Here is a 55,803-nt window from a genome sequence, read left to right on the forward strand (position 1 = left end):
ATTTTTTACAGTGGTGGTACTGCAGTGCAATGGGGAAAGGATGGTCTTTTCAGTAAACAGCCAATTGGAAAGCTATATGGAATTTAAAAATTAATCTTAATTCTTACCTCACATATTACACAAAATATAACTAGAAGGATTGTAGATCTAAACAAGAAAGATAAATAAAGATCCTCAGATTCTAGAAGATAACAAAGGAGAATATTTTCATGGCTCTGATGTAGAAAATATTTATTAACATGATACAAAAAGCATTAATCATAAGGATTAGGAAAGTGAATTTCAATTTTTCAAGGAATTGGTAATTGAATTTCATTAAAGTTAAGAACTATTATTCACCATTAAGAGAGTGAAAAGGCAATCACAGGTTGGGACAAGATATTTGCAATACATCTGAAAAAAGACTCATATTCAATATTTTTTAGAACTCATGCAACTCAATAAGAACAAGTTAGAAAATACAGTAGAAAAAGAAGCAAAAGAATAGTTATTTTCGCAAAAGAGGATGCCCAAATGAAAAACAAATATATAAATGGGCAGTAATGGGCCAAAAAAAAAATTAAACCTCAAACTTAAATCTCACACTTTATCAAAAAATTGATTCAAATGTATTATAGAGCTAAATGTAAAACACAGTACTATAAAGTTTTTAGCAGAGAACATAGGAGAAACTTCACAAACCAGGGACAGGGAAAGATTTTTTGGAAGTGATACCAAAAGTACAAGCCAAAAAATAAAGAAAAATGGACTTCATCAAAGTTCAAAACTTTTACTTTGCAAAAGCCCCTGTCTTTTTTATAATAGCCATTCTACCAGGTGTAAGGTGAGATTTCATTGTGGTTTTGACATGCATTTTCCTGATGATCAGTAACGTTTTACACCTTTTCCATGTCACAAGTTTTTAATTGAAGTTTAACTTATTTTGTCAGAAGATTGCCTAGTAATAACATATAAATGAACTTTTAAAAATAAAATCTCAACTCAAATATTAAATAACTTGACTTGAGAGAACAACTTTTAAATTCAAAATCCATTTGCCAAAGTTGTACATAAATCCATGCCAAGATCTGGGCACCTGCTTATTCTGTTTGTCTTAATGTAACATCCCAACAAATTTCAGTCAGGAAAGTATTTGCAAACAGGGATCCATATCTATTCTTACCACAGTTGTAACTACACACATAGCTTACATCTTGTCATCTCAAGGCACTAATAAAATGGCAGAGTATTAACTGTACACTTAAGTGACTGTACCCCTAAAATGGGGGTAGGAGGAGACCAGATTTAAGCCTTCTTTCCCAAATTACAATGCTTTCCCCATCCATTAAATAAATTCATATAATTCTAGATGGTGTCTTCATTTAACTTACACAAAATTGGAACGTTATTTGAACCTGGGAGGCTGGCAACTAAAGGTAAAAATGTAAGAAACCAAAAAAAGGGCCTTGCAAACTCCAGCTGGCTAATCCTCTGGGGCGGGCAGGAGGAGGGAGGTTGCTGGAGCTCCCGCGTCCCTGTGCCGCAGCCTCCGGGAGGTAGGGGCCGCTGTGGCTTAGAGCCGGCGGTCACGTTAGGACTCTCTTTCCCGCAGGCGGAGAGGAGGTGACCCTTTGGCAGGTGAGCAGTAGGGGCTTGGCCGGGTGGCGAAGTCTGGGAGGTCTCCTCACCGCACCTCGTTCCTGGGCCTCGCGGCGCGGCCGCCTTGCGAGCCTGACCCCCAGGTGCGTGGGAGACGGCGGCGTTCGGTCGAGCACCCTGAGTCCTCGGCACCCCGGAGGAGGGCAGGCGCCCCGAGCCAAGCCTCAGACTACTCTGACCCCACCGAACCCGTTGCCCACCCCTCACACCAGGAGCGGGACATTGGCCGGTGACCCATCCTTGGACACCTGCACCTTCTTTAAGAACTCTCTTATTTCCCGGGCAGTCTCGATGCTCTGGCTCACCAGTCTCTGTTTAAGGAAAGTGATTTTGTGATTTTTTTTTTTTTTTTTCCACCGGTTTGGCCTCCTTTTGTAACTTAGAAGTCCAGTGTTCTTTGCAAGACAATGTCTGGAACTCACCTGAATACAGTTTCTTTTTCTGGAGGCTTGGAATGCATCTGTCTTTTGAGTCCTAGCCAGCGGAGTGTAGGTACCACAGGATGGGAGGGGAGTGGACCCCGGTAATATGCACAGCCCTCAGATCGTCGGCCACAGCCGTTGTCATAACCGCCTTCAAGTTCAGTACTTTAAAGAGATGGAAAGATACTTCTTACTAGTATTTTTAACATTAAAAACAATACAGAATCCATTTTTAAAGTTTAAGTGATTACAAGTTTATGTTTCTTAAATCTTGTAATAACTTATAAATGCAGAGTCTAATCGATTTAGAAGCAAGGTAGCCTGAAGTGGTGGAATAGGGTGGGCACAAAATTGAGAGACCAGGATCATCTTGCTCTCCCTTTGTCAAAGCACAGTCTCTTGGGGTCTAGGTTGCTCTTTGTTTAAAAAAGAGGGTTGGTCCAGATGGAGAAGATAACAATAGCTACCATTTACTGAACATATCCTTTTAGAAGTGTTATCTCATTTAATCCACACTAATTTTATGCAGTAGATAATACTACCCCTTTTATAAAGGTGGAAACTAAGGCCCAGAGAGGTTGTCACTTACTCAAACATACAGTTTATAAATAGCAAAGTTGGAACTTGAGGATATGTTAGACTCCCCTCAAGATATCAAGTGCTCTGATTCTATCCCAAATTTGTTTATTCTAATTTAAATTATTTTAAGGTATTCTGCCCCAGACTTCAAGTTATTTTCTTAAATAATAAGATAGTGTCGTATTTGAAACTAAAATGGCAAGTTTATTTATATCTGATGTAAATATTTTGTCCATTTTTTAATTCCCTATGTCTTAAAAGAAAGGCTTTGATTGTTGCTAAGCTTCCTTCTCACTAACATTCTGTGATTCTGATAATATCTGTTTTGATATATCTTCTATTAAGATGCTTATTTCAAAAATGAATATCTGAAGATTAAATTTTTCCCCAAAGTAACTCATATTTTTTGTGTCATGGTCTAATTTTCATGTACACTATAATGGACATGGTCATGCCAGTTTTATGCCAGTAAATTGTTTAATGTCAGTTGTGAAATACATTCTGGATCACCCCTCTAAGCAAGACTTTTACTGAAAGGGAGAAAATCATTCAGAAATGACCAGTCCTGACTCTTATCTCAGACCATTTTGTACAGCCTCACAAACTGCGTTAATTCCAACCGGGGCAGCGTTCTTCCTCACACTTTGAGGTGTGAATGACCCTCATGGAGCTGTGCGGGGAAGTCCTTATCTCTGCTGCTTCCTTTTCCCATTGCATATTTCCTTCACAAGAGGTTAGGGAAGAGAAAAAAGTACAAAACTTTTTACCAGGGAGGGACAGATGGAGTAAATGCAGCTTAGTTTAGCTCCTTTTTATAGGCAGGTATGACTATTTCTCTCTGTTGTGAGTACATGAAACAGTTTATTCTTATTTTTATTAATTGTATTATTTTCCATGGAAACAATTGTAAATGTACTTTTTCCCCATCCTGTATAGTGTATAGGTGTTCCCTAAATTTGTAAATGTCCTTTCAGTCAACATTTGCAGTGGTTTCCAGCTCAGGTATTCTTTTATTTATTTTTTAAATTAATTTTTTAACAACGTTACTGTATTTTATTTTATTTATCTGTTTTTAGAGAGAGGGGAAAGGAGAAAGAGAGGGAGAGAAACATCAATGTGCGGTTGCCTCTCACGCACCCCCAACTGGGGACCTGACATGCAACCTAGTCATGTGCCCTGACTGGGAATCGAACCAGCGACACTTGGTTTGCAGGCTGACGCTCAATCCACTGAGCCACAGTAGCCAGGGCACTCAGGTATTCTTTAATTGTCATTTCTGGTGTAGAGTTTAACATATATAGTGCATTATTAAAGTGAATGTGGATGTCTGGGAGTCGCAGTATAATAACTACTGTCTTGATTACTTATTTCCTTGGTTCATTACAAAGGAAATAAAGGTTTGTTAAGGAAAAGAGGAGACTAAGGAATTTTACAATTAAAATTAAGTCATTCCAATTCATGTTAGAACACTTTATACATAGTTTTATAGACATCTGATATAAGTTGAATTTCATGACATTCAACATCAATTAACTACCTTTAATTGTAAGATAGTGAAATGTCTGTTGGCTATAACTAGTCTATCTGTCTCTGTCTGTGTATGTGTGTATATATATATATTTAAATATACATAACCATATATATTTTGGTGCTTAAGGTGATGAGTGAGTTAATCATCCTCAATTCTTGAGACATTATCATCAACACAAAGTACGTGGTAACTATAGTCTGAGGACCCTTTTATACTCTACAGTGTGTGTTCTCTATACCCACCTTCCTCATCACTTTGTTTTTCTTCTCAGTAAACAATTTTAAACCATATTCTACCAAATAGCTTTGTTTTAATTACATGCAGCTATTTCTCAATACTTAAAGGAAAATGTTGTTTTTGTCAGTCTTTGGTGAGCATGACTTTTTCCCTTTGCATATTTGCTTTTTTAGGCCTTTTTAGTATTTTTATCTAATGCCCAGTGTCAATTAGTGGTACGCTCTGAGGCTATGATTCAGGCCTAACAATATGGATATTGTGTTAACTGTTTTTTGCTTTGCATTTCTAATAGGCATGGCCTGTTTACAAACTATAATATTGATTCCACTTTATTGCTTCTTTCTGAGTTTTCTCTTTCCCCACATTATAGTCAAACACATTAATAGCATAAGGAGAAATATCCCTGGCACCTAGCCTAAGCAATCTGGTGACCAACATTTTGACTTAAATTCTAAATACATTTGTACTTGCTATTTATCCTAAGAATGAAAGGTGAAATGCCAGCATATTTCTTAGAAGAAAACGAAAGCAATAGAAGCAGTAGATGGTTGCCACAGGAAAGAAGTAACAAAGGAATTTAGCATCACTTCCCCTACATAACTGACATTTTGAAAGATTGAACCAAAACTGAAGTGGAAGTTAAAGGGGTTCTGGAACAAAAGTAGAATCAAATGTGAAGTCTTTTATAGCTGTTGTTGTATGGTATCAAGAAGTTTATACAAGAAATGGGCATGTAAGTGGACTGGTTGTTCAGCAGAAAGCATTGGATTTTTTGCAAGCTTTGGGTATGATGAATTTCAAACAACTGTGTGCTGGCCGAACAAATTTTGGGCATGTTAGAGAATTGTTTCGGAAGTCGTAGTGGAAAAAATAAAATTGTTCCAGTAGAGAAAATTAGTAACTTCCGTACAGAAGAAATTTAAAACACAATTGCTAGTTACAATTTGAATGATGTTTTAAATGCTGATGAAATTAAGTTTTACAATTTGTTTGTTACCTCATATACTTCATGCCCTAGGCAGACTTTGCAAAGGAGGTAAACAGAGATTGATGATTACTCTCTTCTGCTATAATGCATCCTGGATGGAAAAGATGAGACCACTGGTCATTGGCAAGTCAGTTATTAACCCTCAGGGCTTCAGAAATGTCCATTTAGTCCACTGTGATTACCAAACTAATGTGTATGCCCAAAGGGTGAGAGATTTATTTAATAAATGGCTGAGAAAGGTTGGCAAGAAAATGAAAGGAGCAAAATGCATTATCCTCTTGCTGATAAACAGTTGCTCTGCCCACAACTCTCGTGTGCTTGGATCATGCATGTGTTGAATTTTTCTCATTGAACTGCACAGTCATTCTGCAGGCATCCGATTAGCGTTTAATTTGTACCATGAAAGCTCACTGCAGAAAGAGCTCTTCTAAATTTATATGATGAAGGGAAAACAGAAAATAAATAAAGCAAGCCATTGGCATGATTACTGAAACCTGGTGGTCTGGAGAGCCCTCCACAGTAGTGAAATGTTGGCAGAAAACAGGCAAGATTCCTGTGAAATACCCTACGGTCAACTTGGAAGAAGACCGCAAACCAAATGTGGTATTTGCACTGGTCTGGTTTCAATTGCTACTGTCACTGTTCTCACAAATCAGTTTGATTTTGAAGGCAGTGTGGCTACAGATACCAATTTACCTACTTCCCAAGATTTAGCAAATCTAAAATTGCTGCAGGAGTGCTAACTAATGTCAGAATGGAACAAGAAAGTGAAGATGATGATGATGATGATGACCACAACAATGACATGCAAGGGAACAAGTGATGGAACAGCCAACAGTGAACATTTCAGAAGTCCTTGCAAGAGCAGAAAGTGTTGACAAAAGTGTTCTCCTTAAAGCAGATGTTCCTGGTGAGATGTTTACCCCATTAAGAGGGATATATAAATATTTAGTGACCACTGCAGCAAAGACTTTTGAAAAAAACTGAACTGCTATAACTAATAAAATTGCAAAAATATTTGGTTTTATAAAGTGTATAATATGGAGGACTTAAAGAATGCTTGTATGAACAAGGCCCCAGTGAGTGTTTAAATATGAACGTTTGACTCTTATTTTATAACATTTACTGTATGGCAGGTTGCAGAATCCCCCTGCCTCCAGCTTTTATTATATTGTCACTAATTTCAGCCTTTTTCTTGGAACCCCCTTCCAACTCCCTTCCTTCCCCATCATTAGGTGGCAGAAATGATAACGATAAGCCTTTGCCTAACTAGAAGAGAAAAATATTCACAAAAATGTTACCACTCCAGCTGGAAGATCCAGAAGCCAAAAGACACACTTAGGTTTAATAGGATGGGTTTAGAGTGCTTAAGAGACTAAAAGAGCAGTCCTTACCAGAGTCACTATAGGTAAAGGGGAAGTGAGGACAAGTTACTTACCCTTATTGCTTGGTACTAGTGCTTGGGCCACTGAGGAAGGGGAAGAGCATGAAAGGAAAGTGGGACAGCTGAAGCTGTAGGAGAAGTTGAGCAAAGGAATGCGAGTACTTCTGTCAGCTTGGTGTCCTGAAAGGGCTGTTGGAAGGTGAGAGAGAGTGAAAGTGGAAGGAAATAGAGAAGGATGTGGATAACTCACTGCCCACTCCTAGCCTAGTACCTCCTTCCTGTAACAAAATACTACGTGACTCAGACCAACGAGTAATTCTCCAGGCTTCTGTAAGTAGGAGAACACCTTTTGCCCACTTCACCAGTTTGTTCTGAGAGATGAAAAATAACCATTTTGCCAAACAAAACTTAAAGCACCATTTACAAAGTACGTGTTAAAATAATTGACAATCACTTTTGGTATATATCTGGACTGGAATTTTAAAAAATTAGTAGTTTTTTTTAAAGAATATTATCAAAAACAATCACGAAGGAAAAAAGTCTCTTATTTTACTTATAGGTAATAAATCATCATTAGTCAAGATGTCTTCAGCACCTGAACCTCCAGCCTTTAAGAAGGAACCACCGAAAGAGGAAGACTTTCGAAACCCAGGGCTCAGAGGGGTCCGCACGACAACTTTATTTCGAGCTGTGAATCCAGAGCTCTTCATTAAACCTGTAAGAAATATACACAGGATAAGACTTTATGTTTAATTTAACTAGGCTTTCAGAAATAGAAAGTTCTTATTTTCCTACGACATTTAATTTTATCATGGAGATTTTATGTTGACTATTAAGATCTCTGAATAAATGCAGGTAGAAGGAAAATCTTAAATGCTGTTTCACAAAATACACATATAAAACGAATTATTTTAAGGGCATTTGAGACTTAATGGAAAATCGTTGTACTTTCATGGATCAACTTCTCAAATTCCTATTTTAAATTTTAATAGCTATATTAATTAGAAGGAAATTTTTAATGTTGGATGAGGTATTATTAAGTTAGACCTTCCAATGAAACAAAACAATGAGAATCTGATCATTATTATAGACTACAATTCCAGCTTTTATTAATGTTTTTACCTAAGGCATATTGCAAACATTTTGTTAAAAAGTTCAAAACATACATTTGTACACTGTTAGGGAGCCAGCTAATCATTTATATTCTTGATGCAGATTATTGAATATATTTTATTTGATACATTTTTAATTTTTAATAGATATAAATTTTATTTTTATATAAATTTAAATTAAATCAAATTATTATAAAATATATTTAAATGTATTCAATTTTATTATAAATTTAATAACACAGTTGCCAGTATAAACTGTTTACAGCTAAATAGATCAATTCAGCAATGAAATCATTAAAACAAGGTAGAATGTTTTAAAAACTTTCAGCTAATATGTTTTTTGAATTGCCAAATGCATTTTAAGAATTGCAAATTTAAACTACTCTGAGTTTGTGGCCTTTCTTAGATTTCCATCCAGGTGAAAAGGTTTGACCTTTATTTTTTGATTAAGTTTTGAAAGTATGGTGACAGAAACAATACAAATTGAAACTTTTATCCCAACTCTGCACTCACACTGACCTAAAAAAGGCCCATTTGTTGAGTATGAACACTCAAAAAGGAGGGCTGACTTACAGTAATAAAGATAATTACTTCTGTGGAGTTATGAACATTTTCCCTACATTTAAAAGCCTTTTTCTTTTTTTTGAATTCAAAGCTAATTGCTTTGCCTTTTAGGGTGTTGGAATTTTCAGCAGAAAATCAAGGTTATTATAACACCATCATATATGTCCCAGTCACTAAATTTCTTGATGTGATAGAATTGGTTCCCAGAGAAGTGTGTATATTCCCATTTTCGCTGTACCTTCTGTATGACATAAAAGGCTTTTTGCCAATTTTTCATGAACTGAGAAGAGAAAAATAACATGTATATTTTATTCCTCACTTCCTAATAAAATTATCTAATTTAAGGAAGTTAAGCAGCTTCTCCATGTCACAGATGACACTGAACACTTGAGCACCAGACCAGGTGCCACGCTCTTGTTTCCTCTGCCCCTTTGCCAGCCATCACCTCCTGAAGGTGGAGGTCTGAGGTAACCAGGCTACAGACAGAAGAAAGGCTGGAGAGGAGAAGCAAGAGTCTTATGTAATCTCTAAATTATCAGGAGTTGGGTTAATTAAATAAAGAACTAGATAAATTACAATCGAAAGTATCATATGACTGCTGATGTGGTAAAGAATTGGTTTGTCAAGAGGAAAATGCAACAGGTATTTGCGTCTCCTCAAATTATTAGTTTTAATGAGGTTTTGTAATTTTCTTTTCTTTCACAGAACAAACCTGTAATGGCTTTCGGATTGATAACTCTTTCACTATGCGTGGCTTATATTGGTTATCTACATGCAACACAGGAGAATAAAAAGGACCTCTATGAAGCTATTGATAGTGAGGGACACAGTTATATGAGGAGGAAAACATCTAAATGGGATTAATAGTGCTGGTTACTATGGCTGGAGCTATATCAGGAACTCTGAAATCATCACATGGTAGACTATAAATGCACAATATCATGTTTCTGGTGTAGTTGCAACCAACCACTTTGTATTTTCAAAGCTGCAGCCATTATCTCATTCTTTTTCCACAGAAAGCTTCTCAATGTATTTTTTAAATTAAATCTTATAAAAGTGCCATCATAATGGAAGTCATTTTTGTTAATTAAGTTCTATGTAATAAAAGTACCCAGTGTTGTTAAATTTGCATGATATTTTTAATATTTTAAGGTGAATTGTGCATTTGCAATTGTTGTGATGGTTTAGTTGTTTTGATTTCAAAGGAAATGTTTATTTTCCACCTGAGCATAGAATCTATATTTGTGAAGAAAAGGAAATTATTGTAAATTATTGTAAAGCCTGCAGTCAGTGTTAAAGACAAATAGTTTATACAGAGTCACAGATGGTTCATATATTTTGTTTTCCATTTCAGCTATTTTGGGTCTAGAATTTTATTTTAATTGAAAAGATACACTCAACTACTAAAACCAAGATTAAATGAGAGAGTAACCCAATGTAATTGGAGTTTTTCTTTAAAGAGAAAAAGCATGTTATACTGATGTATGATGTTTTTATTTGACTACAGCTGTTATATATTTTAGTTTTTATAAATTAATGTCACAGTGATATCATAAACATAAGACCAAATGTTCTTACAGTTATTTAAAAACTAGAACTGCTCAATAGATAAGAAAGTCTCCTCACAGTTCTGGGTTTACCTTATACAATTTAAATCTTTCTGAGAAGGATTCTGGACCTGTTTTACTTCTAGATGTTTACCCCATTCTCCAAATCATTGTAATTAGGGCTCATTAATACCTCTCATCTCTGAAATTTTGTTTCATTTATTATTACAAAGTAATAATAACTGCACAAGCAGAATTTATCATCATATTGTAAGTTTTTAATTTCTAGAACTTTATTGTAATTTTGCAAAGATACATGAAAATGCAATTATGTCTGATTTGTAGATATTAAATAACTTAGCTAATTGAGTTATCTATATGCAACTAAATTAAATCTTTACTACTGAGCTCTAAATATTTTTTGCTTTGTCTCTCTACAGAGTACACTTTATGTAGTTTAAATACACTTAGGTGGTATAAAATGTCTTTTAATTTAAAGTATTATATTTTGCTTTGGGGTTCCCTGTGGACTTTGGTTGTTAATGAACTTGAATTTTGCTTTCAGTTTATAAATTTAGTGTCACATTGTCATCTTTTAAACTTCTAGTATTCAACAAAATGAGTTGATATTTGGTGGGGGAGATATTAGATAGGTGAACTATCAAGAGATTATCACAGCTCTGGCCAGGTGACTCAGCTGGTCAGAGCATCATCCCATACACCAAAAGTTTGTGGCTTCAGTTCCCAGTCAGGGCACATACCCAAGTTGCAGGTTCGTCCCCACTCGGGGCGTGTACAAGAGGCGACTGATTAATGTTTCTCTCTCATGTTGATGTCGTTCTCTCTCCTCCCTCCTCCCTACCCCCGCCCCCTGTCCCCATTCCTCTCTCTCTCTAAAATCAGTAAACATATCCTCAGCTAAGGATTTTTAAAAAAAGATGATCATGGCGCAGAAGGGTAGCAAGAACTGTACAGAGTGTAGCCTTAAGCCATGCGACATCTATGTGAATGAAGGAGGGTAGCAGTAGATTTGGTAAGGCACGTGGCTGTGAAAGAAAAATGGCACAGGGAAAAACCACATTGAATTTAGGACTAAGAACCTAACTATGATACTTTTTACAGGATGGTTACAAGTTACAGCACCGTCTGTGTGTGTAGACTGTCAAAGACTACCTGTGTTGATGTTTTCACTCATTCTCTAAGGGAAAATGCCACTCTGACAAGTCAGTTGTGTCTAAGAAAGGGATGGTCAGGGCAAGATATTGAGAGCATTTTGGAGTGTAGGTCCAAGCAGTTAGAGCAAAGTCTTTTAACATGGGAATCTGGCTGAGACTGGACAAAACTCAGTAACAGATTAGGTCTTGAGGGAGGTCTTGGTAAATAGACTATTGATAAACAGCAAATGAACTTTTCGCCCAGGGAATTAATCTGTTCTGAAAGAAAAGCTATTTGTCCAGAGGAGCAAGCTGTTCAATTGATAAATGGGTTTTCAAGAATTTCCTGAAGCAAGCAGTGAGATTATTTATCGGTTTAAAGCCTTCATTTATAGGGTGACCAATATGTTCCAGCTTAACAGGCGCCATGGGGGGTTCTTTGCATGCAGGGTTTTCTGCGTTAAAACAAAGACAACAAATTACTTAACTGTGATTTTGAAACCCAGGCTTAATAATTTTGAGTGCTGACTTAATGAAAGTAATTTTTTCTTTAAGATACTGTGATATTTCCCAGTTTTATTGTCATGGCATCAAAACCACGTTGATAGATAACCTTTGCTGGCCTAAAATGAATCAATTCTATGAATAATCCATTTAAAAGAATGTGTAGTGGGCCGAATAATGCTCCCATTTCCCGCCTCACCTCCAAAAGTGTCCACATCATAGTGGCTGGAACCTGTGAATGTGTTACTTTATATGGCAAATGGGACTTTGCAGATATAATTGTTAAGGATTTTGAGATTAGGAAATTATCCTTTATTATTTGGGTAGGCCTGATATCATCACAAAGGCCCTTAAAGCGGAGGCAGAAGGTTAGAGGAAGAAGCAATGTCATCGTGCAAGCAGGGGGAGAAAGGGCTATATGATGAGAGGCCATGAGCCAAGGAATGTGGTTGGTCTCTAGAAGATGGAAAAGGCAAGGAAACATCCTCTCATACAGCCCTGCTGACACCTTGATTTTAGGCTCAGAAGACTTATTTTGGACTTCTGACCTCCAGGACTGCAAGAGATTAAATATGTCTTGTTTTAAACCACTAAATATGTGGTAATTTGTTACAGCAGCAATAAGAAACTAATGCAGAAAGCATTTGGGAAGTGAACGGCTGTACCATGCTACACTCTTGTCCTTTCTAGTTGCTTTTATGAGCAAAGCTTGTCTACCTAGCAACAGTTGCTAAGTAAGTTAACAATTTAATGCTAGTGTCTAGGAAGGAGCAGCTGCTTAAATCTTCCCAAATCCAGTGCCCATACCTTACATGGCAGAGGCTTTCAGTAACATTCTCTAACATTAGGCACATAACTGCTATCTAATCATGGTGACTCATTTTATCCTTACCAGCCTCTAGCATTGTCCAAAAACCTTGACCTCTCTTCCAGCTTCCTTAAACATCTAGCTTTTCTCAAAACTACTTTTTATGCTCCTAAGAGTATTTTAACTGTACATAGTAAAAGACATCTTAAATTTAATTATGATCAGAAATTCAAATTACACGAACTTTGTTTGCTGTGCTGTTTGTAATAAAATTATTCCGCCAGCCCCTTTAGGGGAAACCTTCAAACGGATCCACGAATACAAGCCATTTAAGACACGCTTTTACACTCACAAAGATATACTGGGTAAGTGACTTTGCTATTTTCCTTTGTTCTAATTTTTCATAGTATTATATGTATTTCTTCCTGTTATATAGACTTTATCAGCTTCCCTGATCAAAGGTGCTTGTCCTGCAGACGGGTCTGTTTGTCATGAGAACATGGATTGAAATCTGGCTTCTCCATCTACCATTTGTGTACCTTGGATAGGATACTTGGCCTCTTAATCTGTAAACCCGTGTGTAAATAGGGATATTAATAAATATTGCAGGTTTGTTATGAGGCTTTAAAGAAATACAGAGTGGCGCAAAAGTGGGTTTACAGTTGTGAGTACATGAAGCAGAGTTTATTTTTGTATTATTTATTTATTATTGTACTCATAAATGTAAACCTACTTTTGCCCCACTCTGTATTTGTTCCTCTTGAAAAGCCTGGCACATAATAGTAAGTGGGAGTTCTTTTGGCCCTTGCTCATGTTCAGGCACCTTCCATACTTGCAGGAGAGGAAATATCCCTAATACCTTAATAAATGAATGAAAGAAACTATAACCTGTATTAGTGGCCAGAGCCATAAAAAATAGATATATTTAGATAGCATGAGAATATTTACTACATATACACTTGTCGTAAACAAATCAAATTGTAATTAACAGCTTTCCTTCTTTTCTTATGCCCATCAGTTTTCAGTCTGACTTTGAGTCTTAGAAATGTTTTCCTAAGGACTCTCAAAATACCCCTGATATTCTCTTTCTTTAACTTGGTAAACTAGTGGTGATTTAATTTCACTGCTGATCTTTGAAAATACAAAAGCTAGAGAATGGAGGGTGTTTTGAAAGAACTAAAATGTGAGAGGAGATTAAGCTGGAATCATCCTCTAAAAATATCAACACCAAAACTGATTTTAACTATAGTAAGTGTTTAATATGACATATGAACTATACTCTCTAAATGATTTGACTTTTTACACCCGGGACAGTGGGTATCCATTCTTAGATAAGCTTTTATTGATTGAATCCTTATACCTTCTAGGATATCTGATTCCAAATATTAAGTGGATAAATTCAATCTAATTAGAAATTAATCTTTTATATTCAATGACCTACATTTGTCACTGACTATTTGAAGTCAAAACAGTCAATATTCTCTGTTCTTTATAAGTAAATTCAAAGGCATGTTGAAATGTCTATATAAATGCTGAGTATCACATAGAGCGGTAGTTCTCAAGCCTAGCAGTGCACTGCAGAGCTTTAAAAGAATGTTTTTACTACAAATATCCCACCACAGACTCACTGGGTTTAATACTAATCCAACACAGCCCCACTGAATGAGAACCTTCAGAATCAAGCCTCGGCATGTGTTGTTTTTATTTTTTTATATTTTTACGTATTTTAATAACTTTTTATTTGGAAATAGTTTAAGACTTACAAGTTTTAAAAATAGAACAGAGAATTCCCATGTACCCTTGTCTAGATTCTCTTATTGATATCTTACAGAACACTAGTACATTGTCAAAATGAGGAAATTGGTATTGGAACAATGTAATTAACTCAGGTACAGGCCTTACATTCACTCCCCCCCCCCCCCACGAACACCTTGCCATATAGTTTTATGAAATTTATCATATGGTTATCTTGAAGTGAGAGAAGGAAGTTCTGGAGAGAAATGGACCCTGTTATCAGAGGGAGACAGGAGATGTTGGGCAGACAAACACATGAGTTTCCAATGTCTGATCTGTGCTTATTGCCAAGCGAGGCACGATGAGAGATACACTGCAGTATACGATGTGCTTCGTAACATTAGGAAGTTGATCATCCAGGCCTAATCACATGAAAAGTTAATAATTCAATGAATCTTAGATATGGGAAATGAATAAAGAATAAACACCATAATAGTTTGGATCGGAGAGAAAGATCACTGTGTGTGATTTCAACACTTGCAGGGCTCATCATCCCCATACAGGTCATAGGTCACCTCTGACAACAGGCTCTGGTAGGAGAAGATGAAGAAAACCCTGTGCCCAGCTCAGTGAGCTCAGGGCTTGGCTCCAGCTCCAGCCCTGCCCCTAGCTAGCTGATATCATGTGGTCCTCTAATCCCTTTAGGCTTTTATTTCTTTGTTTGGGTGTAGAGGGTGTTATTGCGGGAATACTATTAAATTAGGTAATTGATGGAGAAGTGTTAAACTACTGCCCCCTAACTCCAGAAGTGAAGCAGCTAAACCCAAGAAAAACTATGCACTAAAGAAAGGCATGTAACATATTATGGCATTCTGCTACCACTTTCTGGGTGCAGATAACATCACACACCCAGATAGAAGCAGGGACAGGGAAGCTGGATCACCTTGAATAGACACTAATTATTCTACTTTGAGAGTACAAAATGTGCTTCTTTCCGCCACTGTCCTCCCCGGTTGCCCACCAGGTGGCCTGGCATCACATCACTGACTATCCAGGCCTAACAGTGCTGTGCATTCCCTTCTAATCAGTTAGGAAACAAGTTACCCCTTTCATCAGTATCTTTAAAGAAAAGAGTGATATCTCCTAAAAGGATACATGTCTCTTAGATGACTCTGGTAAATGACTAAATCACAGTAAAAAGGGAAGCCAAGAAACATCTGTAGAAACTATTAATTATTTCTCTTCAAATACACAGATATTGGGGCAGATATTTTGAATAAAGAAGAACAATTTCAAGAGGCTGTACTCAAAGAACGTATTGAAAAAGCAGAAGCTAATGTGTGGGCTCAGGTAAAATGTTGCAAATCAACCTAAATGCATCCTTACAGTATTTCAGTTATTTTATTTGTTTGAAACAATATAGTCAGGCAGAACTGATGTTGAATCCTGGCTACCTTTGGAACCTTGAGCAAGGTCTTCAAGTTTGTAGTCTTGGCTTCTTTAAATGTAAAAGAGGCCCTGGCTGCTGTGGCTCAGTGGATTGAGCGTCGGCCTGTGAGCCAAGTGTTGGTGGTTCGATTCCCAGTTAGGGCACATGACTAGGTTGCATGTCAGGTCCCCGGTTGGGGGCATGAGTGAGAGGCAACCACACAGTGATGTTTCTCTCTCTCTCTTTCTCCTTTCCCCTCTCTCTAAAAATAAAATAAATAAACAAATAAATAAATGATTTTTTTAAAAGGATTTAAATTGGTAGACTGAATAAAGCAGATTGCCCTTCCTAATGTGGGTAGGCCTATCCAGTCAGTTGAAGGCCTGAATAAAACAAAAAAAGGGCACATGCCTGGGTTGCAGGCTGGGCCCCCAGTTGGGGGTACATGAGAGGCAACCACACATTGATGTTTCTCTCCCTTTCTTTCTCCCCCTTTTCCCCTCTCTCTAAAAAAATAAAATAAAATAAAATAAAGTAAAAGAGGAACAATAATGCCTGGAAAATAATGTGCCTGGCACACAGTATGTGCTTAATAAGAAATACGCATCATCAGGAGCTTTATTCCTTTCAAATTACCCCTATGTGTGAATAATTCATTGGATTAAAAATGTTCTTTAAAAATCCTTGTTGATAATTGTTTATCATTGCTTAATATCTAATGTATAGACCATCCATTTGGGCCATATGTAACATATGCCTGTTTTTTTCCAAATGCTTTATTATGGCTACTCTTCTTTTCACCCTTTTCCTTGTTCACCTTCTCTCTGAAGTCCTTGGTACCTTGTTCCTGCAATTGCTGAGGGCCGTAGGGGCCATTTGAGTATGCTGGGGCTCACAGTCAGATCCCAGACACTTAACTGAAGCAAAATCTCAGTCATCCATCCCCTACTTCTTCCAGACATAGATAAAATCCTATTCATGACTTCCTAAAGAGAATTAATGTACTTTGAGAGCAGGACAAGCCACAGTGCCTAGAATGTTATTTATTGGTTTCTTTATAAAAATCATCACAGCAGATAGTGTTGGAAGTGTCCAGTATTAGTGGCAGCAAAAGCTTGGTATGAAAGTATGAAAGCCCAAAATGTTCCTGTACAAAAAGTAATATATATATATCTATCTTAGCAGTCATCTATCTTTATCAATAATAATAAAACATAAATCAATTGTGAATTATTAGTTATATACACTAATACAAGGGAATGCTTTTGTGGGTAATCTACAATTTGAATATAGGTAATATAATATTCTGGGCATTCTCTTCAAATAAAATCATAAGCTCTGAAGACCTGGTACAGGGGATCTGGTATGGTACTCAGCCTCCCTTCTCAGTAATTTCTAGCTTTGTGTATCTTTTCACTTCTCTGTATTTTTTCAGATTTTCTGTAATGAGCGCAGATTACTTTAAAAGTCAAATTAAGCAAGAAATAGAGTGACAAATTTTAAAAGAGCCCCTGTAGCCTTCAGTGCAGGTCTCTTTAGCAATTCCTGAAACAGCAATGTTAGCCATGGGTTGGGACATGTTTGGACATCTGGCCGAGACAACCAGTTTGCTATGGGAAGTTTGAGATGAGAACAGAGTGAGGAATAAGTGGCCCCGTAGTGTTTGCTAATCTTCAGTAAACACAAAAACCTGATATATTAATAAACAAATGGATTCTTTTAAAGGCTGATAAACGTCAAAAACAAGCAGTGGAGAAAGCACTTGAAGAAGCAAATGACATACATAAAATTAAACTTCAGATTCTGGAAGAGGAACATCAAAAACATTTACAGGTTTTTATAGTGGCTTGTTTGCTGTCTTTTTATCTTTTCTTCATTTTTTATTTTTATTTATTTATTTTTCTTGTCTTCTCTTTAAAGTATATTTTATTGATTATGCTTTTAGAGTTGTCCCAATTTTTCCCCCTTTGCCCACCTCTGCCCGGTATTTCCCTTCCCTCCAGCAATCATCCCCCTACCTTAGTTTATGTCCATGGGTCATGCATACAGGTTCTTTGGCTTCTCCATTTCCTAATTTATTCTTAATGTCTCCCTGTCTATTTTGTACCTAACAGTTATGCTTCTTGATCCCTGCACCTTTTCTCCCATTCCCCTCCTTCCCCCTCCCCACTGATAACCCTTTATATTATCTCCACATCTATGGTTCTGTTCCTGTTCTAGCTGTTTGCTTAGTTTGTTTTTGTTTTTATAGATTACTTTATTGATAGTTGTGAGTTTGTTGTCATTTTACTGTTTGTAGTTTTGATCTTCTCTTTCTTAAATGTGTCCCTTTAACATTTCATGTAATAAGGACTTGGTGGTGATGAACTCCTTTAGCTTTACGTTGTCTGGGAAGCACTTTATCTGCCCTTTCATTGTAAATGATAGCTTTGCTGAATAGAGTCATCTTGGTTTAGGTTCTTGATTTTCATCGCTTTGAATACTTCTTAGTCCCTTCTTTCCTGCCAAGTTTCTTTTGAGGAATCACTTGACAGTCTTATGGGAACTCCTGTGTGGGTAACTTTCCTTTTCTCTTGCTGATTTTAAGATTCTCTCTTTATCTTTCACCTTTGGCATTTTAACTATGATGTGTCTTGGTGTGGTCCTCTTTGCATCCATCTTGTTTGGGACTCTCTGTACTTCCTGGACTTGTATGTATTTCCTCCACCAAATTAGGGAGGTTTTCCTTCATTATTTTTTCAAATAAGTTTTCAATTTCTTGCTCTTCCTCTTCTCCTCTGGCATGCCTATGATTCAGATATTGGTACATTTAAAGTTGTCCCAGAGGTTCCTAATCCTTTCCTTCTTTTTTTAATTCTTGTTTCTTCATTTTGTACTTGACTGTTTATTTCTTCCTTATGTTCCAAACTGTTGATTTGAAGCCCAGCTTCCTTCCCTTCACCATTGGTTTCATGTAGATTTTTCTTCATTTCACTTAGTATAGCCTTCACTTCTCCCCTTATACATTTCCTGTACTCAGTCATTTTTGAGCATTGTTACCACTAGTGTTTTGAACTCGGTTAGGTTGGCTATCTCCTTGTTGCTTAATTCTCCCTCTGGAGCTTTGATCTGCTCCTTCTTTTGGGCCATACTTCTCTGTCTCCTCAACTTGACAGCCTCCTGTGTTTGCTTCTGTGTCTTAGGTAGAGCTATAGCACCTGTTACATTGTAAGGGGCAGAGCCTTAGGTATTTGTCAGTGCTGGGTGACCTGTTTCACCACGTTGTGACACTGTATGTGGGGGAGGGGTCATAGAAGGAACAATGCTGCTTGCTTGGCACCTGCCCCTTTTCCAGTTACTTCGCCCACTTCCCATATGTGACTGACGCCCCTCTAGCTGTTTTCCTAGTTATGGTTCCCAGAGTGGGTGAGTCTGCATATGTTCTAGGACTGTGGGAACCATCTAAATGGACTCTCCTGAGAGACCAAAAGTTTCTTCTGCCACCCCACCCCCGACTTGTTTTCACAGCCAGAAGCAATGAGGTTTTATTTTCCCAGCACTAGAATTGTCAGCTGTGCAGTCTGGGATTGCTCCCCAGGTGTCCCTCCTGGTTTTTATAATGTGTCACTGCATGTTCCACTGGATGGCTGCAGCCATCGCCTTGCCACCACTGTCACTGTGTTCTCTCTGCCCCAGCTCCCAAGTTATGCCCCTTCTACCTGTCTGGATGAGTATTACTTCGTTATGTCTTTGTTTATTGGACTGCCATGCCATTCAATTTTCTGGTCGTTCTGGTTGTTTTTGTTTTGAAATAGATGTAATCCTTTGTAATCCTTCTTGTGGTTGTAGAAGGAGGCAAAGCATGTTTACCTATGCCTCCATCTTGACCAGAAATCTATTTGCTGCCTTTTTCAAAGTACTTACGTTAGCGAAAAAACTCTAGCAAGGGAATAAGTGAAAAAACAATAATGTGTAAGATGTATGTGGGTGTTTCTGGAGATTGGTTGGGAGGCCCAAGATTGTCACAGAAGAGATGTTGAACACTCAGTGGGCAAAGGGGAATCCCGTGGACTTTGACATAATGAACTCAAACCTTTACCAGGTTTTGAGGCCCAATGAACCACCCTGCCTGCCTGACCCACCACATCTCTTGCCACTTGTTCTCCTTCCCTCCTCTCATTGCCCTTCTTTGGGTCCTGGTGTATCATGCGCCTTCTTACCTCAGCATCTTTGCCAGAATGTTCTTTCTGCACTCAATCAGATTTAGCTTCAACATCACTACTCACAGGGAGCTTCACCTGACCAGCTCTGCCCTGCCACCATACCCTGTCCTTGATACCTTGTCCACTTTCTTTTTTTTTTTTTAATGTGTTTTATTGATTATAATATTACATTTGTGCCAATTTCCCTTCCCTCTGCTCCCCTCCACCCGGTGGCCCCCCTCCCTCCAGTTGTCCCCCCCTTTTAGATCATGTCCATTAGTTGTGCATACAGTTCTTCTCAACCTCTCTCTGTCTATTTCATTCCCTCCTACCATGATCCTTAATTCCTATATCATCTCCCTCCCTCTCCCCATTCCCCCTCCCTGTTGACCTCCCCCCAATATGTTCCCCGTACCTATAGTTCTTTTTCCACTCTCGTTGCCTGTTTAGTTTTGCCTTTGTTTCAATTCCCTAGCTTCTGTTGTTTCTTGTGATGCAGTTTTCATTTTAGATTTCATTGTCTTGATCCTCCTTTTTCTAAACCAGTCCCTTTAACATCTCATATAACAGTGGTTTGGATCTAATGAACTCTTTCAGTTTTATTTTGTCCTGGAAACACTTTCTCTGTCCTTCTATTCTGAATGACAATTTCGCTGGATAGAGTATTCGTGGTTGTAGGTTTTGGATTTTCATTACTTTGAATATTTCTTGCCAGTCCCTTCTTGCCTGCAGGGTCTCCCTTGAGAAGTCAGCTGATAGTCTAATTGGGACCCCTTTGTACATAATTCTTTTCTTCTCTCTTGCTGCTTTTAAGATTCTCTCTTTATCTTTAATTTTTGACATTTTGATTATAATGTGTCTTGGAGTGGTTCTCCCTGGGTCCAGTTTTTTTGGAACTCTCTGTGCTTCCTGGACCTGTAAGTCTATTTCCTTCCCCAAGTCTGGGAAGTTCTCCTTTATTATATTTTCACTCAATTTTTCAAGTTCTAGTTCATCTTCCTCGCTCTCTGGCAAACCAATGATTCTTATGTTGGGCCTTTTATAGCTGTTCCAGAGGTTTCTGATCCCCTCATCGTTGCTTCCCATTTCCTCTCTCTGCATTGGTTGACTGCTTGTTCCTTCTCCATATTCCAGTTTGTTGAAATGAACTCTGGATTTTTTTTCCTCACCATCTGTCTCGTATGTGGTTTTGTTCCTTTCGTTATGAGTGTTTTTCGCTTCTTTCTCATCTTTTTCCAGATCTTTTGTGAATTCTGTAAGCCACCTGATAACAATGGCCCAGAACTGAGCATCTGACAGGTTTCTTATCTGTTCATCTGTCAGGTTCTCCATCTGTTGCCTGGTGAGCTGTGCCGCCGGGATTTCTATAGTTGTCTGCCTCATTTTGACAGATGCGTTTTGTTTTCTTGGGCCGGCTGTAGGGGGCAGTGCCTGTGTACTCGTAATGACCCAGCGACCGGTGCCGTTCGGCAACCTTTCTTGCTGTGCCGTGGTGCTTTGTCGTCACAATCCAGCGACCGGTGCCTGTCCGCGACCTATTTCGCAGCCCTGTGGCGCTTTCTTTGGGGGCGGGGGTCCAAGATAGATTCACACAGTTATTCCGCTAGGAGACCGGGATCCGTCCTCCCGCCCCCCTGGGCCTCACTGTTCAAGGCGATGTGGTGGCTGCTTTCCCCAGCGTTGGGGTCGCAAGCTGCCGGGGTTTCAACTGCAGCCGGGATTGTTCTCCCCGCCGCTGTCCCAGGTGCGACCGCAAACAGCGCCGCCCCCTTTCGCTCTTACCTGCCCAAAGGGCGCCGCTGGTTTATAACTTCATATGTTGGGCTTCCGTGTAGTTTTATTTTCTGGAATTTCTAGTTATCCTTTGTTTTGAAGTAGTTGTATTCCTCTCTAGTTGTAGATGGAGACCTAGCGCGTCCATCTAAGCCTCCATCTTGGCCGGAAGTCGATACCTTGTCCACTTTCAACAGCAGTTACCACCCATCACTACTGTAATGAGATTGTATGATCATTTGTCTGATCCCCACATGATTGTAGCTTCCTTAAGGATGTATCTCTCTCGTCCCAGTGTCCAGCACAGTGCCTGACTTAGTGCTCAAATAGGGATTAAATGAAGGAAGGAGGCTGTTCTCTTTCTTCTCCTGGTCTTTCTATCAGTTGATAACCACTCCTTACTTCTCCTTTGGCCTAAGTGCCAAGTGGGTGACCTGAGCTGTTTCTTGAGTATTTCCTTCAAGACAAGAGGTCATATAACAAGGGTGACACTCTTTCTACTGATTTAAGCACAGGACTGTAAGTAATTAGCAAATGTTCCAGGCAGAGGCCCAAGGACTCATTACTTAGTTCAATACCTCAGCCACAAAATTTGCTTAAAGGGGAAGGATACAGAACTATTTTTACATGTTGGCCACGGGAGAGACACGACAGGACATGGTGCAGATGTGTTGATTCATGGGCAGAGGTTGGAGGGAAAGTAGCAGAAGTCTTGTTCCAGGTTTGGCCTAATTTAATAAGAATGTAAGTAACAAAGAGTTTGGGACACTGGGCCCATCTATTCATTATTTCGGCAGTGAGCACTCACCGTGTATCAGATCTATACTAGGCAAGATTAAATGGACTGGCCTTGCCCAGAGGAGAAAGAATTCACTCCACATGGTTCCGAGAGGGTACTGAGACCCTCCCTGCTTGGTTCCAGTGGCGAGGGTCCCTGAGGAGTTGGCTGCGATGGTCCATTGCCCATCCCCTATTTTAGTTCAGAATGTGAAGAGTGTTTATAGCATGTCTAGGAAGGCCTTCTTTTTAGTTGGCATGTGGTCGTGGGTCGTATTGGGTCTTAAAGTATTGAAATACTTCTCTATCAGTTGACAATCTCTCCTAAGCACCCTAAAACCTTAGTCACCTTGGTTGTTTCCCACTAGGCCCTTGGACCTCCCCCAGTCCTGCAATTTAAAGGGGAAACACTAAATTGGTCAGGGGCTCTAGGACCCTGCCCCAACGCTGCAGCAAGAGGATACACATTTTGAGTATCACTCCTGGCATTAGGTCCTGATGATACCAAGATAACTGAAACGTGATGCCTGTTTCAAAGACTGCACCTCCTGGTATTTCTTTAATTTGATTGTACCCCAGATAGCCTTTTGGTAGCATTGATGCACTTAATACTGAAATAGAAGTCCTAGGAAAATTTAAAAGGGAAAAGTTAGAGAGAGGTTTACTTTTCTAAAATATTTGTCTAGGATTTGGGAATTTACATTTATACTGCTGTCTCAGGGACTTTTTAATAAAGCAAATGAGTGATTTGTCTAAGAGAGATGTGTAGGGTTGTTTCAACTGTCATAGACATCAATCAGTACTGCTTCTCAGGGGGTGGTCCATGAAAACCCTATCTTAGGATCTACTCATTTGGGAGCTTAACATGCAGATTCCTGGGCCCCGCCTGACCTACAAAGTCACTGGCAGCATATTGAACCAGCAGCGTATATGATTCTCACATATTAAATTTTGACAATACCAATAAATAGAGCAGAAACCAAGTCCTTTAGAACTAAATAGCATTAAATCCTTATCTGTAGAGATCACCAGGTACTGCTTTAATATGATGTAAAGGATTTGGGAGAAGTCTCAAATGCTTGATGTTAAATAAAATTTCAAGATCTTATCCAATGGAGATAGTATTTTGAAAACATATTTATATTGTTACTCAAATAAAATAATATTAGAAAATAAATAAGAGAATGATAACTAAGAGACAATAAGAAAAGGAAAATTAGCCCTGGCTGGTGTGGCTCAGTGGATTAAGCATCAATCAGCCTGTGAACCAAAAGGTTGAGGTTCGATTCCCAGTCAGGGCACATGCCTGGGTTTTGGGCCAGGTCCCCAATGCCAGAGGCAATGCAAGAGGTAACCAATGTATGTTTCTCTCACACATTGATGTTTCTCTTCCTCTCTTTCTCCCTCCCTTCCTCTCTCTCTAAAAATAAATAAAATTTTTAAAAAATGAAAAAAGTAGAGAAAAATTAGAGTAGGAATTATAATGAAATCGGGGTGAATTTAAAACTTAAAAGTGCATGTATGCCGTGAGGTCCTGTGCAATTAACACTAATTGGGCTTTGAGCTTTCTGGCATTCAGTGCAAGGGAGAAAATGCCATGAATTACCACACCACACCCACAAGGTAAGAAGAATCAGGTATTTAGACAGGCCTAGATAGTCCTACATGTGATACCCAAGAGGAACTTCCCCTGAGGGAGATGCTCTGTTATAAGTGTCTGACAAACATCTATACAGTAAATATGGGTTTTGTGAGGCCATTTCTTATATCAAAATCATAATCCCATCTTTAAATGCACTCCAAAATGCATCTCAATACAATCAGTTTAATCAGAGCACTTGCCATTGAATACAAGTACTGCCAAACAGTAGGTCCTTGAATTATTTTTGTAACTTTAAATGTGTATTCCATATGCTGTTTGAGGCAGTATAATGATATTTATTTTACTAAATCATTACATAAAAGATGGACTAAGTTTAAAACTCTGAATCCTAATTTAGAACCCAGCCAAAATAAAGGGCTGGGATGTCATTTTTATTCTATTATTTTATTTTATTTTATTTTAAAGATTTTAGTTATTTATTTTTATAGAGAGGGGAAGGGAGGGAGAAAGAGAGGGAGAGAAACAGTGGTGTGAGAAACATTGATCAGTTGCCTCTTGCACACCCCCAACTAGGGACCTGACCCTCAACCCAGGCATGTGCCCTGACTAGGAATTGAACTGGTGACCTTTTGGTTTGCAAGATGATGCTCAACCCACTGAGCCACACTAATCAGGGCTGAGATGACATTTTTAAATTCTTGATTCAAATAAAAATGTATTATGATAATACCTCATCTATCTAAGGCTCAACTACTCCACAATGTCAATTACTGAAAATATTTCTTGGAAAACCAAAAAATAATTTAAAATATCCCCTAAGAATTTAAATGAAGGCCCCTGACTACAAGATGGGCACTCAGACTTATTACCCACAGCAGAACCTCTCCATTCCCACTCAAATGGTATTTACACTTACTTGACAACCTGAACGCAACAGGCACGGTTTGTTTGCTTTTACAAATCCAAAATAGATTAAGTGCTGGAAACAAGAAATGAAAAAAAAGAGCTCCCTGACAACAGTTAGAACAGGGAGTACTTAGCCCAATGGCATGTAAAGAATGAGAAATATTACAAAAATCTGATATCAAATGTAAAAAAGCAAAGCAGTCTGGGGTTATTTATAACAGAGACAAATAGCCCTATGAACATGAGCAATGGTAAAACTGCGGTATAAAGAATTTACCCAGTGCAATCATTCATCTTTATCTACTAGCCTGGATCATCAAGAAATGTTCACGTGTGCCCACTATACTCTTTTTAAGAAGTAAGATAAATGTTGAAGACATTTAGAAATAATTTCATTCTAAAGGTTTTATTATCAAAAAGTTCTAGCTCTTAAGAGACAAAACATTCCTAAACAGCCTCTGGTTTTATTTGTTTTGTTTTTTTAAGGATTTTCTAAATACATGAACTGAGGCCACTCTAGAGAGATTCATTCCGGAAGTTGATTTCTGTTGTCTTTTTCACTTAAAAAACTTTTTCTCACTGCTGGAGTAGCTGAATTGAGAAGGTGAAAGCTTTCTTTCTCTTGAAAAAGCTGAAATCTAACAAATATTTAATTGTTGGAACATATTTTTCTAAAAAGCTAAAGTGATTTCAGTTTTTCTTGAAACTTAAAGAGATAGAGAGAGAGAGAGAGAGTTCACTGGACTATCTCATAAGACTACAGGGTTTCTGGAATGAGAATAATTTGATGAATCTGGTGGCAAACACTAGCCTCACAGCCAGCAATGTAACGAGAGGCTGACATCAAGAATCCCAGTTTCTGTTCCTAGTAATTCCGCTGACTCACCATATCAAATAATTTAATTCCTTTAAGTTCTCTCATTATACTTACAATAAAGATTAAAATTTACTTTTAAATGAAAGATTTGAAACTCCTAGACAGAACTTATTGCTCCTTCTTTTTCACATGTGTTTCTTCTAAACCAGTCATTGCACAATTTGTAGCATCTGGGCCTAGCAGAGCGCCTGCCACCAGCAGGGGGTAGCAGGCATTTCCACGGTGGTGGCAGGGTTTGTTTTGAGGGTCTGGTCTCCTGGAGTCCTGTTTGACTTGTGCCTCCTCTCTTTACTTGGCCAATGGTATCCACAGGTTCTTTTACCCCAGAGCAGTGAAAACTTGTTCCTGTCCCCTCAGTGAATGTGAAACGGCCCCCCAACACTAATGACAGTGGGAGCTGGCGGGCAGGTTCCTGTGACTGCAGCAATGTTCAACTGTTAACTGCATGAGACACTCAGGAGACATAATTATTACATCTGCCATTTTCTGGGATTTACTTCCTAAAGTAGAATCATAACATGTATTTCTAATTACGTATAAAGATAAAATGACACTACAGAATATTTGTGCAATCAAGGACAAAAATAACTAATTCAACTATTTTCCCTTTTCGCATATTCCCTTTCAAAACTGTCTACTTAAATATTTATGCTATATAATTTGCATGTGTCTGGTTTTATTTAGCATCATATAAACAAAAGTTTTCCATATTATGCCTGCTATTTTTTTTAAACCATTGTGTTTACAGGTGCACATTTCACTGGGTTGTTAAACAACAAAGCTGTAACATCTAATCCCAGTTTACTGTTGCTTAAGGAAATGGCAGCTAAAGCCAAGATAGAGATGCAGCAAAACATGGAAGATGAACTAAAGAGAGAAAGCTTGGCTGCAGAACAACGCATGGTCCATAGAATCCAAAGAATCATGATGGAGTGCCACAAGGAGAAGCTCCAGGCGGTGGAGAAAGCCAGGGCTGAAGAGAGACACAGGGCCCAGGAAGCAATCCAAGCCCAGAGGAGGTATTCCAAAGAACACATTTGCAAATTAGTATCTTACTCTGTCAAAATCAACTTGGAGAAAGCGATAAGATTGGGTCAGCATATAGGTGGATATTTCCTAGTTTTTGTGTTTTTATATTATGGAATATATCAACCATAGAGAACAATATATAATGTATTGTAGTATGTGTGTGTGTGTGTGTGTGTGTGTGTGCACATATGTGTGTGGTTTAAAAGAATAGTAACATGCATACCCAAGGACCTACCACTCATCAAAAGGCATGGAAAATTGGTGACAGTTCTGAAACTCCATATGTTCTTCCTCAGTAACATTTCCTCTCTCTCCTTCCTCTCAAGATAACTACTGTCCTAAATGTTTTCATTCTATATCTCCAGTTTTTAAGAGGCTGAGAAGAGGAATTCAGAAATATTTATTCCCACAGACACATAAAAGTCAATCTTCACATTTTTTAGCCTATAAGATACACTATTGTGAATGTGTTACTTTTTGGCCTTTTCCTTATTGCACAAGAAATACATGCTGTAAATGAAATTGACTTATGAAAATATAGAGAACAAAAGTTGCTGAGTCCTGACTCACTGCTTCCCTACCCCTCCCTGTCTCCCAGAGACAATCATTTTAAATAATGGGGTCTGTATCTTTCCATGTTTTAATGTATTTGCAACCTTATATATGTGCACAATCACAAAAAAAAATTTAAACAAATCAGATCATATACGATATGTATATATATTTAAGAAGACCAAAGTAGCCTTGGCTGGTGAGGCTCTTGGTTGGAGCTCTGTCCCGTGCACTGAAAGGTAGTAGGTTCAATTCTCAGTCAAGGCACATGCCTAGGTTGTGGGTTCAGTCCCTGGTCTGGGTGTGTACTGGAGGCAACCAATGTTTCTCTCTCTCTCTCTCTCCTCTCTCTCTCTCTCTCTCTCTCTTTAAAATCAGTAAATGTATCTTTGGATGGGATTTTTTTTTTTAAGTAACCATTTTTATGTATGTAATGAACATTTGAATTAATTAATTTTAACAAGATAGTAGTAGTAAGGAGCCCTATTGATTATCAGGACCAAGAGAAAACCATTTTCCAAATGTTAAGTGACCTGCCAAACATCCTTTAATTGTAGCAGCAGGACAGGACTAAGACCTCTGTATTTGGCCTTCTAGTCTAGGACTTACCTCTTTTGCTTTGCTCATTGAGTTAACAAATAAATCTGTCTGTATATAATTAATAGGTAAACTCTCCCTTGTTAGAACTGTTTAGAACAGGGCCAAAGGTAAAATCCTGCAGAATTCTCATTTTGCAGGTAAATAAGAATGAGGGCTGCAGCGGTGGCCTTTCAGTGGTACCTCCCTTCTTGCACAGGAGGTAAGTCATTGTCAAGATAGAAGAGGAAGGTGAAAGGGATTTCAGGAGCGAGTTAGAGAAGGTGGCAACTACCAGATGAGTGGCCTGCTGCATTGGGAAGTGGTACCCTCTTCTCCCAGCTCCTCCCGCCCTCCACGTGCACAGGAGCTCTGCCCAACCTGCAGGAACCTCTGGGCCCACTCCTCACACACCTGCAGCTTCTGCTCCTTCCCTCACTCCATTGCTTTCACACATTCCCTCCATTTTCTCTAAGAGGTTTGAATGAAAGATTTTCAATGGTCTCCTTTTATTGAATTGGTTGACTAAGTTTAGGGAACTTCCATGCCTGTTTAAGTATATCTGACTAGAATGTCCATTTGGTTGACTAATGTGTTCCAAATGCCTGGAAGAGAGCCTGGCACATGGTAGGCATTCTTTAAATATTTATTAAACACAGGTTCAAATATGTTCCGGTCAGCTAAACCCACTCTGCAGCACACCAGATCTTATTTCTAGACATTGCTAGATTCCAGTATTCTTTAGAGCATTTGTGAAAACTAATATATACAGAAGGACCACTGTTTAGAATGTTGCCTATAGACCATTTATTTGGCTATAAATTCTCGCTTAAGACTTAAGAACTCAGAACTCTAACATATTATGACAAATTTGTTAAATGCACAGAAAACTTTTTTTGTGGATTGAGGTGATTAGATTCTAAACAAACTATCTAGGAGGTACTGTACTATTTCAGAAGTTAAAAAAACACAACAACAAAAAACCACAGGAACATTTTTGATTGGAAAGGTGGTGTGTTTCCTAGCCCAGGGCAAAAGCATGAATGAAGTGACTGCTCAGGGATTTTTGTGGTGGTGGCTATAACTCCAATGATAGCTACCTTTATTCAATATCCGGCACATGCAAGGCCCTTTGTATGCCTCTCACTGAATCCTCATATCCTTTCCTGGGGGATTCTATCATCTCCCATATTCTCAGGTGAAGACCCTGAGGCCTAGAGAAAGACTAAGTAACCTGCCCAAGGTCATGTGGCAAAGAAGTGGCAGTGCCCAGTGTGAAACCTGGTCTGTATGATGCCAATGCCTGTGACCTTCCACCATGCTACCTGGCTCACTTCACCACAGAAGTGCCTTCTGTGGATGTGGACCTGAGCTCTGGCACAAAGAAATAAGGGTGTTTTCTCAATATTATGTGAAGTAACTTAAGCATGGCTGCCCCATATGATCAGGGCTAGGTGGACTGGTACAAAGAAAACATAGGTGCTGTAAGAGCTCAAAGTCCTGGAAAGATCAAGCAAATTAAGATTGTGGGCTGTGTGCTGAGGCAGGTTTCTTGGAGGGAGTTAGCCTTGGGTTTGGCCTTAGAGAGAAGGAAGGAGGTCCCATTTTTGAAGGGCTGAAAAGAGTGAGAACAGTGTGAGCAAACACAGAGGGGGAAGGTGAATAGTATAATGAAGAGCCAAGGAAAGGTTGAGGATGTTTATACCCCTGAGATATGAATGTGTTGCTGAAGGTTGGCCTCTGGAGATGTGGACCCCCCACCCCCTTCCTTAACCTACAGAAAACCTGCAGCCCAGCTTGGTATCACTGATTCTCCTGCCTAGCCACAGGCACTAGGTTCCCAGTGTTTCAGGCATAAAATAAGAATGTATTTTCCTTATGAACACAATGGTTATAATTGATTAAAAGAGTGCCAACAGTCCTGTAGTTCAAGTGAAAATAGATTAATAGCTTATTGTGGGCTCCTCCTCAAACGATCTGCTATGTTCATTGTTGCTCTAAACACTTAATGTACAAATGAATTTTGGAAACAAATCCCTTTGTGATCTAGGAATAGCTGGTGGGGAAATGAAGTGTTTGTTCTTACTGTCTGAAGATCCAAGGTTTTAATTGCCAGACACAGAAAGGATGTTGAGAACTATGCTGTTAGCAACATACATGGGGAAAATGGGAAGTTTATTTAAGAGGTGGAAGGGAAGGAATAGCCATTAATATTTTTTTTTTAAACCTGTAAACAACATATCTTACACCATTTCAAGAACCTTCCAAAAATAGTGAGAAAGAGCTAAGAGAGGCCCTACAGGGAATAAAGGGCAAATCAATGGCCAGTATGGTTTTTCCATGTTTAATTTCCCCCAAGAGCCCAGTGAGGTTAGATGATTATATATTAGATTATATTTTTGTTTAATAATGTATTTTTATTCTCTGAGACCCCATTTTGTAAAATATCAGACTGAATTCTATAGATATATGTGCACACACTACAATTATTTTGAAAATAGTTCAATTTACATCCAGCACTGCTCTTAAATATGGTGTGTATATCAAAATTCCAAGATCATAGCCTCATGAAATGGGAGATGGCAGAGGGACCTCACCACTTACATAAAGAAGCACAGGCATTCACTTCCCTTTGGAAGGGGCATTGTGGGTCATTGAGTTGAACCTGCCCATCCATTCTGCTGAATGCCTGCAAAGGGTTGGTGAGCCTGCTAAGTATTTCTGTGACAGGAATTTTATGACTGCTTGAGGTGGTTGGTTCAAATGCTGAACACCTCTACTTGTTATGTGCTTTGTGAAGTGCATTCAGAATATGCCGAGTCTCCTCTCTGCACAGGGATCCTCAGGTATCTGAGGAGAGAGATATTTTCCAAGCTTTTGTTGAAGCAAAGAAAAACTAAAAAGTACCAACAAACCAGTTGCTTCAGTCTTTCCTGATATGATATGATTTCTAGGCCCACTTTTGGGGGAAAATGTGGGTAATTTATATAAATCAAAAAATATTTTAGATATACCACAAGAATTGACTATTTTCTTATTGTGAGTATTTCACTTATGCTAAGAATCCTTTTAAGCATGAATTCTTTTAGGCTTGTGTAATGCTCTCATTTGGCTGTTTTAAATTTTGGTGTTATTTGGCACAAAAAAGTATTGGGGGGGGAGAACTACATCTATGTTACCCACTTATTCATTCATCCATTTATTGGTTGTCTATTTAATACACACTGGGCACCATGGCAGGCAGGAGAGAAGCAAAGATGAGTGGGCACTCCAGCCATCGGTCACCCTATTCTCCACGTCCTGCACCCACCTACCACCTGGCTTCTATTCCAGATTTCAAAGGAATCATCGGAATAAAGATCACAGTCATCTGACCTTAAGCTGAAAGGGGTGAATCCCAAAGGGTCAAAAATACAGGCTTTAGGGCAGGCTGGAAAAAGTTGGGAAGAGCATTCTAAACAAACAAACAAACAAACAGATTCTCTTAGCAAGAACAGATTTTGAGTTTAAATGGGGTTATATCATGGAGACTAGTTGGAGTCTTCTAAGATGTACTTTATTTGGGCAGTTCTACTTGAGGTCACCCCTGGTGGAGCCTTCTAGTCAGCCCCATAGATGAACACCTCCACGGTATGGACCAGGAGAAAGTCAGGCAAACCTGGCAGGAAGTTCAGCCTACTCATGGTAGAGCTGTGGTTCTGGAGAACAATAACTAGGTCTCTCTTGGGGGTTTGAGGCTGGCTCAAGGAAGCTTCCTTCTAGTTCCTTCTCTAGGCCCCAGGGGCCCTGGTTATCACCTTTATAATCTCACCACCATACTGAAGATTTTATAAAACATCAGATTAAATGCTAAGGATGTGTGTAGGTGCACACTTCCAATTCTATTCGTGACTTTATTTATTTATTTATTTCATATTCTGCTTGTATTAATCATTTAATCAACTCAATATCTTCCAACAAATGACCTGATCCCTCTTACAGGTAGAAAACTTGTCTATCAAAACACTATATTAAATACATCAAATTCTTACAAATGAACTCTTAATACACAACAACTGATTTTCTAAGACATCCAAGTTAGAAATCTAAGCAGATAAATTATTAGCTATGTGAAAACTTTCATGATCTTTTATAGCCTGCTTAAAATTAAATTCACTTTTGTCCTAGAAGCACGTCAGAGTGTTCTCACATTGTTAAATACATCTCCCAACACCCTGGGGTGAGGATCACAGTTACTCTATAACCCCCACAAATGAAATATTATGGAGGGGCTGCTAGTTTTTTCATGGTATCATTTCTATTAACAGTACCTCCATTCTCCTGTGACCCAGGCTGAGAATTGGGAAGTTGGTTTGGATTCCTCTTCTTTCTGCCTCCACTATCTCCTAGCAGTCATAAATTCTGGCACTCATGACTTTGTAATATTTCTTGGATTTATTCCTTCCTCTCTCCCTATTTCTTTCTTTTTCATCATGAGTTCAGGCCCTAATATTTACACACCCAGGATATTATAAAATAGCATAAATTGGCCTCTCTACTTTACCCTACTAAGGTTCAGCTTACCCAAAATTGTCAGAGTAACAATTCTAAAAATTATTTGTATTGTATTACCCCTGATAAAAAACTTAGAGTGACCTCTTACATGATTGAAGCAGGTAATGGTGAAAGGCAGGAACTGTTCCACTTTCTCAGTTACGTGACATTGAACAATAACCAGATCTCTGTAAGCCTTAATTTCCTTGCCTGTTATTACATGGGAATAATAAGCGGTAATAAATAAAAATCATACCAGCTTCAGTGAGTTAATGTTAAAATTAAATGAGATGTAATGCATGTAAAATGCTTAGCATAGTCCCTGGGATACAGTAAATACTCAATAAATGTTAATCCTTGTTATTAATAATGAATATAGCCTAGCTGGTGGGAAAAGGAAAGAGAGAAATAGCATAGCAGCTAGAGAGGCTAAAGACAAAATATGTTTATCTCAAGACTGGAGAAGTCTGTCAGATTTGAAAGTCAAGTTGAAAGAATAAATAACAATAAGAGAATTGCATCTTTGAGGAAAGAATTTAGAAGAAAGGTGAGGTGGTAATTCTTGGAAAGACTACATTAGACAAGAAGATGGTGGTAGGGGGAGGATTTTTATTAACAACCATAAATATTTGAATCCAACAGTTTTAGGTTTTTTAAAGTTCTTAAATCTTTCGAAATTCTACCAAACTAAGTTTACCAGAGACAGCCATCAGCAGTGCATCCCAGTGGCTAAGAGCAACTGGACTCAGACTGCCTGGGTTTCGGTGCTCATTTTGCCACTTTCACTAATTAGGTGATATTGGGAAGTTACTTGATCTCTGTGAGCCTGTTTCCTGATCAGTAAAGTAGACATAATAATAGACCCACCTGTGGAGTTGTTTTGAGGAATCACTGAGTTAATATATGCTTGAGATGTTTATTAACCTGCCTGGCATATGGCAATAGAGTTGGCTGCTAAAAATTATATATAATTGCATACATTATAGGTACAGGTCTGTGAACTCATTCTGCAGTGATTCTCCAAGTATGGTCCCAGGGCCCTGGAGTCTCCGAGATGCTTTGGGGAGGGGGTCCATTTTCATAAAAGTCATGTTATTATTAAATGGATTTATCGATAGTTCATATCAACCTGTGAGTACAGAGTTTCTTCCCTTTCAGCTAAAGGTAAGTAGCTGGATTGATAAACAGAAACACTTTCTCTGGGTATGTGGAACTCTGACCCTGTTTCTTCATTTTTAAGCACGCTACATTCATATTTTTCTGGCCAAGCTGAACTCAGTTTCCTACAGTTACTGTCAGACACTAGACTGCTGGCGTCTCCTTAGCCCACAGTAGGGAAGTTGATGGGCCACCTCCATGCTCTGAAAAATGTGTTTTGATTGTTAACAGTTATTGTAATACAGAAGCTCAGCTCTACCAGTCTGTCTCCGCCTGCTTTCTCACCTAAACAATGCAATAAATTCTCATACATCCATGGTGAAAGACAAAGTCTTTTTGCTTTTAGTAACTAATCCATCTAACTTATAAACCCGTATTATCTTTTGCAGCAAGACCATGGAGGAACTTTTAAATACTGGTGTGACAGTAATTAAGGATCAGAAGAAGAGTATGAGCCAAATGGTAAAGGAAAAAGAACATGAGATGAAAATCTACTATGGCATGGCTCAGAGGAAGAAGCAGGAAGAAGTTCAGGAAGTGTTTCAAGAAGCAGAGAAAGCACATCAGGTCACAGTCGGAAATGTTGTGGAAAAACTGGTTAACACTCAGGTGGAGCTGCTGTCTGTAGCAAAACAACTGGGAACTATGACAAATTGGAAAGATTTCCTGGAGGAAGAATTACAAGAAACGAGAGAGGCATTTCAAAAATACATCAATTATACATTTCCAAACCTTTCACCAGGACATGCAGATTTTATGCTACCAGAAAGAAAGAAAATACCTTCCAATCTTATTATTCAGGAGAATGAAAAAACTCTTAATTAGAGGTCCTCAACTGAAATTTCACTACAAAGACATTGTTCCAAAGACTAAATAAATTCACTCAAAGACATTATTTGATTTCTGGTTATGTTCACGTTACTATTGGGTTGTGAGCATTTTGATGGAAAACCAAAATATTCAAAAGCACATTCCAGGCTACAGAGAGTTCTGAGTTTCACTGAGGAGAGAGAAGGGTGAGAGAGATTAAAACTGATTAGAAAGGAAAAAGCTTTCTTGGAAGAAATCTAAACAAATTTCTGTATCTGGCTTTATTCATGTTTTCATCAGACACATAACTATGTTAGTGTTTGTTGCAGTTTAAAACAAATACAGGGACATGTTTTAAGTCATACTTATTGTGGAGAGGAAAGTGTACTAACTTCTAGTATAGAGATTATCTGGTGAGCTGCAAATTGCACTGTAGGGAAAAAAAAAGTGATTTCCCTCAAATTTAGTAGGATACACTCTAAATTCTGGGGATCCTGTGTAAAATAATTTAGAAAAGACTCACTTTCTGAAAGAAAGCTATCTTTAGAGGACAGATTCCCTGCCTTAGGGATGGGGAGTCCTCTTGTGTTTATTCCCAAGCCCATGAGTTCTTTAAACTCATATCCTTTGGGTCAAAATGCATAAAACTGTTAAGTACCTAGTGATCAGGACCAACACATGTCAACATCCATTAACTTAAAATGGAAGAAACTCCAAGCCATAAAGACTACTCCCAAAAATCTAGCCCCTCTTATGTAACATCCTTACATTATTCATCACCAACCTATAGAGGTGGCTTTAAAATTCGTACCTTGGAAAACAGTTTCCAGTAAATTAAAAAAGGGCTATTATCAAGCAAGACTGAGGTGGATGTGTTTCCATTGACCAGTCTGGGATTTTTTAAATGGAAAAAGCAGCAATTTGTTTACAATTGTATAACAGACTACGCTCTCCTCGGTGTTTAGCTCTCTGGTAGTGCAGGACCACCACAGTCCATACTAACTGATTGCCTAGGAGCTGGAGGTGATAACATATACATGGTGCTTTACACTGTTTTTTCATGTGCATTGTTCTCACAACGATCTATGAGATAGTCAGGAGAGTGGTTGTTATCCCATTGTTTATAGATGAAAAAATAAAAAATGACTATGTATTAAGGTATTTACATGTGTGAAGCACTTCAAAAACTAATACTTAATCCTCACAACGACTTTTGAAAGTATTATTGGCCCCAATGTATAGGAAAAGAAACTGAGGCCCAGGAAGTTTTAATAACTTGTCCCCAGGGCACACAGCTAGTGACAGAGCTAGAGTTCAAAATATTCTTTTTCAGAAATTCAGTAACATTTAGTAAATACTGAATTTACAGAAAAAGTCAGTATGTACTATTAATATATATTTTTACAAATCTTTCTTTTTTAAAATTTCATTGTTGACACTATTGCAGATATTCCCATTTCAGAGTTGAAAATATTGCAAGGGACAGGCAGACAGGTGCAGGAGAGACCTAAGGACTGCTAACATGTGCCAGGAGTATGTCTGCAAGTGGACTCATTCATTTTCACAGCAATTTGTGAAAGGCAGGAATTAACACAGGCACAAACCAGTTACTTTCTCAAAGCTACTAAGGGGCAGAGCCAGTTTCAAACCTAGAAAGTGAGTCTTCAACTTCTTCAGCCTGAACATGAAGGCCTTGGTGGCTGGTTTGTTGACTCTGCAAGTATGTGTCTACAGATTCTGTGATGAGAAATGGAAGAATGTGGTCTGTGCTATGTCACACATCTTTTGTGTGTCTTCCAGAATTAAAAGAAAGTTGTACCTAGGATTGTGGTATCTGAGTTACTGGAGTCACCCTCCATAGGGGAGCAGAATAAAACTGTCTTCTGAAGGAAATTGTCTTTATGGTCACAGTTAAACGTGTCTTCTTTGGCCTTAGTGACAGAGAATAACATGAAAAGAAAACAAACAACTTATTTTTGGTTTGGAAAAAAGAACCTAACTTCTCAGTCTTTGGCTAGATGGGAAGAAATTACATGATCCTTCATTTTAATATTTTCTTTGTTCATACTCCAGCCTCAATTCCAACCAACAGTGTCCACAAGGTTTTAAAAGTTACTTGAGCCCTGACCAGTGTGGCTCAGTTGGGCATCATAGGTCACAGGTTTGATTCCTGGTCAGAGCACATGCCTGGGTTACAGGTTCAGTCACTGGTCGGGGCATGTACAATGTTTCTCTCTCACATCAATGTTTCTCCTCCCTCTCTTTCTCCCTCCCTTCCCCTCTCTCTAAAAATAAATAAGTTAAATGCTTAAAAGTAATCTGGATGCTTTTGAGAGTTAGAAATCTTATTACTGTCCTCATCCCAGCTTTACCCCCAGGAGGGCTCACTGCTCACCAGAGGATTCTCTTACCCACTCCTTCAAACCGATAATCACCCCTCATGTCATACGGGTGATTACAGGGGATCCTACCAGGACAGACTGACCTGACCCAAGAACTCCATTTGCCACTCACCTTATGGCCTGGAGTCAGCACTCACTATGGGGGAGGGTCTTTTTTCAGAGCTCTTGTTATTACTCAGCTTTATTTCTCCCAAGGCCAAATTAAAAAAACATCATCTTTTTTTCTTCTTTTTAAAAAAGTATATTTTACTGATTATGGTGTTACAGTAGTCCCAATATTTTCCCCTTTTCTCCCCTCTGCCCAGTACCCACCTTCCCCCAGCAATCCCACCCCCCTTAGTTTATGTCCATGGGTTCTGCATATAAGTTCTTTGGCTTCACCCTTTCCTATATTATTCTTAACTTCCCACTGTCTATATTGTACCAAACAATTACGCTTCTTACTCCCTGCACCATATCCCCATTTCTCCCCCTTCCCCCTCCCAGCTGATAACCCTCCAAATCATCCCCATACCTACAATTCTGTTCCTATTCCGGTTTACTTAGTTGGATTTCACTTTTATTTTTTAGATTCAGTTGTTGATAGTTGTGAGTTTGTTGTCATTTTAGTGTTCATAGTTTTGATCTTCTTTTTCTTAAATAAATCCCTTTAACATTTCATATAATAACGACTTGGTGATAATGAACTCTTTTAGCTTTACCTTGTCTGGGAAGCACTTCATCTGCCCTTCCATTCTAAATGATAGCTTTGCTGGATAGAGTAGTCTTGGTTGTAGGTCCTTGCTTTTCATCACATTGAATTGTTCTTGCCAGTGCCTTTTTGCCTGCAAAGTTTCTTTTGAGAAATCAGCTGATAGTCTTATAGGCACTCCACTGTAGGTAACTCTCTGCTTTTCTCTTTCTGCTTTTAAGATTCTCTCTTTATCTTTAACCTTTGGCATTTTGATTATGATGTGTCTTGGTGTGGTTCTCTTTGAGTCTAGCTTGTTTGGGACTCTCTGTGCTTCCTGGACTTGTATGTATATTTCCTTCACCAAATTTGGGAAGTTTTCCTTCATTATTTTCTCACATAAGTTTTCAATTTCTTGCTCTTCCTCTTCGCCTTCTGGCACCCCTATGATTCGGATGTTGGCATGTTTAACACTGTCCCAGAGGTTCCTAAGCCTCTCCTCATTTTTGTTCAACTCTTGTTTCCTCATTCTGTATTGGTTGACCATTTTTTTCTTCCTTATATTCCAAATCATTGATTTGAACCCCGGTTTTCTTTCCTTCACCAGTGGTTTTGTGTGGATTTTCCTTTATTTCACTTAGCATAGCCTTCACCTCTTCCCTTATGTGTTTGCCATACTCAATCATATCTGTCAAACCTGTGAGCATCTTTATCACCAGTGTTTTGTATTCTGAGTCTGTTAGGTTGTCTATCTCCTCATCTGTTAGGTTGGCTATCTTTTCGTCGCTTAGTTCTCCCACTGGAACCTTGATTCGTTTCCCCTTTTGGACCATACTTCTCTGTCCCCTGATCTTGACAGGTTCCTGTGTTTGTTTGCCTCTGTGTCTTAGGTACATTGTAAGGGGCAGAGCTTTAGATATACATCAGTAGAGGGTGACCAGTTTCACCATGTTGTGGCACTGTATGTGGGGGAGAGGTCAGAGAGGGAACAATGCCACTTGCTCAGCACTTGCCCCTTTTCCAGGCACTTCTCCCACTTCTGTACGGGACTGGCGCCTCTCTAGCTGTTGCCCTGGTTGTCATTTCCAGAATGGGTGGGTCTGTGGAGGTTCTAGGACCATGGGGGCCCTTTAAACAAGTGGACTCTGCTGAGATCTGCAGTTTCTGCCTCCACTCCAACCCCCACTGGTTTGCACAGTCAGAAGCAATGAGGCTTGATTTTCCCTGGTGCTGGGAACATGAGCTGCAGGGTCTGGTCAGGAGCTGGGAATGCTCCCCAGGTGTCCCTCCCCACTTTTAAAATATATGACTGCACTTTCCTCTGGCTTGCCAGGGCCTCTGCCAGCGCAGCCACCACACTGTGTCCTCTCTGCCCAGGCTCTGCTCCTCCTACCTGTCTAGATGAGTATTTCTTCTTTATATCTATGTTTGTTGGACTTCCATGCAGCTTGATTTTTTGGAACTTCTGGGTGTCTCTAGTTTTGAGATAGTTGTATTCCTTCTTAGTTGTGGAGGGAGACCCAGCATGTCTCTCTAGGCCTCCATCTTGGCCAGAAGTAGAAACATCACCTTTGATCTTACCCAGATCCTTTATCTTGATTTGATCATCCCAACCCACAGTTTTTTTCTAGTTTGAATGTCTCCTAGATAATATACTCCTGGGAATTAAAATTCAAAATGACTGGATAATTTGCCCTACGGAGCAGAAAAAGTTAATAGTAGACCAAAAACGAGACCTCACTCATTTTTCCATCATTGCATTCTATGGGCCTCTCTACAGTCTCTTGTTTCTTTGGCACTGATAAGGATGATTCTAATGGATATTTTTTTAAATGGAAAATATCATATTGACCACTTATTGAGTATCTGCTATATATCAGATATTGTTTTAGGTTCCTCACTAAACCTTGTCCTAATTGAACTATCACAGCATCTCTGTAAGGTATTTACTATTACCTCCATTTGGAAAACGAGGAAACGGGTAAGTAAAATCACTTGCTGAAGATCACAGAATTGTTTGAGCCCATGTGTTTTTCACAACTACAGCACTTTGGCCTAATTTAGTTATTATATAAACGTCAAGTAGGTGTCAAGGATGCACTTCTTCCAAAATACATTGGAATTGCAGGTGGGCAATTCTGATTGTGAAGAATCCTAACTCTTCCAGTGAACATGGGCTGGGAGCCAAGAATGAAGGGGAGTAGAACTGGACAATCTTCCCTGAATATGCTTGATGAACAATTCCATGCCAAGCCCAGAGGTGAATTTATGGAGGGGTGTACCCTGCAGCTCCCTCCCACCATTCAAATGTCAAGGACAGACTGCCCCTGGGGGTTCTGGAAATCAATTGTTTTTAGTTCAAAGGTGAAAATTCCAAAATAAAGTAAAAATTGAAAGTGGGGTATATTTTTGAAATCCCAATGGGATCCTTACTCCAAAGTTTTCTAGTGAAATTTGATTAAGACTTAATCGGGCTATTTTCAAAATGAAAGATTCCTTAAGTGAACCAAATTTTAGTATAAGTTGACTTGAGACTTTTAGTACAATACCTAGAGAAACCATTATATACACCTTAGATACTATGTTCCATATAAGTTATTAAAGTTGTAAATATTTTGGAGGGTTACTTTAAGAAGGCCTTAAAGAATGTGTTTTTCTTAGTTGTCTTAAACACTATCTGTTCCAATGGTTTCTGATATTTATGAAGCTATGTTAATTCCTAGAGGAGGCCTTCTGGGAACTTAATCTGAAGACCCTAAGAGATTCCTGCAGTTTAATTTTTGAAAGTCATTGTACCAAGGAAAGGATCTTGTTTTTAGAGGAAATAGACCTGTGGGCTAGGAAACAGATGCATAATATCACTAGGAGAGATCGAGAAGCTCACCCACACGTGCTAATTCTGTTAGTCTACCTTGCTTTACTTTTAACCATATATGATATTTCCTATTTCTCACAGCACTCTTTCTATCTTACCTGCCTTGGGTGTCTATTTCCCACCTCTGAACTTTAAGACCAGAGAAGACTCTCTGTTGAGGACCCATAACAAACTCCAGGGCTGGGTAATATTTTTGACATAATACTCTATGCTGCACAAGTATTTCTCATCCCCTCACCCCAACTCAGTGTTCCCAAAGAGGGCTATTGGTATCATTTGCTCATTTGAAGGGGTATCATTTAATTACATAAAAGAATTATTTAATTAGATTGATTTCTATTTTCAACTAGAAATCTACATAACTCTAGAATCTCTACCAATCTAGTCTAGAGAATCTACATCTCTAGATATCATAGAGGTGTATAGGATATTAATTATAACATGCATCAGGAAGCAAAGCACTGTATATCAGGTACCGTGTTAGATGCTTGCATTCTTGGTACATGAAACAGGTGCAGTCCTTACTATTAGAAAAGTCATCTACATGGATAAAAAGATAATGAGTCCATGTGTCATAATATTGTCAAGTAATGTGCTCATAGCTCCATTTCCTAATTCACATTATGCTGTACTGGCAGGTGTTAATATTTACTATCACTTGCTTCCTAACCCAATGGGTATTTTTGCTTAGAACTAAATCCTGTCCACATTAGTGAAGGAACTGCTTGATACAAATTTTATTTTCAGTAAAGTCTTCAGATGGTTTTGTTCTTTTCAAGGATGTCAGGTGACCAAGGGTAGATAGTTGTTTTTCTCATTGGTTCAGGCCAACAGATTCCTTCCTGACAAAATACCACCTCTGGGTTCTTTGGAATCCAAGCAGAAGTCCAGCCTCTCTGGGAAAGGCCTCGGGAAGACACAAGACACTCCAACCAAATGCAGCCACCCATTCCAAGGAGCCCAAGAAGGTCATGGTCTTGCTTCTTACTTTCTGGTTACAGTTACACTCAGTGGACTTTGGCCAGGGAGCATCCCCAAAATAATTAAAGAGTTATAGGAATAAACCCCATTGTTCTATTGCTGAGGAATTTAGGTGAGCTTCTCAGGAAGAATGCTACTCTCAAAGGGGTATGTCCAAGTCACTCCTCATGTCTTGTCTCCAGCCCTTTTATCTGCCTCCTGTGGTGATCATCATAAGGGGACTGGTATCTTGAAAAGACTTCTTGCCCAACAGTCAGTATTTGGTATCTCAGTTTACCCCAGGTGTGTATCTGATTTTATTATGCAACCCATCTTGATCTTGCAATATAATAATATGCAGAGTCTATTATTAAGAAAATTCCAAGAAATATTACTCATTTTTTGCATTCATTCATTCTTTAATTTATAGATAATTAATAAAGATAATTTTATATCCTTTAATTGTTTCCAAATAACAGGTAAAAGAGTTACAGCAGATGATGATATAATTAACTGAAATTAAAAGATGCCTTTTGGTATTTTAAATTTCTTATTTTTCAATTACATTTTAAATTCAATATTATTTTATATGAGTTTCAGGTGTACAGCATAGTGGCTAGACAATCCTATACTTTACAAAGTGATTCCCTTGATGTTTCAAGTGCCCACCTGGCACTCTACATAGTTATTACAATATTATTTACTGTATTCCCTGTGCTGTACTTGACATCCCCATGACTATTTTGTGACTACCAATCTGTAGTTCTTAATGCCTCCACCTTTTTCACTGCCCTCCTAACCACCCTCTACTCTGGCACCCATCAGTCTGATCTCTGTATTTATAAGTCTGTTTCTATTTTGTTTGTTCATTTATTTTGCTCTTTAGATTCCACATAAAAAGTGAAATCACATGGTACATGTCTTCCTCTGTCTGACTTATTTTATTCAGCATAATACCCTCTAGGTCCATGTATGCTGTTGCAAATGGTAAGATTTCCTTCTTTTTTATAGTACAGTAACGTTTCATTGTTTATATGTACCACTAGGTGGTTTTTTTTTTCCAGCTCATCTATTGTTGGGCACTTGGCTATTGTAAATAATGTTGCAATGAGCATAAGGGTGCATATATTCTTCTGAATTCATGTTTTAGGTTTCTTCAGATATATACCCAGAAATGGAATCACTGGATCATAAGGCAGATCTTGTTTTAATTTTTTTAGGAACCTCCATGCTGTTTTCAACAGTGACTGCAGCAATCTGTACTCCCACCAACAGTGCACAAGGGCTCCCTTTTCTGCACATCCTCTTCAATATGTGTTGTTTGTTGATTTATTGATGATGGCCATTCTGACAGGTATGAGATAATATCTCATTGTGGTGTTAATTTGCATTTCTCTGATGAATTAGTGACATTGAGCATAAAAGATGCCCTTTTGTATTACTATGACTTCCTGGGCTCCTTGGATCAATTACCAAAAGACAGTAATTTGCATCCAGTCATCATAGGATAATGGACTCATTATCTTTACCCACTGATATTTTTACATATTTAAGAACTTTTCTTGTATTATGTACATAATATTTTATTTAAATAATTTTTTGCTTAAACAAGCATCATGAAGAAGAAGAAATAGGGAACTGGTGCAGGGATTAAGAGGCATAATCAGTAGGAACAAAATAGACAGGAGGAAGTTAAGAATAGTATAGGAAAGGGTGAAGTCAAATAACTTATATGCATGACCCATGGACATGAACTAAGGGGGATGGGATTGCTGGAAGGAAAAGGGAATAAATGGATGGAGGGGAGCAAAGGAAAAAGAAATAGGAACAACTATAATAGCATAATCGATAAAATATACTAAACATATATATATAAATAAGTAAATAAGCAAGCATCGTGCCTTAGGAATAAGAAAGCTAGTTACCTGCATTCTCTGTCAGGTCCCACTACCTGATGTACAGCTACAGGAATTACAGACAGAGTGCCTCAGAGAAACTGACCAGCCTTGCAAACACAAATCTACTTCACAGATAAAAACAGTAAGTGACACCCTGGCTGGTGTGGCTCAGTGGATTGAGTACCAGCCTGCAAAACAAAGGAATGCCAGTTCGATTCCCAGTCAGGGCACCTGCCTGGGTTGCCCTCCAGGTTCCCAGCTGGGGGCGCACAAGAGGCAACCACACATTGCTGTTTCTCTCCCTCTCTTTCTCTCTCCCTTCTCCTCTCTAAAAATAAGCAAATAAATAAAATCTTTAAAAAACAAAACAAAACAGTAAGTGATGATATGGGCATGTAGGAGAAATAGTTGGGTGTTTTAAATCTCTAGCCAACTGCCTTAATGAGTTTCTGAATTTCTTTAAATACATGGTTGTCACCAAAAATGCCCCTCAGACTGTGATAAAACTTAAATGTGCACATAACTGTTTGGTTGTGCCAGGAGCAGGGCAAGAATTGAGAGGGGTCAGGGAGGGCTATGGATGTTGAAAGGTAACAGCTGAAGAGGGGAAGGAGGCCCTTAAGCATGGTTTTATTGAATTAAAAAAAATTAACCAACTTTTTTCTCACAAGCCATATTTCTGAAGATTTAACCTAGAAGTCATCTCTTCCCTAGACCAGAAACTCAGCTTGAGGATATTATTGAACACATGACCCTATTTTATCACAGAGGCTAGCTTCAGGGACCCTGTTTTAGAAATTCTTACATTCACGCATAGGTTTAAGTAGGACTATCAGGGGTACGTGAGGTTTTCTGCAGAGGGAGTAGGTGAGGAGCCAGGAAGGGTAACTGCCACTCTGCTCCATCATGGACACACCTGCACAGGTTTCCCTCCATAACCCCAGGGCAGAGGCCACCTAGCTTCCTTCACTGGTCTGTCTTTTATGTAATCTCAATTTAGTATTTCTGCCACCATAAACATTTATTTCTATTTAAACATAAAGAGTCCTAGGACTGAAAAAAAAAACAGGGATTATCATTTTAGAAAAGGTCATAAAGATAGGTTATAAAATCTTTAAAAGGTAATCTAAAAAAGTTCAGGTTTGGGAACAAGTTGCTGAATTTTAAAAGGGGAAAAAACAGTAGTGCTTAAAAGAAATGGTTTTTGAATTTAAACAAAATTATTCTCTGTTGCTAAGAAATATGAGCTGAAAATAGACTGCTTTTTTCTTCCTGAGTAAGTGATATCCATCTCCCAAAGGACCATCTATGATCATTATAATGTTGCCTTGGCAGAAACTTGAAGACATTAGTGGATCAGGTGTCTTTAAAACCTTAATAAAGGACCAATTACATCTTTAAATAAATGATTATATCACCTATTTCTACTTTCTCTGTAGAGATGGGCACTTTCAAAAAGTATCATTAACCATATCCTTTTGTAATTATAAATGGATTCAAATGTAATTCTTCTCAGGCTGTTATTGTCACATTTTTATGACCCATTTCAGAGAAATAAATAATTTGGAGTGTGGTGGATTACTGGAATTTGAACTAAAGCCAACCTTGAGGTCATGCAATAGTTTTGCAAAACCTGAAGCCATCTTAAAGACCAGCATCTGGTCCACAGTCTTGTGTGCCTAGTCCTTGTGCCATTGCTGTGCTTGTATCAATGCCTATGGCAGACGTTTTTCATTTTTCCCAGAATTAGGTTTAGAAAGACACCTAGCCATAGCATGCTGATCATTATGTTATGCATGCTAAGGTAAAATCTGGTGCCAAATAAGGAAAATGATTTTACTCCTAAATGGAATAAAACTATAAATGAAAATATTTTTAAATGGAATTCTTTCAGACCTAAATAGAAAATCTAGGCTGCAGACGGTCATTTTGGTCATGGAAAACCTCTAGTGTGCAGTCGCTGTGCTAGGCTTATGGGGACTAGAGCGTTATGTCAGCCAGTGGTGGGACATGAAGGATTCATAAACAATAATAATAACAGTACAATGCCAAATCTGGGGAGTGCCCCAGTGGAGGCATTACCAAAACAGTGTGGGAATTCAGAGAAATGTAATGGCTAGTTTTGATCTGAGCCTTGAAGGACCCATCCAATCCTATTGGTAGGTTTGTTAAGAAGAAGATAGGATAATTTAAGCAGAGAGAAATTTATGAGGGTGAGCACAGTCAGGAACGTGTAACCTGGTATGGTACATAAAGGGGAGTCCTGAGAAATAAGGCTGGAAAGAGAGGTTGGAGTTCATTATGGAGACTCTCCAACACCATGCTAGAGATTTAAAGTAGGAATTTATTTGCTAGGCAATAGCATGATCATGAGCATCTTTAAAATGGATTTACAGTGTCCACAGAACAAGGTGTCCACAGTAAAATCAGAAAATAAAAAACTAAGTCAACCAAGAGATACTGCAAATTCATGATGCAGGTAGCTCTTCTGTTTAGTAAAGAGATGCTTGCCTATTCAGAAATCTAAAATAGAATAAAAGTTTTCTGCTATCATTATCCATTTCTGTAATTTGGAACACTGTATACTAATGGGTTTAAATTTTTTTTTTTATTCTCACCTGAGGATGTGCTTATTGATTTTAGAGAAGGGGGAAGGGAGTGGGGTGAAACATTGATGTGAGAGAAACATTAATCGGTTGCCTCTCATACCTGCGATCCTTCTGTTTCCAGAACAATGCTCCAACCAAATGAGTCACACTGGCCAGGGCACTAATGGGGTTCTGAGAGGACCTAAGGATTAACAAAATAATGCATGTGAAAGAGCTTTGCAAGTAGTAAAGTCCTATTTATTTTTTTCCTTCTCAAGTGAAGAAGGAGAGTCAGGTTGAAGTAGGGGAAGGGAGATGGAAGAAGGAAACAGAGAGGACAGGATGAGAAAGATGGAGAAGAAGGAATGAGTTTGATGGAGGCAGAAAGGGTTCCTACCAGTGAGACCCAGGGTGGGTAATATTCAGGTACACAGCTAGGGGGAAGCTTCAGAATATTCCTTCATTTGTTTCCTTCCCTATGCTGACAGCTCCCTCTTTTCTTTTACCACTGACACTGTCTCTGAAGTTCTGAGCTGGATACCTCTTGCTGCTCTCTAATTCCAAGAATGAAGATAACCTAAGGGTTATATTTAGGTAATGTTTCACAGGATGATCATTTCTCAATGGTCAAAGAATAGATAATGATCTTAGAAACTGCCTACTTTCAGCAAAGGCCTTCTTCATAGATATGTAATTTACTGCACAGACATTCTACTTTTCAAAATGCCTTCTTGTCTGTTATCTCCATTGATTATCAATTTGCTTTTCCTTTTTCTCCATCTTCTTCTCTCCTTCTGTCTTCCCTGTTTCCTTCTTCCACCTGCCTTTGAGCTTCCTGTTACAAACCGCATGTGCATACGGTAGTGCTGGGCTGTGCTCCGGCCTGGAGATCATTCATCTTGTTAGTTTCTCTAATATCTTGGGCATCCTGGGGTGAGAATGCCTTTTGGCTCTTGGTACTCATGACCAAAAGAGTTGGTTTGTGGCCACCTACTACTGTACATGCAACTATCTCATACAGCTCTTAGGCTTATTTCGTTACCTTGTTGAGCCTTAAGAACAGGTGTCATTCCTGGAGAAAGTGGCTGGAGGGCAGGCAATTCCCCAAGAGAGCACTCATGTCCAATGTCAATTGTCTGTGGAAGAGGCAGGCCCTCAGACAAGAAGCAGAATTCGGAATTCTGCCTCACACCACGGGGACGTTCCACCCCGCCTGGGCCCAGACACTAAAAGGAAAGATGTCAGGTGAGTGCTCTGATGGGGTAAACTGAAGAATGGAGCCTCTATAGGAAGGATGGTCAAGAGTCACTATTTTGTTCCAGCCTTGAAGCACCGACCACATCTTGTAACCGTATTATGGGGCTCGTTGTTATACTTTTTCTTTGTTTTTTTTTTTTTTACCCCTGACTTTGATAAATTCTGATTTAAATGTTCCATCCTTGCTTCAGGGCAGTTGGGTTTTTAAGCAAGGCAGTAAAAGCGGAGATGTTAAAGGGCAGTCAGTGTCCCCCTGAGACCAGCTCAGTGCTGGCAGCAGTAAGCAATGGAACCCCAGGGGACTGTCCTGCCTGCACCACTCTTACAAGACTAGGAGTCGGTGTTTTAGGGGAAAGACCATCTTCCTCACTGTATACAGTATTCTCCACAATTCCTAAATCCCTTTGCAGATAAGTATTCTTACACAGGAAGTGCGAGATGATAGTATAGAGATCAGGCTATGAGTCTGAGTGACATTCAGCAAGTTACTTCATTGCCCTGTGCTTCAGTTTCCTCATTGATAACATATGGATGATAGTATCTCTCTGAAATGACCTTTCAAAAGGATTAAATAATATATAAAAACAGCGCAGTGCCAGGCTCATAGTATCTTCTCAGTACCAATACAGGTTCCCTATTATGACCTTAGTATCATGCCAGACCTTTTTCTTTTCTTTTTTTACATCAGCCTGATTAATGGGAAAAATGGCCCTCTTCCTGGGATCTTTTACTTCACAGAAAGTTAGTAAACTTTAGAAAACTTGTAAACGTCAGCCCTTAAGATACTAGCACCAGGTCAGGCACTGTGAGAACTCCAAAGCATTTCACAACACAGTTCTTTCCTCTAGGTGCTTACAAACAGGTTGGAAAGGCAGGTGCATGCATGGATTCAATCATGGCTCCACTGCTTATAAGCCTTGGTGACTTTGGGCAAGTATTTTTTTAACCTCTCTAGACCTCAATTTCCTCTTTTGCAAGATGGAAAATACAATAGTAACTACCTCATAGGGCTAATATGAGAACTAAGTTAATGAAAGTAAAGTGCTTATAAGAGTGCTGACATATGGTCCATTTAGCTTGTGGTTTATATCACCATGAAGCAGTGCATGTTTGATGAAGTGCCAACGCGGTGGTGTGTTGGGGTGGGGGTGGAGGCAGCAAGCAGGGGAGGTCACTGTGTGCTGGAGCAGTGAGAATCTTCATGGAGGAGATGAGCCTTGAGCTGACATGGCAGGTTGGGTAGGCTCTTGGGACAGGCAAAGACAAGTTCAGGAAAGACTGGAATTACCAAAAACATTAAGAAGGAAATAGGCAGGAACATTTGTTTTTACAAACTGTCTTATTAATCCCAGCATGCCAGAATTGCAATGTGTAATTAACAGATATAAGTGCTGAATGAGTATTTTCTACCTTGCAAAAGAGACAGGGTATTGTGAGTTACTTCTCCCTAAAAGTTATTTTATGTCAGCTTCTTGAATTCTACAAAATTCCTGTTGTAATTATTGAAACTAAGCTTATACAGGTATGTAGTTGGGGGGAAAAGGTGAGGGGGAGTGGTTCAGGGAGAATTTGTAGCTGTAGGATCCTTTTTTGACAGCAGGTGGCTCCCTTACATATATGTAAGAAAAGTGACACTGGTCAACATAAGAATCTTATAAGTAATTTTAGTATTTGTTACATATTGTATATCATTGGGGATGAATTTGGAAGCAATTTTTTTGTTTGCATTGATCTTTTTATGAAAGGTGACATTAATGCGGGAAGGGGAAATTTCCTCCTTCTTAGGAGCTATGCTTGCTTTCAGGATAACAATCATATTGTTCTTTCTGGGAATGAAGGTCAGACAGCTGGCAGTACCTCTCCCCTCTAATTCTCTCAAGGAGATTGCCATTCAGCTTTAATAGCACCTCATTCGTACATGCTGAAGACAGCATAAATTCCAACTTCTAACCATTCCAACATTACAGTACAATTTTAGTAACAGCACTGATGGCCCATCAGGAACCTTTCCTTTCACCATTCCTTGAGATTTAGACTCCACAGACCTTGGCTGCACCTCACTCAGTATCAGAAGTAATAGTATTAGTCTCTCTTTCCACCAAGTTAACCTTCTGAAACCCACAGTTGGTAAACTCAGTTATCTCCCGGTCCTCCTGGCCCATGGTCCCAGACCATTTCTTCACTTAACTTGGACTTTGCTAGGGTCCTCTATTCTGGGGTACTGCTGGAGAACATTCACAAATGAAGCAAATCTGGGCCAAAGAAGATACATAGATGGCAAACAGCATTTGAAAAGGTGTGTAACATGATATGTCATCAAGGAATTGCAAAATTAAAGCAACAATGAGATACCACTACACACCTAAATTGACCAAAATGTAAACATTGATAACACCAAAATACAATCAAGATGCGAAGCAAATGAAATTCTTATTCATTGCTGGTAATAATGCAAGATGGCAGAGCCTCCTTGCAAGACAGCTTGGTGGTTTTTTTTTAAACAAAACTAAACATACTCTTACAATTAAATTCAACAATGGCACTCCTTAGTATTTGTCTAAAAAGTAGACAACATATCTACATAAAAAGCATCACACAAATGTTTATAGCAGCTTTGTTCATAATTACTAATACTTGGAAGCAACAAAGATGTCCTTCAGGAAGTAAATGGACAAACTGTGGTATATCCAGACAATGGAATATTATTCACTGCTAAAAAGAAGTCTTGCTATCAAGCCAGGAAAATACATGGAAGCAACTGAAATGCACATTGTTAAGTGAAAGAAGCCAATCAGAAAAGCTGACATACCTTATGATGATGGATAAGAAAGGAAAAAAAATAAAACAATCCTTATTGGCATTGTTGGTTGAGTGTTTGAGGGACAGAGACGCTGAGATTAAGTCCAGCAAGCAGGATGTGTGGCCACCAACGAACGGAGGGCTGTCACTCGCTCTGGTGACCAGTGATTGTCCACAGCCCAACCATTCCTTTTATTGAGTTACAGAAAAGATTTTTTTAAAGTAAAACTTAAACAGAAACTAAAAGGGATTACATGGTAACAAACATTCTTTCCATTAAAAAGGATATACATGAACCTACAGAGCTACAGAGCTAACAAGCTTACGTGATTCCGTTAAGAGTGATAAACATTAACCTATAGGGCTACAAAGCTAAAAAGCTTACAGGATCCCACTAAGAGGGACAAACATTAACCTATAGGGCTATAGAGCAAAGCGGTAAATCACAAAAAGTCCAAGGGTCTGTCCCAAACCCAATATAGTCGCAATGTGAGAGGAGACACTAATTTTCAAGTTTCTTTATTTCTACAGACTTGTAAACCGGACCCCAGGAATTGTGTGTGGGTAAGTGTCCAAGGGTCTGCACCACATCCGATGTTATCACTATGGGAAATAAGCTTAGGTCTTCAGCCCTCTTTGTTCCCTTGCTTCCGTGACTCAGTTACCAGGAGCCGCGTGCAGCTGCTGGCGTCAGCAAGACTCGCTTGCAAGTTCTTGCAGGCTGAGATCACAAGACACCTGGGTAGGGGGGGCCCACTTGCAGGCCCCTCAGGCAGAGTGCTTGTGACTTTTGGCTACATGGCATATGAGATCATTGTACACTTTGAAAATCCAAAAGAATCCACAGATAAATTATTAGTAGAATTAATAAGAGAGTTTAGCAAGTTTGCTGGATACAGAAATCAACACACACAAAAATCAATCGCATATCTACATACTGGCCACAGACTATCAGGATATCATAAAAGATGTTCAAGCCTTCTATGAATAAAATTATAGAACTTTATTGGAAAACAATAAGGAATGCCTAATGTATGAGACATATTATGTTCAGTGACATGAAAATTTTAAGGCTTAAAAGATTTAAATATTCCAGTGCTCCCCAAATTGATCTATAGACTCAAAACAGTTTCAAAACTATTCCAGCAGTTTGTTTTCTGGGACTTGAAAAGATGATCCTAAAATTCATATGGAAGAGCAAAGTACCAAGAATAAAAAAGGAACCAAAGGAAGTCCAGGGCAGAGTGAAATCAGAGAAGGGTTTGCAAGTCTAGGTGATATCCCTCAGTAGCAAGGTAGGAAGTCGCTGGCCAGAGGTCTGAAGGGCAGTGTTATAGACTGAATATTTGTGGGTATCCCCTCCTTCGGCCTCCACCCCAATGCATATGTTGATATTAGGAGGTGGAACCTTTGGAAGGTGTTTAGATGAGGTCATGAGTATAAAGGCCCTGTGATGGAATTAGTGCTCTTATAATAAAAGACACCAGAGATCTCTCTTCCATCTCCTACCTCCAGCCCACCTACCTCCCCAATCCTCCACCCCATGCCATATGAGGACACAGTGAGAAAGTGGCCATCTGAAAACCAAGGAGACAGCTCTCTCCAGACTGATCTCTCAGCGCCTTGATCTTGGACTCCCATCCTCCAGAACTGTGAGAAATCAATGCCCGTTGTTTAAGCTTCCCATCCTATGGTATTTTGTTATAGCAGTGCAAGGTGACTAAAACAGGCAGCAATGATTTGGGGGTCTGTTACAGCTGCAAGGTGTCTTGTATATGGCTAGCAGATGTTGGATGTAGATTTGTGAGTTATGAAAAGAAGGCAGGATCTAAATGGCTAAAAAGTTCTTATTTGGGTGATACATAAGGCAATTGGATGTGTAAGATTTTGAATTTGGCACTGGCTGGCTTTGAGCTAACAGTCCAACATATTGTGAAGAAGTAAAAAACACAGGGGCCAATATACAGAGGTCTTCTTTAATCTGTTACACAACACCAAGATACTCCTAAAGAGGAATCAGGCAGGGGGCGATGCCTATGAGATATAGCCTTATTATAAAAACAGTTTAATTAAAACAATGTGGTATTTGTTCCACTTAGTCATTCCTCCCTTTCATCTCCCCTCCCCAATAGGCTAATAGAATAGAATAGAGAACCTAAAAATTGACCCATTTATTTAAGAACATTCGATCAATGAACTATGTGGTATTACAGAAGAGTGGGAAAATGTGGGTTATCACTAAATGATCCAGAACAATTGATTATTCATTCATTAAAAAAAAAAAAAGACTCAGACATTTCATTTCTGGAAATCTTTCCTGAAGAAATTAAATGCAATACAAATAACTTTTAGACTCAAAGGTATTTATCCCAGTGTTATTTAAAATGGTGAAAACTTGAAAAGATGATAAATAATAAGTGGAATACTCCAGTAAATTATGACATAGCCACTTGATTGCATATTATACAGCTACTAAAAATAATGTATACAGAGTCTATAATTAAATGTTGAATGATTTGTGTTGTAGTGTTAAGTGTAAAAGATAACATAAAGTATGATAAGAATGTAAAACAAACATACATGAATAAGAATAAAAATTACACAAACATGTTAACAATATTAACCTTTGTTAATGAAACAATAGGTGATTAGCTTTTCCCCAAAAGTTTCCATACAGAGTGTGTGTTATTTCTATAACAAAAAACGTCCCAATAAACTATTTTTAAACCTAGGCACTTAATAAATATTTGAATGCTAGCCACATTTTCGTGCTTTTAATATTGTGGGTGTGTATCTAATAGTTGCTGAAGCCAGAATTGCTTCATTCTGCCTCACCTTAATGCACCTATCAAATCACCTCAATTATCTGCTCAAACTGTCACGCCTCTTGTGGATTAACTTTAAGTGGAACTCGAGTCTAGTATAAGATTGTGATTTAAGAGAGACTGTACAGTATATGGATGACCTGATTGAAAATATGTTTCTTCTTCACTGTTTTCACCTGTCAATGAAGAATTTAAATTGGGGTGTTCTCTGTCTCTGAAGACTGATGCAATCTTTCCTTATGAATATTTATTTGTAATATTTATGCATTCACAAAAATAGTTATTTAGCATATACCATAAGTTAGGCATTAGTCTAGGAGCTGGGAATACAAAGATGGGTAAGACTGGGTCCCTGCTTCCACCCTCAAGCTCACAGTAAAGGGAAACACACTTGAACAATAGGTGACATGGAGTGTTGGGGGTGCTAGGGTGGAAGTCTGCAGAGAGTGCAATGGGGACCCAAGTGAGGCAGTGACCAGTTGTATGATTGTGAGAGAGGGGTTCGGCAAGACTTCGCTTAATTGGGTGACATTTGGGTTGTATCTTGAAAGGCACAGTTGGGGAGGGCAAATAATGCAATTAAAGGAAGCTGCTTCAGCTAAAGCACAGAACCCTCAAAGGTGAGTTATTTGAAAGTTTGAGGTCAGGTGCTGCAAGGGTGAGACAAGTGTCCAAGGACTTTCTGAAATGATGGGAATGTTCTACATCTTAACTATTCAGTACGATAGCCATATCTAGTACAATGAGGAATTGAATCTTAAATTTAATGTAATTTTAACTCATTTAAATTTAAATAGCCTTATGTGGCTGGTGGCTACCATATTGCACAGTACATGTCTAGAGATACAGAACCAGATCAAGGAAGAACTTGCATTTCATGCGAGGGGGATGGATTTATTTTTTTTCCTAGAGGTAGTGGGAAGTCTTCCAAGGGTTGTACATAGGGAGTTACATGATCAGCTTTGCATGTGGGAGTGGGGCAGACTGGAAGCAGATGGAACATTTAGAGATTCCAGCAACAGGCCTCAGTCAGAACACAGTAATTAGGGAAAGGAATGGATATGAGACGTGCTAAGAAGATAATATGGGGAGTATTGGTGGCAGGTCTGAGTGTGAGAATTAATGCTTTTGTCCAGTGGTCATCTTACTTACATATGGTTGATAATCATATGAAAAAGTAGATTTTTAAGGGTCAGACTAATGAACTTACAAAGCTCTGCTATTTTTGCATCAGGAAACTCAACCATCTGCTTTTCTTCTGCCTCTTTATATCTGTATCAATGTAACTAACATCTAAAAAGGAATCTCTCTAAGAAAGATGACTAAGAAATGATCTCCTGATCTTGACTGAAAAGATATGCGGAAGTAGACTTAAAATAATTCATGTTTATACTAAGAGAAACTAGAATGAGAGTGGCTTGTACTGTCTTGCTTGTCCCACAATTTCTCACTTTACTCTGAGAATTCAGTTTTCCACTCCATTATCAAAGCATTTTTGTGGAGAAGGAGTTAAACTGGAAAAGGAATTGTCAACTAATTCCAAGACTCTATTACTTTCAAAGTTTCAAAGTTGATAGTGTACTACATATATTACAAAGAATAACACAATGGCTGGGTTTGTTTTGTTAAAGAGCTCACTGTTGTGAAGCATATGGAGATCAAGAGAGACACAGTATGAAAAGCACAAGCTCCGTATTTTTTAAACTTTTGTGCCTATGAGCCTTTCTTTTCTTTTTTTGCCCTTAATCTCTTAATCTTTCATTCAGCCCCGCCTCCATCTCCCTCCTTTCTGACAGCTGTCAGTCTGTTCTCTGTATGAGTCTGTTTCTATTTTGTTAGTCCATTTTAAAACTATTTAATATTTTACTTTATAAGTAATATATGTTCATGAAAGACATTTTGCTAGATATTTTAAAGTATGAAGAAGAAAACAGCCATGATCTTATTGCACAGATATAACCACTGTTAATATTTTTCTGTATCACTTGCTTCATGGTTTTATCTTACATATTTAGTTTCTAAACTAGGCTCAGTCTCTACAAATAGCTAGTCCCTCTCCATTATTTTTTATTTTGTTTTATAGATCATAATATATACTCAATATAGAAGATCCAGAAATAACAGAAAAGTATAAAAATAACTTGGTCACACTCAGAGAAGTAATAATAAAAATAAATAAAATAAATAATGACTAAACACTGCTAATGATATCAGGAAACTGACTTATACACCTTTATATACTATGTATGTGTGTATCTGAATATAGTTGAAGTGATACTGTATGTAACATTTGCATTTGACTTTTTAAAAATATAAGACAAACACTTAAGGTTTTTGTTTCCATTATTTTTAATGCCTGCCTAGTATCTCTTTAGCCACATTCCTTAAATATCAGGTGTTTAGAATTCTAATGTTTTACTATTACATATCTTGCTACTCTAAACATCTATTTTTTGCACAAGCTTCATTCATATTCCAGGGACATTTTATTGAAGGGAAAAATAAATAAAATCCTTTTACACTATGACATGTATTTTTGTGTTGACTCATCTTTTAGTAATCTTGGAATGTCCAGATATCTCACGTAACAATCTCTTCACGGATACATCTCCTAAAGCAAGAGAAATAAAGGAAAAAATAAATAAATGGGATTACATCAAACTAAAGAGTTTCTGCTCAGCAAAAGAAAACATCAGCAAGATGAAAAGGAAACCAACCATATGGGAAAACATCTTGCCAATGACATCACAGACAGGGGACTGATTTCCAAAATATATAAAGAGCTGATACGACTCAACATTAAGAAAACAAACAACCCAATTAAAAAATGGTCAAAGAACCTGAACAAACACTTCTCCGAAGAGGACATACAGAAGGTCCATAGACACATGAAAAAATGCTCAACATCATTAGCCATCAGGGAGATGCAAATAAAAACCACAATGAGATACCATTTTACACCGGTCAGAATGGCCATCATCAACAAATCAACAAGCAACAAGTGCTGGCGAGGATGTGGAGAAACGGGAACCCTACCGCACTGTTGGTGGGAATGCAGACTGGTGCAGCCACTATGGAGAACAGTATGGAATTACCTCAAAAGATTAAAAATGGAACTGCCTT

General features: G+C 38.6%; 2 protein-coding genes across 5 annotated transcripts; both read left to right on the forward strand.

Moving 5' to 3' along the window:
• The first annotated feature begins 1,558 nt into the window (after positions 1-1,558).
• Positions 1,559-10,187, forward strand: SMIM8 (small integral membrane protein 8). 4 transcript variants are annotated; one of them, XM_090279648.1, is made up of 4 exons: positions 3,716-3,895; positions 6,130-6,305; positions 7,339-7,496; positions 9,161-10,187. In XM_090279648.1, the coding sequence occupies exons 2-4, from the start codon at positions 6,218-6,220 to the stop codon at positions 9,317-9,319; spliced, it is 405 nt and encodes a 134-aa protein (XP_090135774.1). In that variant the 5' UTR covers positions 3,716-3,895; positions 6,130-6,217; the 3' UTR covers positions 9,320-10,187. The 4 variants fall into 4 exon arrangements, with proteins under 4 accessions (XP_090135776.1, XP_090135777.1, XP_090135774.1 ...); XM_090279650.1 differs by lacking the exons at positions 3,716-3,895; positions 6,130-6,305 and adding an exon at positions 1,559-1,617; XM_090279651.1 differs by lacking the exons at positions 3,716-3,895; positions 6,130-6,305 and adding an exon at positions 1,632-1,721.
• A 2,226-nt stretch (positions 10,188-12,413) lies between these two features.
• CUNH6orf163 (chromosome unknown C6orf163 homolog) lies at positions 12,414-34,650 on the forward strand. Its single transcript, XM_090279647.1, has 5 exons — positions 12,414-12,833; positions 15,458-15,552; positions 17,357-17,464; positions 26,565-26,767; positions 33,986-34,650. The coding sequence occupies exons 1-5, from the start codon at positions 12,686-12,688 to the stop codon at positions 34,419-34,421; spliced, it is 990 nt and encodes a 329-aa protein (XP_090135773.1). The 5' UTR covers positions 12,414-12,685; the 3' UTR covers positions 34,422-34,650.
• The last annotated feature ends 21,153 nt before the right edge of the window (positions 34,651-55,803 follow it).

The sequence above is a fragment of the Furipterus horrens genome, unplaced genomic scaffold, assembly GCF_987537825.1.
Source record: "Furipterus horrens unplaced genomic scaffold, mFurHor1.1.pri manual_scaffold_6, whole genome shotgun sequence".
Taxonomy (NCBI): Eukaryota; Metazoa; Chordata; class Mammalia; order Chiroptera; family Furipteridae; genus Furipterus; species Furipterus horrens.

Excerpts from the sequence above, each read along its gene's own strand:
- SMIM8 (XM_090279648.1), top strand. The coding sequence starts at position 6,218 with ATGGAACAGCCAACAGTGAACATTTCAGAAGTCCTTGCAAGAGCAGAA. Across the intron at positions 6,306-7,338 it reads CCTTAAAGCAGATGTTCCTG|GTAATAAATCATCATTAGTC; the intron begins GTGAGATGTTTA and ends TTTTACTTATAG. Across the intron at positions 7,497-9,160 it reads CAGAGCTCTTCATTAAACCT|AACAAACCTGTAATGGCTTT; the intron begins GTAAGAAATATA and ends TTTCTTTCACAG.
- CUNH6orf163 (XM_090279647.1), top strand. The coding sequence starts at position 12,686 with ATGATCAGAAATTCAAATTACACGAACTTTGTTTGCTGTGCTGTTTGT. Across the intron at positions 12,834-15,457 it reads CACTCACAAAGATATACTGG|ATATTGGGGCAGATATTTTG; the intron begins GTAAGTGACTTT and ends TCAAATACACAG. Across the intron at positions 15,553-17,356 it reads AAGCTAATGTGTGGGCTCAG|GCTGATAAACGTCAAAAACA; the intron begins GTAAAATGTTGC and ends ATTCTTTTAAAG.